The 69,595-nt window shown below is 55.3% G+C and overlaps 2 protein-coding genes across 2 annotated transcripts; one reads left to right on the plus strand and one right to left on the minus strand.

The window, feature by feature from the left end:
- The first annotated feature begins 3,516 nt into the window (after window positions 1–3,516).
- On the plus strand, window positions 3,517–50,424 carry ENTPD2 (ectonucleoside triphosphate diphosphohydrolase 2). The gene is made up of 9 exons (XM_065418919.1): window positions 3,517–3,644; window positions 30,266–30,383; window positions 35,668–35,818; window positions 37,240–37,399; window positions 39,256–39,483; window positions 40,568–40,837; window positions 41,196–41,315; window positions 44,199–44,333; window positions 46,409–50,424. The coding sequence occupies exons 1-9, from the start codon at window positions 3,534–3,536 to the stop codon at window positions 46,610–46,612; spliced, it is 1,497 nt and encodes a 498-aa protein (XP_065274991.1). The 5' UTR covers window positions 3,517–3,533; the 3' UTR covers window positions 46,613–50,424.
- Window positions 50,425–55,995: 5,571 nt separating this feature from the next.
- On the minus strand, window positions 55,996–60,408 carry TMEM141 (transmembrane protein 141). The gene is made up of 5 exons (XM_065418907.1): window positions 60,307–60,408; window positions 59,535–59,601; window positions 57,502–57,585; window positions 56,875–56,982; window positions 55,996–56,311 (listed from the first exon to the last, which is right to left on the minus strand). Exons 1-5 carry the CDS (start codon window positions 60,358–60,360, stop codon window positions 56,232–56,234), a joined length of 393 nt encoding a protein of 130 aa, XP_065274979.1. The 5' UTR covers window positions 60,361–60,408; the 3' UTR covers window positions 55,996–56,231.
- Window positions 60,409–69,595: the final 9,187 nt, after the last annotated feature.

The raw sequence follows: 69,595 nt of genomic DNA on the forward strand, positions 1-69,595 counted from the left end.
TGCGCTGCATCCGAGGGTGCTAAAGGAGTTGGCGGATGTAATTGCAGAGCCATTGGCTATTATCTTTCAAAACTCGTGGCGATCGGGGGAGGTCCCCGATGACTGGAAAAAGGCTAATGTAGTGCCCATCTTTAAAAAAGGGAAGAAGGAGGATCCAGGGAACTACAGGCCAGTCAGCCTCACCTCAGTCTCTGGAAAAATCATGGAGCAGGTCCTCAAGGAATCAATTTTGAAGCACTTAGAGGAGAGGAAAGTGATCAGGAACAGTCAGCATGGATTCACCAAGGGCAAGTCATGCCTGACTAACCTAATTGCCTTCTATGATGCGATAACTGGCTCTGTGGATGAGGGGAAAGTAGTGGACATGTTATTCCTTGACTTTAGCAAAGCTTTTCATACGGTCTCCCACAATATTCCTGCCAGCAAGTTAAAGAAGTATGGGCTGGATGAATGGACTGTAAGGTGGATAGAAAGCTGGCTAGATCATCGGGCTCAACGGGTAGTGATCAATGGCTCCATGTCTAGTTGCCAGGCGGTATCAAGCGGAATGTCCCAAGGGTCAGTCCTGGGGTCGGTTTTGTTCAATATCTTCATTAACGATTTGGAGCATGGCATGGATTGCACCCTCAGCAAGTTTGCAGATGACACTAAACCGGGAGGAGTGGTAGATATGCTGGAGGGTAGGGATAGGATACAGAGGGACCTAGACAAATTAGAGGATTGGCCCAAAAGAAATCTGATGAGGTTCAACAAGGACAAGTGCAGAGTCTGCACTTAGGACAGAAGAATCCCATGCACTGCTACAGACTAGGGACCGAGTGACTGGGCAGCAGTTCTGCAGAAAAGGACCCGAGGGTTACAGTGGACAAGAAGCTGGATATGTGTACCCTTGTTGCCAAGAAGGCTAACGGCATTTTGGGCTATATAAGTAGGAACATTGCCAGCAGATCGAGGGACGTGATCATTCCCCTCTATTCGGCATTGGTGAGGCTCATCTGGAGTACTGTGTCCAGTTTTGGGCCACACACTACAAGAAGGATGTGGAAAAATTGGAAAGAGTCCAGCTGAGGGCAACAAAAATGACTAGGGGGCTGGAGCACATGACTTATGAGGAGAGGCTGAGGGAACTGGGATTATTTAGTCTGCAGAAGAGGAGAATGAGGGGGGATTTGATAGCTGCTTTCAACTACCTGAAAGGGGGTTCCAAAGAGGATGGATCTAGACTGTTCTCAGTGGTACCAGATGACAGAACAAGGAGTAAAGGTCTCAAGTTGCAGTGGGGGAGGTTTAGGTTGGATATTAGGAAAATCTTTTTCACTAGGAGGGTGGTGAAGCACTGGAATGGGTTACTTAGGGAGGTGGTGGAACCTCCATCCTTAGAGGTTTTTAAGGTCAGACTTGACAAAGCCCTGGCTGGGATGATTTAGTTGGGGGTTGGTCCTGCTTTGAGCAGGGGGTTGGACTAGATGACCTCCTGAGGTCCCTTCCAACCCTGATATTCTATGATTCTATGATTCCTTGCTGCTGCCTCAAAATCAATGCAGTGCACCCACTTTTGACACTGCTTGGGGGTGCAGAGGGCGTCATGTGGGCACAGCCACACTGGTGACATGTTCCTAGGGATGGCCCTACCTTTTAAGGCCCCAGCATTGCATCCCATGAGGTTCATGAGCTGGTGCCCGGCAGTGGACCCCTCCCGGAAGGTTCACAGCAGATGCACAGGTGAATTGACTGACCAGCTCTACTCTAAAACCCAAAGTGCTAGGGCTGTTTAGCAGCGAGTGGAACCCAGGAAATGGACAGGGGGTGAAAGAAGGGGGTGGTACTCACTGAGCCCATCAGAGTTTCAGTTCAAGAACATACGAACAGCCACATTGGGTCAGACCAATGGTCCACCTAGCCCAGTGTCCTGTCTCCGAAAGCAGCCGGTACCAGAGCTTCAGGGGGAGTGTATAGAACAAGGCAGTTGGAGAGATTCACTCCATCTTCCTCTCCCAGCTTCAAGTTTGAAGAAAGGCTCCACCCATCCCTGCAGTCCTACCCCTCTGGAAACCGACCTCATGCTCAGAAAGGGGTGGCCCTGCTGCCCCTGGGCAGGCACTGTCGCCCACTCCAGTCCATTACTGCAGGACGGTGTAGAATCCCTTCTCAAGCGGTTAAATCAAGCAGGTGCAGCAGGGCTCACCCCACTCCCACATTTGTCAGAGGGTGAGTAGTCACTGGAGCTAGAGACGTCATTCCCAGCTTGGGGGACATACACGCGCTAGCTTTGATCGAGCTAGTGCACTGAAAATAGCAGTCTAGCAGCCCCAGTGCCATCCGAGTACGCACCCATCCAAGCCCCTAGGCACGTACTCAGGGGGGCTACTAGCCTCTCCAGTTGGCTGTGGTGGCTACGTGTCTATTTTTAGCGAACTAGCTGGGTCAGAGCCAGCAAGGGTACGTGTACCTGAGCTGGAAATGACGCCTCCAGCTCCAGTGTAGAGGTCCCCTAGCAGAACGCAGCGCATGGCTTGCCAACTCCGGCAGGAAGCACACAGGGTATGTCTCCATAGGGAAGCCACTCAGCCGCTATTAAACTGGACAGTCTTTTTGAGAGGCTCGTCCCCTGTCCGGTACTGGGACAAAACCGGGCGTGATTTTGTCCGGTATCAGACGGGGGCACGCCATTTTTAAGAGCACGCTGCTCTCCCCCCAACCTCATCCCCTCCCCGTGACTTGGCACACACGTTGCACTGGCAGGGGTGGGCCCCCGGCCTTCCTGGCAGCACTGGAATGGCTGGTATTCAGGGAACGTGTCAGTGACTGCCCTGCGTCTACACGGCAAACAAGGGGATGTCTACACAGCAGTTTGGAGGGAGTGTGGGAGCCAGCCTCCCAGTCCAGGCTGGGCGAGTGGGGCTTGCGCTAGCGAAAAGAGCTGTGTAGACAGTGCTCTGAAGCTGCGGCTAGGATGGGGGGACGATTGGGTTTCACAAACCGAGCTCAAAGCGCTGTCTACACAGCCACTTGTGTGCACTATCACAAGCCCCCTGCTGCCGCACAACACTCCACCTGGGCTGGGGGCTCGCTCCTGCGCTGTGTGGACCTGCCCCCAAGGGGTGTTGTTCTCAAGGGAGGTTAGAGTAGCAGCGAAGGCACAGCCAGGGGGCCTGTAAGAAGGGCGGCTGGCTGACCCCGCGCAGCGCCACCCCTGCCTGCAAAGCCCAGCGGGACACGGGGCCCTGCTAAGGGCAGCTGGGAGATCAAAGGGGAGCGAGCGCCCGGGTGCCACCTGGCCAGGCCCCAGCCCCGGGGCGCAGCGCGCACAGCCCGGCGCAGCAGCGGCCCCGGCAGCCGCCTTGTCTCAGCCCGAGCGGCAGGAGGAGCCGCGGGCCGATCACCTGCGGCCCCTCCCGCAGCGTCCGGGCTCCTGGCCCGTCTCAGCCCCCGGGCAGCGCGCCAGGAAGGAGGAGGAAGCCCCGCCTGCTAATGCAGCAGCCCCGGCCCCAGCCCCAGGCCGGCGGGCTCCAGTCCTGCGGGGACCGAGCACCATGGCCAGGAAGGTGATCGCGGTGCTGCTGCTGCTCTGCTTCATCGGCATCGTGGGCATCCTGTTGCTGTGCCTGAAAACCAAGGACCTGCGGGAGCCGCCGGGCTTCAAGGTGAGCGGGGGCCCCCAGAGTGTGGCGAACACGGGGGCGCCCAGAGCCCCGGGGCCGGGCAGAGCCGGGAGCGCCCGCAGCTCCAGAGATGCTGGCTCAGGGATGCCCGGTGCAGAGGAGCCGTCCTGTCCCCCCCCCCCCCCCCCCCCCCAAGTGAACTCAAAGGCTCGGCTCCCTGGCAGCACAGCGAGCCCCCGCGTAACGCTGAGCTCGGCGCTCGTGGGGCGCTCGCGGCGAGCTCCCTTCCGTGCGAGTGGTTTTATTTTCTCATTCAAAAAATACACGACTAGAAAACCCTGGCGGGTTTAGATGCAGTTCCCCGCTCTAGGAGCAGCTCTCGGGGCTTGGTTTTTCCCGAGTTGAGCGCCCACTGTTGTAGTGAAGTCAGTGCGAACTGTGGACTTCGCCAGCACCTGCGCACAGCCAGCCCCGTCTGAAAGAAAAACGGGCTGGGGGGGGGGGGGGGGTTTCTTGCAGAAAAAATTGATTTTTTTTCCTGCAAAAATTCAAAACCTGAACATTTTCAGCTGAACCCCCTCCCAAAATTTGATCCACACCCCAAATCATCCGGTTTTTGGTCAAAATCTTTTGAGTTGGGGGTATTTGAGTTTTTCAATGAAAAATCTAAATTTTCCACAGAAAGCAGATCCTTTTTGTGGAAAACGTTTATTAGTCGAAAACCCAATTTTCCATCAAAAAACAGGTTTCTTGGAAAACTTTTGACCCGCCCAAGACTGATTTCACGGATATGTTGCCTTTTCTGAAGATTTGTTAGAGATCACTAAGATCAGTCGTTCCATACAGCTGTTAAGAGAGGCAAGGGTAGCACATTGCCAGCCGTGTATTTTAGGACTAGTAATTTCCTAGTAATTATTACCCCTTTGACAACATTGTGATTGTGTTTACCACTCCAGCCTCCCATCAGACATGTGCAAACATAATGGGCCAGATTCTCAGCTGGTGTAAATCATGCTAATGCCACGAAATGAAGAGATGCTGATTTACACCTGGCCCATATTCACTGTACTTTATGTAGTTTTGAATGACTTGTGTCTCCTGCAGCTGATTCCTCACTGGGCCGTTGCTCTTTAACAAACCGCATTAATAGCGATCAATATTTTATTTTGTAGCTAGGACTTTGCGGAACTTTTCCCGAGGTTTCCCCACTGTTAGTGGCTTTTGAGTTTCTGAGTGAGCACTGCTGTGGTTTTGGTGTCACTGGGGGAACACATATTTGCTTCTCAGACCTGCTCCTACTTTCCTTGTGCACCTCCCAAAGCCAAAGGGAATTAGAGTGCCCAGGGAATGCAGGATCCGGTCTATGCCGGGTCATGCTTGTTCCCCGAAGGGCTCCACTTTCCTTGGGGCAGGATGACAAAAGCAGGGCTTTAGAAAAACAAAACCGAGAGTCAAGGCTTTGTGCTGTCCCTGGATCGAACAAGCACATTCAGGATCCACTGGCAGTACGAGGCACAGATGATAAACTCTCTTTGTTCCTCTGTTGCTTTATGATACTTGCAGGCCCCCCTTTCTTTTCCCCCTCCAGTTGTGCCTAGCACGCAGGGTGCTCTGCCCAAAGGATGAAGCGTGTAGGGGTGTTTGGTTTCTGGGGCTATGTTACTGGGATACAGAGCATTTCACCTTCATCCACAAGACTCAGTACAAGCTCTGTCTAGGCTGTGAGCTGGGGGTTGATTCCCTGTTGGTGTACACATCCTCACACTTGCTTGAGTAGAAGCAGGGTAGCTGCTGTTGCATAGGAAGCAGCATTGCTGGCAGAGTGCATGCCCCCCGGTTTCAGGCAGGTTTGTACTTGGCACGGCTAAGCCAGGCCTCTGCTGCCGCTAGTGGGCTCCCATGCTAGTTATACTCCCGCTAGCTCTCCGCACACTAGCACAGGCATGTGCACACGAGCAGGGGATCGCACCCCAGCTCATAGTAGAGATGTAGCCTAAGTCCTTAGGCTCCTGAGTCTCATTGGTAAAAGTGACATAGGCACTTAGGGTCACGTCCTCAAACATACTTAGACACCGAACTCCCACTGACTTTCAGGGAGATGTAAACTCTTAAGGGTCAGATTTTCAAAGCTATTCAGGAGCCTAAAGCTGCAGATAGGTGCCTAGTGGGAGTTGCAGAAGCACCTCTCGGTGTCGTGAGGTGCCTAAATAGCATTGAAAATCTGGCCCAAAATTACTTTTGAAAATGGCTCCTAAGTCACTTGGGTGCTTCTGAAAACGTTACTCCACAACCATAGTTGAGTCAGGGAACCCAGCTACAACACTGTTCAAAGCCGTAGTGTAGATGGGGCCTCGCTGTAACGTCCCCTCTTTGCTACAGCTTTGAAGTGCTCTGTAACTGCATCCCCCGCTTGCTTATGGCTGTAGCGTGGCTGGGGCCTAGGTCCCTGGCTGAAATCTAGGCGTGGCTGGTGGACACTTAAGGATCCCACAGTGGTTTGAAGGCCCCTGGGTGAAGTGAGTTGATGGCCCCAGTCCAGTTCCTCAGAGCACGTCTCCATGTCCCAAACACCCCCATTGCGACTGGCTCTGCCCGGCGCTCTGGGGAGCAGCCACTTCCTGAATCAGCATGAGCCATCCTCTCTCCTGCCCCTAGCGTTGGCCCTCCCAGGTCGGGGTTGATGCACGTTGGCAGGGGAGATGGCACGGTGCTGCGCTCGCTGTGCCTGGTCTGTGGGGAAATGGAGCTTTTCAGCAGCTCTGAGTCTTCTTCCAGAGGGGAGTGGGGGGATCTCCATCGCTTTCAGAAAGCAATGGGGCGCCCACCCGGGAAACCAGAGCGCTTCTGCGGTGCCCTTTGCGCAGATGCCCCTCATCACTCAGACATGCCATTTGGCACCCGTCAAATCTAATCTGCCTGGGGTTTTATACTGTGCCCAGCACTTGGTGTGTGTCTAGCTGTCTATCCAAGGTACTTACCTGATTTAGCTGAGCAGCTCTCACTCTTCAGTGCTTTTATGCTCAGAGCGTCCTGGGGTGGCTGGGCAGTGCTCTTACCCCCATGTTACTGGTGGGGACCTGAGGCCCAGAGCGACTACGTGACTTTTGCCAGGTTCTGTCTACACTGCAGCTGGAGATGTGATTCCCAGCTCAGGTAGACCCAATCAGAGCAGTGCGGCCGCGGCAGCAGGAGAGGCTAGCTGCCCCAAGTGCACTCCCAGCCAAGACCCTCGCTGTGTGCTCAGGGCAGCCGCCCCGCCTGCAGCTCGCGGAACCACAGATGCGCTGCTATTTTTAGCACGCTAGTGCGCGTACATCTACCTGAGCTGGAAATCCCACCTCCAGCTGCAGTGTGGACATCCCCACAGAGAGTGCAGCAGAGCAGGGGACTGGAACTCAGGTCTCCATGTCTCCGGCTGGTATCCTAACGGGAGCGTGTTACAGAGAGAGCATAACTATTCATTGGCTGGTTTTAACCCCCCGCTTTCTCCCACCTCTCCCCCAAGGCAGTCGTGATTACGATTCCCCTCCCCTCCCAGTGCCTCAGTTACTTGGGGCCTGACCCTGCGTTTCTTGCACACTCGGCTCTCAGTGAAGTTGGCAGCAGTTCAGAGTGCACAGATAATGCAGGATCGGGCCCCTGATGTTTGCTACTTTCCCACAAGAAGCGCTGTGTGATGCCACGGCTGGAGAGTCCTGCCCTCAGGAGGGTAGTAGGTAAGTACACACGGCTAGAGAGATGGAAAAGAAATGAAGAAACTCCCTGAATCAGACTCACTGCTAGATAAAACCTTCCCCAAGTCTTCTGTGAGGGCTAATCAGCTGGGCAATAAAAACTGTGTATGGGATATTCTGGGAGCTTTAACAAAGTCAACGGGCCTGATTCTGATCTCACTTACCCCCGTGCAAGTTGGAAAGGACTGAAGTTAGACAGGTCCGAGGGGGGAATTGGGCCCAGCTGACCTGGCTTGTACCACCTCAGGGAAGCCTTAAAGTGTGACATTCAACAAATGCTGACAGCCAGGTCTGTCCTTCGCTTCCAGTCTCTAATCTCCCCTTCCTAGGAAAGGTGGGGGGGAAGGGGAGTGAACAAGCATGGTCCCGTTCTCCCTGCCCTAGAGAGGAGAAGAACCGTTGGAAGAGAGCCTGCCCAGTCCCCCAGCCGCAGGCTCTCTTCAGCAGGTGGACACAGAGGCGCATGGAACAAAATTATGTTCCTATAAGAAATGTTTCTTAGTGCTCCTTGCCGGCCTGCTGCAAAGAGGAAAGACGGTAAATATGGGAACTGGAGCCCTGCAATTATCCAGCCTGTTAAAGTGGGCGGTAACTCCTGGGATATTCCTGCTGACGTGCTCACCCTGTTTTACAAGGCATGAGCCCTGCCTCCAGGAGGCCACAGTAGCAGGCTACATTAACTAAGTAAGGCCCAGCTGCACCCTCCTTTACTCAGGTGCAGCTCCCATTGACTGTGAGGGGAGTTTCATGTGCATGAGTGACACCAGCTTGGAGTCCTTAAGGGTACGTTTACACTGCAATAGAAGACCCACGGCAGCCAGGGCTGGCCCAGGTCAGCTGACTGGGGCTCGCAGCTATAAAGTTGCACTGTAGATGTTCAGGCTTGGGCTGGTGCCTGGGATCTGAGATTTCCCCCACATCAAGGAGCCCAGACTCCAGCCCAGGCCTGAGTGGCTGACTGGGCGCTGAGACTGGGTTTTTATCGCAGGGGAGGCTACTGTGAGTTGAGGCTTTTCTCCACGAGGCCACACGCGTGGGTCTGAACCTACCTTCTAAACTGGGGCTCTGCCCCGCTGAATTCAGCCAGGAGTGCTGCATCAGGCCCAGGCTCTGTTGCCAGTTGGCATCAAGCAGCTTCCCTGACCGGTGCAGAGAAGGATAATTTGCTGTGAGAACTGTATTGCAAAACCTGGCGGTTGCCTCCCTGGGCTCTTTATCCACCGTCCTCTGGATAAAGAGCATCCAAGGCATCCTGGCTGGAATCACACCAGCACCAATCCTGCTCCAACTCAGCTCCGTGGCTGCAGGGCCAGGGCTCTCTGCCAGAGACTGCCTGACTCACACTAGCGTACTGTGATTTCCCAGCAGATTCTCCTCTCTAGCCTGCCCCCTCAAGGCGGCTTTTGAAACCTTTAAAGCTACTGGGCAGGAGCAGTTGGCAAATGGTGAACCTGAGCCATCGGCCTGGCTCCCGTCTCCAGGCTGGCCGTTCTGTGTGTCGCTGCCTTTGCCTGTTACTGCTGGGCCCTTGTTAGTTTCGGCCCAGTTGAATTTACCAGCAGATTTGGAGAGTTCTCAGCAGTTATGGGATTAAAGTGCAGGTCAAATGTGAATTACATAAACGTCCAGCTCTGTTGCCTTCCAGCCTGAAATTTTGCTTGGAATTCAGCTGCTACAAATAGTAACCCTAAAAATACCCCAAACTGGGTTTATTTCCCTATCCAAGGGCCTGATCCAATGAGGTGCTGAGCACCCTTGGGTGGTGATTCTCTTGGGTGGGTGGTGGCTGCCCGTTACCTAGAAGAACTGAGGTCTAATTGCCCCAGGCCATCTCCTTTTTTAATTTTTTCTCCACTAGAATTCTGTAGGTCTCTCCAAACAGCCTTATAAAAAACCAGCCCAGCTACTTCTCTCTTAGCTCTTGGAATGACCCCGTGACCAAGGAGCAGGGAGGAGCATGCATGGATTTCCAGAGGGGACTCTAGCAGGGTGCGGGGACGGCTCTTTCTGGCCAAGAGGCAGGGTCTCATCAGTGGAGGTGAGGAGGCGTGGGAGCCAAGCTCTGGGATGGGAGGGTGTCTCCCTGTGCTAGGGCTGGCACCTAGCGATACGCTGAGTTATGCCGAGAAGTGGAAGAGCCTGAGAGAGAATCAGCCTGGGGAAATGGCTCTGACCTAGCTCTCGCTGCCTGGCTGGATCCTGCGCCCCTGGGAGGCGAAGGCGCAGGATTGGGCCCAGCATTTGGCACGAGGGCCCATGTGTCTCCTCATCCCAACTCCACTTTGGGCAAAGTTGGGGGGTGGGGTGGGGCAGAGAGCTGCATGTGGCAGGGAGCCCAGAGCTGAACTTTGCAGCGATCTGGCAGGCAGGGCCAATGTTCCGCCAATGCTCTGGCCGCTGGCCAGGGAAGCACTAAGAGATAGAGGGAATGCCAGGAAACTCACCCTAACCTGTTGAAATCCTCCACATCTGTTCCTTTTCAAGCAGCCAGGCCTGGCTGGCGCTGTGAAACGCGCTGTTCTCCGGGTCCCGTGTCTGCAGTGACAATATCAAGCCGTCCGCGGGGACGCTAGCCTCAGTTTCCTGGCCTCTGCATCAAGCAGCGTTTTCCCTTTGCCTTGAGATTTCACCCTGCATGTTACCAGCTGCTTCAGAGGCGGCAGTGCCTCCACTAGCTTCTTCAGCTCCTTGACCACGCCTCGGGGGCTGTGTCCCTCAGCCTCCCCCATCACCACACTGCCGTGGGAATCGGCCATGCTCCCCAAACCTCAGCGCGCTGAACCCCTGCTGCCCTTTCCCAGGAGCAGTGCTTGGGTCCTGCCCGCAGAAATTGTGGTTCCTCTGACAGCTGCTTCCGTGCCCGTGTTAGCGCAGCATCTGCCACCTCTCCAGTGCGGTTAGTGAGAGAAGCTGCAACAACAGGCCCTGCCTCTCTCCGGGCTTTCCTCACTGCGGCTCCGCGACGCGCTGGCATGGTGCTAAGGAGAGCTGTGCTCAAATGCGGCACTGGGTCAGTGATGGGGAGAAGCAAGGGTTGGGCCCCTTCCTCCAAGGAAATCTGTTCCTGTCTGCACCCTCCAGCTGCTGCCTGGTGCCTTCCACCTGCCCTTTGGGGAGGGGAAGGGAAGCTGGCAGCCAGTTGGCGAAGGCTGATGTCTCCACTGGGACAGCTGAGCTGGGCTGGTCCAGGAGGCTGCTAAGTGACACAGGAGAAGAAGCTCTGAAATGTCCCGTATGTCATGCAGAACCCGTGCTGTGGTTGAGTATTCCAGTGCTGTGTGTGCATAGCCCCAGGGCTGGTCTACACGGGGACCCTACATTGGCACAGCTGCGTTGCTCCGAGAGGTGCATTTTTCACACCCCTGAGTGATGCAGTTCAACTGACCGAACTCCCCATGTACACAGCGCTTGGTCGACGGGAGAATTCTCCCATCGAGCTAGCTACTGCCCCTCTGGGAGGTGGAGTCCTGTGCTGACGGCAGAACCCCTCCTGTGCCATCATAGTGTTTTAAGTGTAGACACAGCCATACCCTCAGTCTACAGCTTACATTTGTGGGTGGGAGTGTGGTCTAGTGGTTAGAATACAGCACCGGGAGGCAGGACGCCCCTATGCTGCCAGCATGTGACTTTGGATAAAGACACTGCCCCACTCTGTGCCTCAATTTCCCACTGTGTAGTGGAGGTACTGGTGCTCTGTGAGAGTGCTTTGAGATTGTCCTTATGTAGCACTTTCATCTGACAGAGTGTTGTCGGTGGAGGGCTTTGTAACATTGTCATTTACAAGGGGCTGGCAGCAGGGCAGAGGCCAGGCTGTGGGTTGCTTAGGGTGGGGGTGGAGGTATGTGGGCTGCAGATGGCAGGAGGGAGGTTGTGAAAGGGGAACTGACGATTGGAGCATAGATTGGGTATCGAATGGGGGAGCTGCTTATCTCCTTGCCTTTTATGACTCGCCTTGCAGTCAGGCAACCTTGATACAAAGTGAAAGAAGTGTGTGGGAGATTGTCAGTGATGCATTTGCAGCACAGGGCTGCTTGACAGTCCGAGTAGCAGATGCTACCCCTGCACCTGTGCTGGGTGTGCGCATGTGCAGAGTAAGGCAGCAGTAAATTAGGGGAAGGGTCAGAAAAGGAGTGACCCATCCTGTCATTGCTAAAGAACAGCTGAGGCTGGTGTTCAGTGGCTAGACAGATCTCTGCTCTTTGACATCATGGAAAGCTATTGTTGTTATGGTAATGCCACAGATGCTGATCAGAATCAGGGCGCCATTGTGCTAGGTGCTGTACATACACACGGCTCCTGCCCCAAACAGTTTACAATCTAAGAAGACACAATCAGAGGAAAGGAGGCAGGCAGGGCTATAACATACAATCCCGGAGATCGGGGTGGCCAGTAAGTTCCAGTTATAATTTTCCATGCTTTTGGGGGCAGCCACAGAAACATCTGGTGGAATAACACAAGGGAGCCATGCTGAGAATCAGGGTATGTCTACACTTGCAATTAAAAACCTGCAGCTGGCCCGTGCCGGCTGACTCAGGCTAAGGGGCTCGGGCTAAGGAGCTGTTTAATTGCAAGTTCAGGCTCAGGCTCGTTCCTGGACTCAAACGTCTAGGCTGCAATTAAATACCCTCTTAGCCGCAGTCAGCGGGCACAGGCCAGCCGCGGCTGTCTGATTGCAGTGTAGACGCACCCTCAGTAGCCACGTAGGCTTTCGAATAGAGTTTCTTTTCCACAAGGCTCACTCTTAATCCTGCACTGTTGCAAATGACAAGTTAAACTTTCTGCACTCTTTTGAAGGCGCGCTGTAATTAGACATTCCTAATTAACGGCAGTGTTAAGCAATCATCCTAGATCCAGTTGCTTTATGCTAATTCAAACGAACAGTAGCTCAGACAAAATGAAAAAGCCAGGACGGACTTAGGGCATGCCTACACTTGCCATTTAAAGTGGAAAAAGTCCCTTTTTTGCGCAAAAACCGTGGAAGCGTCGACACTTGCCAATGACTTTTTGCGGTGAAACTCAGAAGTTTCACCGCAGAAAGAAAACCACTCCCCCGAGAGGCGTACAGCTCTTACCGGTACTGCTTTTGCAGTGATGTGCAAGTGAAGACCTGTTCTTCCTGTTTACAGAGCGTTTAGCCTCCGCAGGATATCCCACAGTGACCACTCTGGCCAGCAGCCAGGTAAACAGGCGCCCACCCCTCCCCTGCAAAGCCCCGGGAACTTTGAAACTCCCCTTCCTGTTTTCTTGGCAAGTGCTCACTTATCATCTGGCCAGGTGACAATACCTGCTCCAGGGAGCAAAGGATCCCCTGCTTGGAGCAATGCTGAGCTACTGGAGCTGATCAGTGTTTGTGGAGAGGAGGCTGTGCAGGGACCCAGGATGCCAAGTGATCACCCACCCCCCTTCCCACAAGACCTATCGTCAAAATGGAGAGAGCTGCACTGTGGGATAGCTGCCCTCAGTGCGCTGCTCTCATCGGGGATGGAAGTGCTGCACATGTGAACAGTCTCTGACGCCTGTAGAAGTGAGTGAGAACACAAACCAGCGCTTTTCTTTCACCGGTTCACTATCACTGGTGAAACTGACAGCCCAAAAATTCTGCAAGTGTAGACATAGCCTTAGGGAGGGATTTCCCAGGGCTCAGCAGCGCCCAACCTGCACCAAGCGCTCTGAGCTCTTTTGGAAATCTGATCTCAGCTGTGTGGGGGGGCTTTGTGCTCCTCTGAACACCTGGCCATTACGGAACTTCCCTTGAACAATAGAACTGATCCTTCCCACAGCCAGAACCCATCAGTCACAATAGCCTATCCACATACCTACCATATCCCCACCCCATCAATCTTCCTGGTCCTCACATCTCCATGAGAATAGATGGGTCCCTGGGTGGTTAACAGCCCCAGGTCCTGGCAGACCAAAGGGGGAGTGAGCCCCAAAGCAGAGTCCTTCACAAAAAAACATCTGGTGAATTTCAATGAAAAAGAACCAGTGTCTGGCTCAAGTGAGTCCTTAATAAGACTGGCAGGGCAGGGCAAAGCAGGAATCTGCATTGGAATGACTGTCAGCTCTTTGGAGCAGGGACTGCCTTGCTCCCTCTTTGATCTTCGAAGACTCAGTGCTAAGACCAAGGCACTGGAGAGGCTTCTTGTTGAGGCATTTTTTGCAGATGACTGTGCCTTGATGGCCCATAGACAAGACGACCTTCAGGTCATCGCTGATAGATTTTCTGAAGCATCCCAGCTCTTTGACTTCACCATCGGCCACGGGAAGACCGAGGTCTCGTTCCAACCAGCACCTCATTCCAATGCCACAGTGCCAGTCGTCTTCATCCAAGGCGCACAGCTGAAAAATGTGTATCAAGTATTTGGGCAGCACCATCTCAAGTGATGGTTCCCTTGATCAGGAAATCTCCAGAATTAGTAAAGACAGCCAGGTCCTTGGTCAACTTTGAACAAAAGTTCTTAACCAACACAACATCCGTCTCTCCACCAAACTGAAGATCTACAGTGCAGTGGTTCTAACATCTCTCCTGTATGGATCTGAGACGTGGACTCTTTATTGACGTCACATTAAACAGAGTGAGCAATTTCACATGCGCTCCCTCCCCTCAAAAATGAGCATTCGCTGGCAGGACAGAGTGACCGATATTAAGGTCCTTGAGAGAGCAAACACAACCAGCATTGAGGCAATGTTACTGAGAGCACAACGTAGGTGGACCGGGCATGTCATCAGAATGGAAGACGCCGTCTCCCAAAACAGATCTTGTATGGGGAGCTGAGTCAGGGCAAAGGAAAGAAGAGTCCTCTGTGTAAGCGCTTCAAAGATCATCTGAAGAGGAGTCTCCAGAGGGCTGGCATCAATCCCAAAAAACTTGAGCAAATGGCTCAGAACAGGACTCACTGGCTGTCTGACAAGATCAGCATGTGACAAGTTTGAGGGGATCGATGAAATCGTGTCCAGGCTGCACGTGAAAGGCGCCACAGAGCTGCATCATCAAACATTATAGATACAAACTTCCCATGCCCTCGGTGCGGCCGACTCTGTGCATCCGGGTGCGGACTGTGGAGTCATATACGTAGCCGTATATGAGAATTGCGACAATATCGTCAGCGATGGACTCCCAATATATATGTACAGCACCCAGCACTGTGGGGTCCTGGGCTGTGACGAGGGCTCCTAAGTGATAAATGGTGTTTGGGTTTGTGTGGTTAAACAGTTGGCAACCTAGTCGGGACTGAGCCCACTGCTCTTGGAGTCCCCCTAGTGCAGGGGGCAGGAGAGGGCATGGCCAAGGCATTCCCCTGCCCCAGCTATTCCCCAGTGGTATGAGGCCTACAGGGGCCATTGTCATCCGGGTGCGAGTTGGGCAGAGCTCAGGGATTGAGTCAGGGGCTGACCCGGCCCCATGCCCAGCATTCTCCCCCCGCTCACGTTTCACCCTGACCCCCGCTCTTCCTCACCCCATTTCCCCTTTGCGAGTGACCTCGAATGCAGGCATTGGACAGTTCAAGCCCTGGTAGAACAGTACCCTGGCTGGCCTTTGTTGTCGCTGGCTCCTTGGCCACACACATCCTTGGCAGACACATCCCGAGAGCCACTCTCCACCCATCCCCTCCTGTTGGCCTTGCGCTGCCGTCTCCTGCTCAATGCCCCACTGGGGACTCGGCGCAGCATCGCTGGAAGCAGAGCGTCAGCACGCTCAGGCCCTGTGTACGCACAACAGCCGCCCCAGGTATCTGCACCACACGCAGGGAGATCTTGGTGGGCTGGGCCCCCTACGATGGTCTCACCCCAATGTGGTCGGGAAGTCACGAGCGTTGCTAGGCTATTGAAAAGTACCCAGCCCCCAACTCCGAGCAAGCTACCCTGGAAAGGTGTGTGGGTGCAGCATGGTCCTGTTCTATGGGACCTCAGCATCAGCGTAGGCATGGTTAAACCGTGGTGCAAGAGAGGAAGGTGGGGGAGGGAAATCTTTGAGCTGATGTGTTTGTGAACTGGCCTCAGAGCTGGGCCCGCTGACACACACAAGCGGGGAATCAAAGGGACAATGTTGCAGCAGAAAGCGGCTTATTAAAGAAAAACTAGGTCAGGGCTTAACCTGATTTGAATTCTGTCTTCGTATTTCCACTGGAGGCATAACACTTTCTCCCGCCAGCTGACGGAGCATTCAGGGCAAACTGGTAGAAGAGCTTGTGTAAGTGTGGACTTAGCCCTGGGAAAGGTGCAGCACCCCAGGAGGTGCAGAGCAGGTGAAGTGTGGACAGCAGCAATGCATGTCTCCTCCATGCCAGGTTGCCCCAACAGCGACGTGGCAGGAGAGTTCATTCTCCATGCCCATCCAACCTGTGCCCTTCGGCTGTGAGTTTGCTGTGTGGTATGGGCCCGCGTCCAACCTTGGGCCTGGACCAAGACATAGAGCTTGTCCAGAGTTAAACAATGCCCTGGCTCTTAGTGTCTGAAACACTAATCGTCAAACTGAAAGGCCTCCCATTGTCACCGTGCCCCGGAGTGACACAAAGGCCTGGTGAGGGGTGAGGATCTGACCAGAGCTTCCTCAGCAGCCAGGCTTAGGCTAGGGAGCTCCCTTCTGTTGGAGCTGAGACTGATCAGAGCTTTTGCCCCTTCCAGAGGAAAGTGGAAATCTCCTTTCTTCAGCTTAGCTGCAGCAAAGACCCTGCTGACGGGGAGGACGGTGAAGGTGGAGGGGACAGACTTCAGGGTGGAGAGAGGAAACTAGATTACGTGTGAGCCTCTCAGTGGTGGTGGTATAGGTGCTGGAACTAGGGGTGCTGCCGCACCCCCTGGCTTGAATTAGTTTCCATCATACGCAGGGTTTAGTTTGATTCAATGGCTCTCAGCACCCCCACTATACAAATTGTTCCAGCACCGCTGGCTGGTGGTGATGGTTTTATTGGGTGCTGAGGTGCTCTGGTGATGATCGCAGTATAAGTGCTTAGACAGCTCCATTCTGAAGAACCTCGAGTGTCAACCTGCCGCCCATGGCAGCCCCCCATAGCCTGGTGAGGGTCAGCTAGGGAGTGTGGATACGTGGGGTCAGGGATGCAAACCTGTCGCTCAAATGTCCCTCTTGTCTAGGGATGTCACTCACGTTTAATGCCCAAATTCCCAGTTCTCATCAGTTATTGACAATTGTTCACATCAGAAGTGAAGAATTCATCGTTCATAAGGCCAGACGGGACCCGTACGAAACCGCCAGGGCCCAGACTGTCGCCCCATGACACCCGCATTGACCCGAACAGCTTGTGTCTGTGCTGCAGTGTAACTCGGAGCTAGACGGCCAGGCTTCATTTCAAGGAGAATGTCCCATGTTGCATGGTTAATTACCATTCCTGTTTAAAAGTCTGGCTCTCAATGCCAGTTTGCTTGACTTCAGTCCTGCCAGGTAGGTCCCAGAGGGCTTGTTACCCTGCAGGAAGGAATCCCGCGGCATTTTTAAGTTTTCTGCCCAAATAATGTTTGTGCATCCCTCATTTGGGGTCACACGCTGCACCCCGCATTTGGGTCTGCATGGGCTGAGAGACAGGTGCCTGATTTCTCTCTAAGTGACCCACACTGGGTATCTAGGCACTTAATCTGCTCTGATCTCCAGGGCAGGCGGAGATGGGGGCAGCCATTAGATGGTCTGTGTGCCCCCGACATGTACACAATTGGGGGAGCAGAACTCCAGCGTAAAACACGTCTGTGCAACTGTGAGAGGCTGGCGGGCTGGCCCGGGGGCAGCAGACGGTGTTGGGATGCCATCCCATCTACCTGGTGGTGCCTGTTCTGCCAACGTCTGATGGGAAAGGCCGTCACCAAGCACTGGCAAATGGGGCTCCATAAAGCTCTTTCCTGCTGTACCCAGTGGCTCAACAGCGAAGGCTCCATCCTACAAGATCAGCAGTTGGCCTCACTGGGGGTGGAAGTAGACGAATGTGACTAGTGTGCAGGGCCGGCTCCAGGCACCAGCCGACCAAGCAGGTGCTTGGGGCGGCACCTGGAGGGGGGCGGCACTCCGGCCGGCCGGGGAGAGCGGGGCCGCGGCCGGGCTCGCCGCCCTCCCCCCGGCGCTTCGGCCGGTCGGGGAGAGCGGAGCCGCGGTGGGCTCACCGCCCTCCCCCCGGCGCGCCGGCCGGTCAGGGAGAGCGGGGCCCCGGCCGGGCTCGCCGCCCTCCCCCCGGCGCTCCGGCCGGGCGGGGAGAGCGGGGCCCCGGCCGGGCTGCCCGCCGGGGGGCCGGCGGGAGGCTTTTTTGCCTGGGGCGGCAAAAAAGCCAGAGCCGGCCCTGCTAGTGTGCTCCTCTTGAGTGCCAAGGTGACGGGTTCAAATCCTGCTTAGGTCACAAGTGAGTTTGGTGAGCTCAGAGCCCCCAGTGGGTATCTGTCCTTTATTAACTGTCTCTCCCCAGGCAAAGGTGTCCTTGGTGATGCTGGGTTCATGTAAACCCAGCCACTTCATGAGAGAGGAATGACTCAGCATAGGCCAGCAAAGAGTTAACAGAACACCAGCTACCGGAAGCACCTTTGAATGCCCCAATATGGAAGTTGCTGAGTGAAAAACCAAGACACTGGCCCTGGTTTTGACGAAGGTTAAATTTAGCTCTGCTGGATCTGTCAGTTGATTTCATTTCCTCTCTCTCTGCAACAGTCTAGTAACCTCTGATTGTTTGCTCATCGGTGACATGCTTCAGAGCGTGCAGCGTAATTCCGCAAAGCTGTCTCCTGGCTGGGATCCCGACCTTCACTCTCAGGACTCCCTTGTGGTCCTTCTGAGACCCAGGAATTGGGCTGAAGGATGCCTGGTCTAGGAGTCCTCTAGAGTCCTCAGGATTAGGACCAGCCTTGTTGGGTTTGTGTGTGAATCTGCCCTGCAGGGTCCGTTCCCTATGACTGGGACGTGCTGCTGGCAGGACATTGGGAAGCAGGAATCCCAGCCTGGACGTCTTCCTCCTTCAGCCTTGTCATTATGTTTCTTGCCACCACCCCAGCTCCCCCAAAGAATCAATCCCGAGTGAATGGGAGGGAGCCCTGTGCACGGGACGGAGCGTCAGGAAACCTGGGGACTAGACCTGGCTCTGCCAAAACTTGCAAACCCTTCTCCGTGCCTCAGTTTCCCCCCCCCCCCCCCCCCCCCCGGAACGTGGGGAGAACACATGCCTGCTTCAGAGAGGCGCTGGGCAGGTTAATGTTCGTAGGGCCCCATAGCTCGATAAAGGACTCCAGCAATGCATGCAGGCAAGTCAGACCTCATTATTAAACCCCTCCCCACGGCTCTGCCTTGGCCTCTCGCTCTTGCTGTGACATCCTGACAGTCTAGTTCTAGGTCTCTGAGAAGAGACTCTTAGGTCATCGGTTAGGGTCTTAGAATGGGGCATCCTAACTAGGTCTCACTCATGACCTCACCATGTCTCCAGAGCAGAAAGCCTAATGCACTAACCCACTGCACCCCTCTAACTGCCCGGCAGGGGCCGTATTCATCAATCCAGTTGGGTACAGTTTGTCAGCAGGGACAGAGATCTGTACATATTTGGTTTGTTTCCCTCTCCAGAGGGCTCTTTCTGTAGCTGGACCCCAAACCTGGCAGCTGCCCTCCGGATCTGTATGTTTATCTTTACTACGCCCATCCCCCGCAGTACATGCCTGTCTCCGTTAGGGTTACCGTCTCCATCCCTGGGGTGGGTTATGGCTGGAAGCAAATAGGTGGGTTTAAGCCTCAACTTAGCTGCTCCAGAAGCTCATTCTACAGCTGGGCACTTTCACCTGAAAGCATCCCACCTTTGATTCTCGTGAGCATCACCCAAAACTCTGCACCTCGGAGGATGCAGCTGTCTCAGAGGGTCATAGATAGGAGTGGCACTATCGGGTGTGGCTGGGTCCTGCTCTACCAAGGGAGTTGACAGTCAAGGCCCAGGCCTTGCAGTGGGCCCAGTGGTGGGTGCCGGGCATTGTTGGTATGCCAAGCTGGCAGTTGGGGAATACAGCTCACCTGGCACAGAAGACAGCGTGGCTGTAACTGCCTGACATTCAGTGATTACCGGCCTGAATCCTAGTGGCACAAGAGTTAAGGGGAACGCTCCTGGTTACGTCGGTCCTGTCCTACTGTCCCATCTTCATTGCAGATGTGCTATGTGGGCGCCATGTTGCTCTTGATGTCCTCTCCTGCTGTATTATAATCCCAGTTTGATCTTGCCTGTTTGCCTGGATGCAAACTGTGTTCTGCATGGTGTATTTTACAAAGCAGACATGGGGACAGCGCCTTGGCTAGCAGAACTTGGAATAGCTCCACCGACAGAGCCATTCCATGCCAAGCTGCACCAGCTGAGGGTCTGGCTCATGGCCATTAGAGACCCAGGTGTGGTGCTGGTGACAGCTGGTCAGAAAACTTTCAGTACATAATAATGGCCATACTGGGTCAGACCAAAGGTCCATCTAGCCCAGTATCCTGTCTTCCGACAGTGGCCAATGCCAGGTGCCCCAGAGGGAATTAACAGAACAGGTAATCATCAAATGATCCATCCCCTGTCGCCCATTTCCAGCTTCTGGCATCATCCTGCCCATTCTAGTTAATAGCCATGGATGGACCTATCCTCCATGAACTTATCTAGTTCTTTTTTGAACCCTGTTATAGTCTTGGCCTTCACAACATCCTCTGGCAAAGAGTTCCACAGGTTGACTGTGCGTTGTGTGAAGAAATACTTCCTTTTGTTTGTTTTAAACCTGCGGCCTATTCATTTCAGTAGAGCTAGAGTCTGCTGGATTATAAACTCCCTGGGATTGGGACTGGTTTATACGTTCTTGAGCATATTGTTGCTTAAATAATCTCACAAGTGGCCTTACTGTGCCTAGCCCATGTATAATATTCTGCATTGCTCCTTCTATACCTTCCCCTCCCCCCTCATGCTACCTTCATCCGGCCGCACTTCCCACACCCTGCTCAGCTAGACGCTTCAGTCCATAGGCCAGTGATGAGTCCCTGCCGTGAAGTGTCACAATGTGTCAGCTACCGACCAGGTCACGCTACCCATCCTCCTCCATCCAGCATGAAGGCCGGTTCCTCAGGATGGAGACCCTAGGCAGGTGGCGTTGATCTGTGTTTTAAGGCTGGGTGGCCAGCTGAAGGACGATAGGAGCGCTCCTTCCACATCTCCACATGCTAAGCACCATTCTCCTCCCCTGCCCTGTGCGATGAGTGGAGAGGCAGGTTCTGGGCTGCTGGCTGATGTGAGCTCTACAGAGGGAATGGCTGGGAAATGGAGAGATCCTTGGGACACTGTTTACAGCAGGACTGGGCTATGCGTCTGCTCTGTAGCTCTAGGGAAGCAGAGGCTGGGATTTCATCTATTAATATCAGCTGTGCTGGCATTGTGGTTCGTTCTTGTGCATCTGTCTCCAGTCGAGGCTCGGTCCTGGGGCAGGTTGGGAGGGGAGGCTAAGGCGGTGAAGCCCCTTTGAGTAGCTCACACAGGGTGTACTTTACCCCAGCTCTGACTCGCCTCAGCTGGGCCGACGGCCGTGCTCTTTGATCCCTGCGCTGTGGGTTTTATCTTAGTCCTCAGAGTTCTGCGAGGGGTCTTCTTGCACTGGCTGGGGGTGGAGATAGTGCAGGCAGGAGCTGGCTGGCTTCCCTGCACACTTGTCAGTGCATCCCAGCACAGACCCGGGGCACCCCTGGCTACTGCACCCCGAGGACTCACACACATCTTTCCCGACCTGTGCTGTGGCTCTCGCTAACCGGTCCTCATTTCTCTCCCACCTCCATTCCCCGCTGCTCTCTGCATTTTCTGCTGCCCTCTCCTTTGTCTCACTTCTTTCTTCACCCCAGGTGCTGCTCCTCAGACTTTCCCGTCCCCACGGCCCATCTTCTGGCTGCTTCACCAGCTTTTCCCACAGCTTTGCTTCTCTTTCCCCTCCGGTCCCCGCCACCCTCACACTGCTCTGCCTGATGGCGTGGCCGGGCCCATGCCAGCCCCGTGAGTGCTCTGACACTAGTGTTGGTGCAGGTTCGTATGTTGCATGACAAAAGCAATCAAGAGAACCAGGCAAATACTGGAGTTTTCAGTTTGCTGGTATTCTGAAAAATTGCTAATACACCTCTACCCCGATATAACACGAATTCTGATATAACGCAGTAAAGCAGTGCTCCGGGGGGGCGCTCCGGCGGATCAAAGCAAGTTCGATATAACACGGTTTCACCTATAACGCGGTAAGATTTTTTTTGGCTCCCGAGGACAGCGTTCTATCGAAGTAGAGATGTATATATACATTTAGTTAGTTAGTTAGTTAGTTATTTCTTGTTGAACAAAGCTCTTCATCCTCCCACAGTGTGAATGTTTCATTGCGAGTGTGAGCATTTTAAACATTTTTAAAAATAAAACAGAAGGAAATATTAAAAAAAAGCAAAATGTTTTGAACATGTAAAAATGAAACATTTTGATTTTTTTCCAGTCTTTTTAGGGTTGTGTTTTTTACTGAAGGAATTTGGCAAAACTGACACGAATTCTTGGGAGTGTCAATATAGTGGAAACTGCATTTTTTTATTTCCCCCTGAAAAAAAGGTTTTGGCTGAAAAATTTCACCCAGCTCTACTGATTGACAGCCTTCTCTAGCCTGTCCCGCCCCCATCTCTACACATGCCCTTCTGACTCATCGCCTGTCTGTTTGCGGTTTTCTCTGTGGCTGTCTCAGAAGCGCTGAGCATTGTTCTTGTAAAATAACCCCATTTCAGGTTTGCTTGTAAAACATCAAAGCCCCAGGTGGAGAGATACAAACAGGACACTAGTGGGAAAGGGCGTTGGGACCAAGGAAACTATTCTGTGAAGTGCCTCACGTTTATCTGAATGGAAGCTGGCACCTGTCTAGGACAGACCTGCAAAGACTGTCTAATCTCACAGTGGCTTTGATGAGGCATCAAACCAGCGACTGCCACCCTGTAGTTGAGGTCTCACCAATCAGACATCCTGACCTGGCAGTTCTACTCTGGGCTAAATTCTCTAGTCTTTAGTGGAGCAAATCTTCTGTAGATTTAAAGGAGAGATTTGCATGATTAAGGACCATGGAATTTGGCTCTAGGTAAAGATTGCTCCTATTCACTCAATTGACTTACTCCCCCTGTATATTCAGAGCTAGATCTGAGGACTTTGCTGGCAAAGTAAGTTTCCGCTGCATTTTGCTCCTGTTTTCCCACGGAGGGGAGCATAGCTCGAGGCAGGGAGCTGGATTCTGCTAGCTCACACATCGTTAAACAATGATCTGTGTTATGACTGCAGAATCTTTGATTTAGGAGAAGGGCAGTTGGGAGTCCGCTGACTAATCCTCTCACCCCCATCCTACATAGTGTGTGTGCATGCGTACAACTTCCTGAATCACTACTTAAAGCCACAATAACGTTGTATCCTTCTTTAGCACCTTTTAGCCAAGGAGCTAACAAGAGCACCCAGTGTACGTTTGTGAATGTACCTCACTCCCATGCATGTTTGGGTCTGCTACAGGGTGTACCAGCCCTTAAGGGAACAACAGGGGAAGTCTCTCAGGTCAGAAGCACCCTGCCCTTATGTCTCCCTCCATATGCCTTGTAAAAGTGGTAGCCCAGCAGCTGAGCGGCTGCTCCCAGGGAAGCGTTTGTAGTGAGTCCAGATGCAAGGTGGTCCAGTGGCTGGGAGTTCCACTGGACCACCTTATTTTAAATGGTTTGTGTCACAGGCGGGGTTGACACTCTTCATGAGTCCACCTGGATTGTCCCAGTGGCACCTCCTAGTGCTTGTGAGATGCTTGCAGGTCCCAGGCCCACAATCGCTTTCGGCCCTCAGAATATCCCAGGGTGGGATAAGAGCACAAAACCTCCCTATGTGCAGTTGTGGTGTTGCACAGCGACGGGCCAATGCCGCACCATGACCTGGTGGCACTTTGTGGCCACACAAATAGGAGACACAGAAAAAAACCTGACAACCCTGAGGTGGTTCTTGCATCAACACAGCAGTGAAGCAGACCTGGCCAGCCCTGCTCCTTACACGAAAAAGTCCTGTCCCGGGGCATTGCTGGGCATGTGGGCCTCACGCATCACAGACTCACATCTCCTGTGAAGCCAATGGCCTGTGGGGGTGGGAGGAACCAGATGATTTTGACATATATATTTTGAAATCAGTTTCTCAACTGAGAGTAATTTTGGCAATGCAGAACACTGCCTCATTGTCTGGAGTGGCCCAGATGTAAACACCGAGAGTGCCCATCAAGTGGTCACAGGTGGCTCACTCCAGTCATTCAGCAACCTGGAGTCCAAGTTCCCAGCACTTGTAACGCACGGTTCCCATAGTTCCAAGGGAGCAGGGCTAGTGGGGTTGATCCAAGACAGGGCATTCCCCATACTCTGCGTGGAGCCCAGACCCATACAGACCTGCCATGCTCTCCCACTCACCACCCAGCCTAGCTCTTAGTTAAATGAACCTTTAGCTGTGCGAGTTCCTGTCGTAAGGGGGAGACTTCCTGCTCAGCTTCCTGTGTCAGTGGAGGTAAGAATGGCCTCATGGTGAAGCAATGGGCCTGGTTTGTGAGACCTGAGAGCTATTCCTGGCTCTGATGCTGAGTTACCCTGTGGTCATGGGGAAGTCATTGCATCATTGTGCTTCAGCTTCCCCATCTGTAAAATGGGGGTAGTGTCACTTACCTCCCTCACTGGGGAGCTGTGAAATACAGTGAATGTTTTGGGGGCGGGGGGAGGGCTAGCTCAGTGGTTTGAGCATTGGCCTGCTAAACCCAGGGTTGTGAGTTCAATCCTTGAGGGGGCCACTTAGGGATCTGGGGCAAAGTCAGTACTTGGTCCTGCTAGTGAAGGCAGGGGGCTGGACTCAGTGACCTTTCAAGGTCCCGTCCAGTTCTAGGAGATGGATAGGATATCTCCATTAATTTATAAAGGGTTGGAGCCCAGATGGCAGGTAGTGGAGAAGGGCGGCTGCTGCTGATTGCCAAAGGACTTTGGCAGCCGGGTTGATCCCCTGTTAATTACATGTCTAGCGTGCACCTCCCAGGCAGAGGATTTTCCACGGCAGGACCCACGGGCAGATTCAGGCAGTAACGTGCGTGGAAACAACTGTAGCTTGGCAGCCTACACAGCCCCCTCCATGACAGGGGTTCGTAGCCCGGTATCTCGCAGCGGTGATGCCCAGGCTGGGTGGGACGGGGTAACCCTGCTCTCTAATTTGGCAGGACTGCAGAATTCCCTGCCCCGTTCCCATTGTAAGGGATCTAGGAAAGACAGCGGCTGGGTATTTTTCTTGGGATGTGAGTGTCTGCTTCATAAAATGGGCAGTAACAGTGCTTCAAAACCGCCCAAAGTCTGGCTAACTGCAGATTGTGGGAAATCCCTGCAACGCAGCACACAGGGCCGGGATAACATGTCACAGCTGGAGCCCAGCTTCCTTTCCAGTGACTGTGCAGGGAAGCAAACGGGTTCAGGGCAGTTTGCTTTGGAATGCGAGAGAGCTTCGTTCAAGATAGTCTAGCCCAGTGGTTCTCAACCAGGGTCCGTGTAGCCCTGGGGGTATGCAGAGATCTTCCGGGGGTACATCAACTCCTCTAGAGATTTGCCTAGTTTTACAACAGGCTACAGAAAAAGCACTAGCGAAGTCAGTACAAACTAAAATTTCATACAGACACTGACTTGGTTATATTGGGCTATATACTATACACTGAAAGGTAAGTACAATATTGATATTCCAGTTGATTTATTTTATAGGTATATGGTAAACGTGAGCAGTTTTTCAGGAATAGTGTGGCTGTGATACTTTTGTATTTTTATGTCTGAGTTTGTAAACAAGGAGTTTTTAACTGAGGTGAAACTCGGGGGTCCGCAAGCCAAACCAGACTCCTGAAAGGGGTGCAATAGTCTGGCAAGGTTGAGAGCCGCTGGTCTAGCACGTGTGTTTTCTATGTAACGTATTCAGGCTGTTTATCTCCGGGAGCGGGGAGGTTCTGCTGACAGGTTTGTGCTTGTGGGTTGCTGTCCCCATGTGTTTATTCTTTGTATTACTGTAGTGACCTATCAGCCCCAGCCATGGAGCAGGACCCCATTGTGCTGGGCACTGTAGAGACCGAACCAAAAGACAGTCCCAGTCCCAAGGAGCTTACAATCTAAGTATAAGACAAGAGACAACGGATGGATACAGACAGAAGGGGGAGTACAAAGAAATAATGAGACAATACGGGTAGGATGATGGGCTCTAAACATTCCCTCTTGCACAGCTGGGGGTAGTTCCTTCTTTGCGTCATAACATTATATTACAACATATTTAGAACATGTTAATTCAAGAAAAATATTACAAAGTAGCGCCACTGTGATGAAACAATCTGACACGGTGTCTTAGACTATGAACGCCCAATTCGCTCTGAATTTCTCTGGCATTTGTTACGTTCCAGTGTAGTTCATCTCTGAATAACAATGCCCTTTCCCCCAGCACTCAGCAGATTGGCTCCCTGGGCATATTTGATGAACATAAGAATGGCCGTACTGGATCAGACCAATGGTCCATCTAGCGTAGTACCCTGTCTTCGGACAGTGGCCAATGCCAGGTGCCCCAGAGGGAATGAACAGAATGGGTAATCATCAAATGATCCATCCCCTATCGCCCTTTGCCAGCTTCTGGCAAATAGAGGCTAGGGACACCATCCCTGCCCATCCTGGCTAATAGCCATTGATGGACCTATCCTCCATGAACTTATCTAGTTCTTTTTTGAACCCTGTTATAGTCTTGGCCGTCACAACATCCTCTGGCAATGAGTTCCACAGGTTGACTGTGCGTTGTGTGAAGAAATACTTCCTTTTGTTCCTTTTAAACCTGCTGCCTATTCATTTCATTTGGTGACCTCTAGTTCTTATAAGTAAATAAGGGAGCAAATAACACTCCCTTATTACTTTCTCCACACCAGTCGTGATTTTATAGACCTCTACCAAATCCCCCCTTAGTTGTCTCTTTTCCAAGCTGAAAAGTCCTAGTCTTATTAATCTCTCTTCATATGGCAGCCATTCCATACCCCAATCATTTTTGTTGCCTTTTTCTGAACCTTTTTCAATTCCAATATATCTTTTTTGAGGCAGGACGACCAAGTCTGCACGCAGGATTCAAGATGTGGGCGTACCAGATGTGGTCTCCCCATCTCAAAAAAGATATATTGGAATTGGAAACGGTACAGAAAAGGACAACAAAACGGATGTCCTGTCTGGTGATTTTACTGACTGAACCAAGCTCTGATTGCTGTTTACTTCTGTCAGCCTGCAGAGCCAACCCAACGAGGGGAGCATGAGCTGGATTCTGTCCTGGCTTGTGCATCAGCAGCAGAATTTCTCTACATTCTGAGGCCTGGGTTCTGCATTGCCCTCTGCCTTGTGCAGTCATTGGCTCCAGCGCCCGGTGGGGCCGAGCGATAGCATTTTTGCTGTAGAGAAGGAGGCGCTGGATGCGGATCTTTATCGTTGCTAGTGCACGAGCCTGAAAGAACCCAGCCCGAGTCTCCAGTGCAGGGGCAGTTTGCAGGGCGTTTAGATAGAAAAAACGCATCTTACAATTTATAAACTGATCCGACTTGATCTGGAATCAATGTGAGCAAATGAACCCGGAGTAAAGTCAGGCTTTGAAGGGCAAGGGGATGGTGTTGCCATAATAATTCAGAGCATCCCTTTAGCCTTCCATCTGGTGATCTCATGGCACTTTGCAAACAGCCCCTGGGAAGGAGTTCAGGAGGGCCATTCCCATTGTGCCGACAGGGCAGGTGGGGCACAGGGTAGCTCAGGGCCACATCAAAGCAAGTGGCTGGCAGTGCCGGGAATAGAACCAAGGAGTCCATGACAGCGAGGAACAGATTTTGGGCTCCTTATATTTTGGCACCTTGCACAACAGCTTCTTGGGTGACCCCAACCCTGGCCACTCGGTTAGCGTGATCCACGGGAGGCGGAGACCTCTAGCCTTTCCCGTCAGCAGGGGTGGATGGGGAAGTGATGGCAGCCCCACAGCATGTTTTACAGAGCCCAGCACAGTGATATGTTCCAGGGAACAAGCCTGCACTGGCTGGGGGTTAGGCCATCTTCATGTCTAGCCATCGGCTCTGGGATTACATGCTCTGGCCAAGGGTGTATTATACAGGGGAGGTTAGGAAATTGCTGGGAGCTAGTGTTACCTCATGGTTGGAGCACCAGCCAGGGACTTCAGACATGGGTTCTGTTCCTGGCTCTTTCATTGGCCAGCGGGATGACATTGGGCCCCACCCGCACAGACAGGGCCCAGCACCGCGGCTGTTTCTAAAAGCCAAGCTCAGGCCCATCCAGGAAAGCGCGTCAAAGCCTGCCACAAACTCAGCATGGGGAGGCCATTAGCATCTGAGCTGGAGACGCAATCCCGGCTCCGCGGGCCCAGGCCCTTCAGTGCTGCCCCGCTAGTCTTTTCTCCCGCCTGCCCTGGCCAGAGGGAGAGGAACAGACAGGGCCGTGTCTCTCCCTCGCGGCTGCTTGCTTTGTCCATGTGTGACAGAAGAGCAGCTGGGGCTTCGCATGTGTCTTGGTGCCTAGACGCCCTGGTGATGGATGTAATAGGTGGGCAGCGTGCTCAGACTGCAGCAGGAAGAGGGGGAGGTGGGAAGAATCAGCCAGGGAATGGGGGGAGAAAATAAAGCTGGAGAAACTAACTATAGCTGGAGCCTGGGTGCTCAGTGCAGGGGACTGTGCCTGCGCCGGAGAGCACACATCAAAGGAGAAACAGAGCAAAGATTCTCGTCTCCCATAGAGACCTAAGTGGGGCCCGTCTTTCCCCTGACAAACACCCTCCCAGTGTGAATTCCCCTCCTCAGCCCAGGACTGAATCAGAGCATCCACATGGGGGCTTGATGCAGTTTAACCAATCCACTTTAAATTCACACTTTAGTTAATTTGGATTAATTTTTCTGGGTGTCCCCATGTAGACAAACCCATAGAATCATAGAATATCAGGGTTGGAAGGGACCTCAGGAGGTCATCTAGTCCAACCCCCTGCTCAAAGCAGGACCAATTCCCAACTAAATCATCCCAGCCAGGGCTTTGTCAAGCCGGGCCTTAAAAACCTCTAAGGAAGGAGACTCCACCACCTCCCTAGGTAACGCATTCCAGTGCTTCACCACCCTCCTAGTGAAATAGTGTTTCCTAATATCCAACCTAGACCTCCCCCACTGCAACTTGAGACCATTGCTCCTTGTTCTGTCATCTGCCACCACTGAGAACAGCCGAGCTCCATCCTCTCTGGAACCCCCCCTCAGGTAGTTGAAAGCAGCTATCAAATCCCCCCTCATTCTTCTCTTCTGGAGACTAAACAATCCCAGTTCCCTCAGCCTCTCCTCATAAGTCATGTGCTCCAGACCCCTAATCATTTTTGTTTAAACCAATGGCCTTAAACAATGCTTAGGCCTCTTATTGGCCTGATGCATGGGGTAAATTCCACCCCTGGCATTTTAACAGTAAATATGCTCAGAATAAAGTCACTTGGTTGATCAGGGTCAGAAAATTAAACACGGTTCACCTCTCGAAAGCTAATTCCTAATCGACTGGGCCTAAACCACAATAAGCCTGGTTTAAACCAAAATCGGGGTGTCCACACAGCCTTCTGCAGTCATTAAAAATCACAATTCAATCAGTGCAACTTTCCGGTGTAGACAAACCCAAAGCAGTTTGGTTTTGCACAGGGTCTGGTGGTTTGGTGGCAGGATTTTCGAGCCGGAAGAAAAGCCCAAAGCATACATTTGACAGAGATGAAATTCGGCCCCATTCCGCGGAGGTGGGTGAGCAGAGCAGTGCACTGGGGTTGCCCCGGAACAATAGAAAGCTGAATCTGCTCTTGTTTCTTTCTTGGGTGCTGTGGAAATCTTGTCTGAGAGGAGAGAGGTGGATCTATTTATAGAAGAAGAATGGCAAATCCATTCATGGGCAAAGAATTAATTAGTGAACTCTCTGTCCTTCTTTGGAGCCAGAGCTGCAGTCCCCACCCAGGTCTCTCTTGATCCTTGCAGATGGGCAGCAAGCAGCTGGCCTGGCCTAGAGGAGGGCGGGAGCCCTTTGGCAAAACCAAGGGGATTAACCAGGCAGAGTTCCACTTCCCTGTAATTCCAACAGGGGGTGTCTGTCTCAGTGGTAGGGAGAGAAAAGTAAAGGGAAAAAACTCAGAAAGAAGGTTAATGCTGAGAACTATACAGGAGTTAGGGAAGGACGGGGCTACTGTCTAGCTGGGACTAGGAGGGACCAAACCAATGATCACAATCCAGATACTTGCCTCTGCCCTTATCCTGGGGTCTCACTGGGACTTCATTCTAGGGAATCGTACTTCCCATCCGTGCTTCCTCTGCTTCCGATGCACCGGGGTTAGCACCCCTGGGAGCCCTAATGTAGGCACTGCTCTGGCAGCTTCCTGGGTCATTATCACCCTGTCAATGAACCTGCCGGGTCAAAGCACTGACTGGCTCTATGCCCCCACCTCCCCAGGGTCGGTCAGTGGCAGAGTCCAGAACTCCAGGCCCATACGCTCCATTTGGACCATGCTGCCTAAAGCCGAGTCTCCAGCCAATTGGCTGCGGTTAGGCAATGTGCAGGGTCCCTCGTCCAGGATGTCAGAAGAGCCCATGTCAGAGCACGGTGGGTGCAGAGCTCTTCTGCCTCTGGCCCCACTGTGCACAGCTTGTCTTTCTGCCGGAAGATGCTCTTTGCGTTTCATAGCCGGAGTGATTCTTGGAAGGGAAATGGCCCTGCAATTTCTGGCCCACAGGAAACGCAAAGCAGGGCTTCTAGTCTTCCAAATTTCCCTCCAAATGGCTGCACCTCAGGCCCTTTGGGAGTATCTTGTTGGACTTGACGGTAGCAGAATTCACTTGCCGCTGCGGCACACCTGTCTCTGTGCCAGCCTGAGCCTTTCCCTCTCTCTCCCTGTGCCGCAGTATGGAATCGTTCTGGACGCCGGCTCCTCCCACACTGCCATGTTCATCTACAAGTGGCCTGCGGACAAAGAGAATGACACGGGGATTGTCAGCCAGCACAGCGTGTGCGACGTGGAAGGTAGGAGTGAATTAATTGCTTGTGCTATGTCACCTGGCTCATAGACTCATAGACTTTAAGGTCAGAAGGGACCAATATGGTCATCTAGTCTGACCTCCCGCATGATGCAGGCCACAAAAGCTGACCCACCCACAACAGAATCTTCCAGCCTGCGACCCCTGCCCTATGCTGCGGAGGAAGGCGAAAAACCTCCAGGGCCTCTGCCAATCTACCCTGGAGGAAAATTCCTTCCCGACCCCAAATATGGCGATCAGCAGAACCCCGAGCATACAGGCAAGATTCTACAGCCGGACCCTCATTTTACCCGCGATGGCACGTTAATGCCTAATTGACTAAAATCACGTTATCCCTTCAAACCATTCCCTCCATAAACTTATCAAGCCTAATCTTGAAGCCAGAGAGGTCTTTCGCCCCCACCGTTTCCCTCGGAAGGCTGTTCCAAAATTTCACCCCTCTGACGGTTAGAAACCTTCGTCTAATTTCAAGCCTAAACTTCCCCACGGCCAGTTTATATCCATTCGTTCTCGTGTCCACATTACTACTGAGCTGAAATGGCTCTGTAGTGGGTGCTGTCTGGGTACTGTTGGCGACTTCAGACAAGCAGTAAATCAGAGCAGGGCTATTTTGGCATCAAGATTAATTCACAGGATGATTCGCTATCTACAGAAATGTGTCTGTATCCAGATGGGCCCGGGCTGGGCCTGCTTCTCGTCTTGCTTACATCAGTGTCACTCCATTGACGTCAGTGCAGTTACTCCTAATTTTACCCCATTGTGAGAGAAGAATCAGGCCAGTGACTTTTACAAGCCTTGCAATGCACAGGGCCTTCCCTGCCCAACCATAGGGTTATTAGGGTTGCCAGGTGTCTGGTTTTCAACCAGAACGCCCGGTTGAAAAGAGACCCTGGCAGCTCTCAGCACACTGACCGGGCCACTAAAAGTCCGGTTGGCCACAGCGGGGTTAAGGCAGGCTCCTTACCCGGCTCCGTGTGGCTCCCGGGAAGCGGCCGGCATGTCCGGCTCCTAGGTGGAGGGGTGGCCAAGAAGGCTCCATGCACTACCCCCACCCACAGGTGCCGCTCTGAGCGCCGGCTCTGCAGCGCCCATTGACCAGGAACGCTGTGGCCAATGGGAGCTGGAGAGCCAGTGATTGGGGCTGCACCTGCGGGCGGGGGCAGCACACACAGCCCCCCTGGCCGCCCCTCCACCTAGGAGCCGGACATGCCACCGCTTCCCAGGAGCCATGCAGACTTCCTCTGTCCCCAGGAAATGCGGGGGCAGCACTGGTGCGGCTGCTATTTAAGGGACCACCTGAGGTCAGCACCTCCCGGAGCCCCTGCAAACCACAGCAGCCAGAGCTGCCCGGAGCCTGCACCCCAAACTCCCTCCTGCACCCCACCCCCTTGCACCAGCTTGGAACCCACTCCCGCACCCAAACTCCCTCCAGAAGAACACACCCCCTCCCGCGCCTCACCCACAGCCTCGAGCCCCCTCCTGCACCCTGTACCCCTGGCCGCACCCCCCAGCTGGAGCCCTCACTGCCTCCCGCACCCCCAACCCCCTGCCCCAGCCAGTAGCCCCCTCCCACAATCTGAACCCCTTGGCCCCAGCCCAGAGCCCCCTCCTGTACCCCAAACCCTTCATCCTCAGCCCCACCTGGAGCCCGCACCCCCAGCCCAGAGACCCTACCCTCTCCCGCACCCCAACCCCCTGTCCCCCAGCCTGCACCCTGCTCCCACACCCCTAACCCCCTCCCATACCTCTAGCCCCAAGCACCCTCCTGCTCTTGCTAGCAGCCGCCCCAGCTAGGTGGCCCTGCTCCCCACAAGCAGCTGGCGGCTGCTCAGGGAGGAGGGGTCAGGCAAAGATGCTCCAAATTTGCGGCTCCCTTCCCCGGTCATCCCTACCTGGGAGCCTCCACTTCAGCCCCCCTGAGCTCTCTGGGTATGTCTACACTGCAATTAAACGCCCTGCTGGCCTGGCTCAGCGGACTGGGGCTGTGACATTGCTGTGTAGACATTTGGGCTCTCTGAGTCCCTCCCCCATTGGGGGTCTCAGAGCTTGGGGTTCAGCTAGCCCAGACACAGCCCCACAGCGAGTCCAGTTAGCGGATGGGGCAGCCAGCTTTAAATGCTGTGTAGACACACCCACCCCCTCCCCCTCCCAGCAAGTGGGACACAGCAGCTGCTAGCCTAGGTGGCTGTGGAGGCCAGTCCCTCCCTGCAGGTGCATGTAGGTCAGTGTGGTTTTGGGCATGTCTCTGTCAGTGCACCCAGGGTCAGTGCACTGGGGCTGGTCCGGCCTCCGCCACTGGGGTGGCCGCTGCAACCCACCCAGTCAGCAGGGCACATCAGGAGCCATGCCAGCAGCCAGGCATCGCTGTGCACAAAGCCTGGCACTTTGCACTGGTGGGTGCCCACCGGAGTCTGCAAAAAGGAATCGGGTCATATGGTCTGATGGCCAACACCACAGGCAGCACAATAGGGGCCTGGCCACAGGGAACGCATAGCTTCACTAGCACTGATGTTCCGGAAACAGAAGAGCTAGTCCCTGGCTATGGTAATCTCCCTCATGCCCATGTACAGACCCTTTATGTTTTAAATAAAGGACAACTTGGAAATTATAGGAGAAAGTTTATTTTAAGGGCACCTCCCCAATGTTTTCTTTGTGACACACACTCATATGCAAATAACACCTTGTATTACAGTGTACAATCCTTTGCATGATTAGTGGTGTAACCAAGACAGTCTTTATTGATTTGATGTGTAATGTGGAGCATTGGGCACCGAACGAAGGACGGGGTCACGCTGTGTGTGACATTCTAACATATTTCCTCTCAACTTGCTTTGGGACAAATCTGGGACACAGGACAGGGGAAAAAACTTGAAACGAAGAGCACTAGAAAATCTATTGGTTAGCAGGATGGTACAGTAGGGAGGGGTCAGTTTCCTGCAGCATGAATTACATTTTATGCAACTTCACCTTAACATTAAAGAGCTATAATGAATTCATAAAATAACATCAGTGCAATATTAAGGTTATATATTGAAACGTAAGTGTCAGGAAGTGTTAACATTAAGACTCCCATAACATTCATTTGTCCACATTGCGTATATTGTCTATAAACGCATATGTTTAAACATGGAACAGCATAACTTCCCCCCCCCGCTATACAGTTCATTGTCAGGTAGGGATGGAGTCCGTCAGTGGCCTGCAAGTCTCTTTAGTCTCGCTCATTGCGAGCGAGCGAGTGGGAGTCTTTTGGGGGTCAGTTGATTTTACAATCGGGTTTAAAATCTCTCCCTGGTGAGGTGAAGGGTATTTGAATCACACATTCCATCTCCCACAGTCAAACTGTGGCAGCTCCTGCCTTCTCCTGGTGCCTGCTTGGGCCTTGCAGAGCAATTGAGCGAGGGTAGAGGAGAGCGAGCCATGGAGGGAGGGGGGATGGAGTGAGCAGAGGGCGGGGCCTTGGGGCAGGGGCAGGACAAGGGTGTTCGGTTTTCTGCAATTAGGAAGTTGGCAACCCTAAAGGATTATCGTGATGAAGAATTAGAGCTGGTGGAATAACCCGACACCCCCAGGGAGTGGGACTGAGTCTGTTTTACTGAAGTGTCTGTGTCCTGCCAGGGTTTTCATTTCTACCTATATAAGGTCAAATTCTGGATTTAGTAGATGTGGGCTCCATTGATTTCAATGGGGTTACACCACTTGGGCCACCAGCAAATTGGATGCAGAGTTTACTTGGCCACTACCTTGTGCCATTGCTTATAACAGTGCAGCGTGGTAACAGATCAAAAATGACAGCCACAAATGACCACACAAGGTGCAAGGCAGGAGAGAACTGGCCCAGAATTGTACTAGATGGGCTGTTATGGAACTATTTGATTTGTTACCCCACCTGGACATAAGGGGGGTGAGAGCGGCGTTCTGGAGAGTGAGGATCTAGGGTGTGGGCTGAGCACTCCTGACGGAGGAATCTTTGATACAGCATGGCACTCTGTCCCCTCTAATGACAGGGCCACATACAGAGATTCATGAGCCTGCTACAGGGTGGGTTGCAGAGCTGGGTCTCTTAGCTCTGGCAGTAGAGGGTCATGGTTTTAGATTCTGAGGTCCCAGGTTCGATTTCCCCAACTCTCGACAACCCCCCCAGGGTCGTGTAATTACAAACATGCTGCTGTAGCTCTGTCTACCTCAGGCTTTTCAGCTGTGTTTGGCAAAGGATGGGTCCCTCCCATCAGCTCCCCTTGTGACTGTCCCAGGGGGCATTGCTCCAGGTGCTGCCCCTCTGCTTACCACATAGGTGGAGCTGTTGGAGGGATGCTGCTGTATATGATGCATTTCATCCTATGGCTCCGCTCTCCCAGAATCCTCGGGGTGATGGCCACCTTTAAGCATCGTCATTGCTAGCATGGGGCTGAATCCTGGCATGCCACGTGGGACAAGCCAGTGAGCTCTGACTGCCTGGCCTAGGGTTGAACTCCTGGGAATGAGAGGGAGGGCGGCTCCCCTTGCCATCTGCCCGAGTCGGGGTTTCTTTTTGGAAGACCCAGTGGTTCAGCCTGGCTTTCAGCTGGCAGAGGATTTTGTGTTGGGTGGAGAGCGGATTTGGCTATATTGTTTGGACATTGGAACGGCTAATCCCAGCCCTTGTTATGTGTGCCTGGGTGTGACACGATGGGCACAAAATAACCCGATTCAAGTAGAGGACTGTGCCAAGTCACCCACAAGCCTGGTGTGTTTTCCCTTCCCACGTTCTCAGCTGTGTGTGTACAGCCGCAAAAACCCAGCCAAGGCTCCACCACGCCGGCCCTTTGACCGGCCTGGAGAGAACGGAGCTGCCCTACAGTGAGGAAAGCCCCATGGTCCCCTCCCTAAAAGGAGCTGGCACAGGCTTGGGAAGAGGGCACAACCCCCCCACTCCCTGGCTGCCCTTACTTAAGAAACACAGAACAAATGGGATTGGCTGGCGTACACAAGCCAAGACCACCCACGCTGTGTTCGCATAAGGCCCACGGTGGGCTCCCCACCCTGGGGGACGCCTCTTCTTCCCCCGCACCATCCCTACAGGAGGGTTTGGGTCAGAGCTGTCGTGCGGGTGGAGGGTCCCTTTTGGGGCGTGCCTCTGGGGCAGCTGGCTGATTACAGCTACAGTCGCTCTCCATCCCCGCACTCCCTTCCCCGCCCGGCATTTGCTGGTGCTCAGCACGGCTCCCCGGTTCCTCAGCGTGCCCCTGGACCGAGCGGCCAGAGACCGACGCTCATTTTCATCTCGCCCGCAGGTGGTGGGATCTCCAGCTACGCAGAGAACCCCCTGGCCGCCGGCAAGAGCCTCAAGCAGTGTCTCGACCAGGCTGTGAGCAACGTCCCCAAGGAAAGGCATCCACTCACCCCCCTCTACCTGGGGGCCACCGCTGGCATGAGGCTGCTGAAGTGAGCTTTTGCTGTTGCCTGCTGTCAAACCCCCTCCCTCTTGCCAGGGCCAGAGCCAGGCCAGGGCTGTGGTCTTTAAAGGGGATGGTCTTGGGTTAAACTCTTCCACCTGTGCCCTGTTGCCTGCAGAGGCGCGGCTGAGCACGGGAACATGTGAATTGTCACCCAGGGTCCATCTGGCTCAGCGCCTTGTCTCCAACCGCCCAAGCCCGTCAGCTTCCTGAGAAGGGACAGGGAGCCCCCCAGTGGACATTAATGGAATAACTGGCCCATAGGAGAAGTTTCTTCCTGACCCGGGAAGTTACAGGTTGGACCTGCCCTGGTGCAGGAGGGTTTATCATCCCTATAAAAATGTTTTGATCCAAATATGTCCCTGGGTTTTCTCCTCCATTAAATCCTACAAAGTGCACGTTCTACGTTATTGCAAATGAACCCCAGAGGGGTTAGATCTGTTGCTCTATTGGCTGGGAAGGGTGGTGTGGAGAATAGGCTAGAGCAGCCCAGGGTCCTCCACCTCTCCTTTCCTGTAAGGGGAAGCTGGGTGGAGTAGCAAGTGCTCCTCTTCCTCATGAGTCCCCCAGCCCTACCTGGGCCCTGGGTCACCTTGTCCAATGCATCCTGCATTAGACCTGCACTGATTGGGGAAGCACATGTCCCCACCCAAGCAAGAAGCCCAGCTAACCATGGCTCACAGGAAAGAAGGAATGGACCTTCTCTGGCCAATGCAGGCTTATGAGTCAATGTTTCCCCCCACCCTTCTCGAACGCAGCAAGGGCACTGCCCAGGCAGCAACAGCGGAGGTAGATGTAGAACACCTGCCAGATGAGCAATGACAAGACCCCGGCTGGTGCCTGTCTGAGGTGGGCAGGAGGGAATGCTGGCTACTGACGACCACCGCAAGCAATAGTCCAGCTGAGGGGCTCACTCAACCTTCTGTGCTGGACTGGGGAGAAGACACTGAACTGAGATTTTGTGGCTTGGGTCCTGTGTAGAAACGTAGAGACCCTCCAGTTCTGTGACTAGTTCAGCCCTGTGCAGAGTGACAGCTCCAGGTCTGATACTTAAGTCCCACCTAAGCCCCGTGCAGTGGCCAGTTTCACTGTCGGAGGGGGCTCGGGCAGCCTTTCTCCTGGATTGCTGAAAGGATGCTCACTTAGTTCCCTTCCTATCTGACGCTCATTGGCATTAGTGGCAGCCCTACTTGGTCCCTCGTATGCCATAGCTGTGCCAGGCGTTAGAATAACCATTGCCTTTCATTGCCCTCTGAGGGAGGGAGGTGGCAGAGCTGTCTCCTTTTGCCCCGCGTTCCACGGCCCTGACTGTGCTGGGTGCTTTGGGGAGTGGCTCACGGTTTGATCCCCTGGGTGCAGACATTTGCCTCTTTTCTCTCGCATTGAAGCATTGCTTTTTGTCTCCCGTAGCCTCACTGACGCCGAGGCCTCAGACAGAGTCCTCAGCGCAGTGACCTCGACGCTGAAGTCGTACCCCTTTGACTTTCGGGGGGCAAAAATTCTGTCGGGTGAAGACGAGGGGGTGTTTGGCTGGGTCACAGCTAACTATCTCCTGGAGAACTTCATCAAGGTATGTCCAGCAGGATTGGCTTCCTAGGACGGTCCTTTCCAGTGCCCATCCCGACATGGGCTCCCCCCATCATTCGCCTGCAAGCCTGTCTACCCCACACAGGTAGCTGGCACAGCGGGGAAGAGAAACAGCCCATTTCTCCATGGCTGCCTCATTACCTAAGGCCTAGGTTTTCCGCTTTAAAAACAGCTACCTTGGCCCTTGTATAAGCAGGGTGCTGCCGAGAGACTTCTGCTTTGTGGAGACCACTGGGCCAGAGATGTGAACGTACCCCCTGCTCCTGCATTCACTGCACTGGGGTGGGAACGCCAAAGCCCTGTCGAGACCACCTCAAAGGCTAGTGCTGTTAAGCAGAGGGTCTGACACATGCTCGCGGTCTGGAGCCTTTTTAACGCTGCCACTTCTCCATAGAGCATGAGCAGAGCTGCGTGTTAGAAGCCTCTCAGAGTGCCAGGTGTTATTAATGTTCCTGGCCAACGGCAGCTGTTGTTCAGACGCCCAAGCGAGCTGAATGGCTCTACGTGTCGGTCAGATACCGAGGTCATGGGCAACTGTCTAAAAACCTAGCTACGGATGCTGTTGAGCATGGCCTGGGTTTGCTGTATAGAAGTAGCAAAGAACCCAGGTCTCCAGCCAGCCTCGAGGAGAACAGTGGGACCTGGTCCTAGCAGTGAACACGAGGGGGCTGGATGGAAGGGAAAACCAAGACCGAGTGAGACGGCCAGTCAGGGCAGGAGACCGGGGAAAGGAATCAGAGGGTTTTTTCTATTCTTTGGTGGTGGTTTGTCTCTTGAATTGACATGCAGATCTGAAACCTGCGAGGAAGCGTTGTGTTTCGGTGCATTGTTCTCGGCTCTTCGCCCACCTGTGCTTAGTTTAATAGCAGGCCAGCTGGGATTCAGCCGTTCCCTGGGGTGCAGGGTTCTTGCAGTAATTGCCATGCGCATGGCTCTTACAAGGCTGGTGTGTAGGTGGGGGGGTGTCTGTTACTCCCTGTTGATGGGCCTCATTCATCTCAGTCGGGTACAGGCCCTTTTGCAAAGCTATGTTTTCCTTCCACCTTCCCAGCATTGGTCTCATTCAGTCCCCAGCTGCGACTGATTCTCTCCAGCGCCCAAGGGAATCTGGAGGCTGCTTTTAACAAAGCCCATGGTGGATCTGTTCATGCAGCGTCCGTCTTGAACTGGGTAGAAATGCAGAGGGCTCCCTCGCCAGTTCAGCAAGGAAAACTGGGGTCAGCTTCGTGCCCGGAGACTGCTCCGTCCATTCTGGAGTTGCAGTTAGGGAGCAGGGGGAGTACCCAGCACGTGCTGTCGGCTCAGCCATGGAGGTGCAGTGTAGGTAGAGGGTAGGAACCTGCTGGGATCAAACTGTCCTGCTGCTGCATGCATGCAGCTCCTGCTGCCTTCAACGGGAGCTGAACGTGCGTGACTGAGTGTCCTGCAGTGACACGTACGCAGCTACACGGGACTCGCCGAATGCCTTGGCAATCCTGTTGCCTGGCCCCAGCCTTAGACAGAATGACCTCTTGGGGTTCTTGTGTCCAAAGCAAGCTATTGCGCCCCATGGCAGCAGGGTGCGGAGACCCCTCCCCACGAGAGAGGTCAGTGAGAGTGGACGGTGCTCGCACCTCGCTAGACTGTGCCCTGCTGGTTTGCTGCTGGAAGCACTGGCGGGAGCGCTGCCAGCGGGTGCAGGATCGGGCCCCACGTGGATCGTTGTGCTACTCTAGCCCCGGCATGTTGTTCTGATGGCAGCCAAGAGCGGACGGGCGTTCTGCATGGACTAAGCCAAGGCTGGGGGTGTCTCGCAATTAACCATCTCTCTGACTTTGCTTCTGTTCCCCCTCCCCACAGTATGGCTGGATCGGGCAGTGGTTCCGGCCAAAGAAACTCACGTTGGGGGCCATGGACTTGGGGGGAGCCTCTACCCAGATCACCTTTGAAACCCAGGACCCGATTGAGGACCCCCAGAACGGAGTGATGCTGCGGCTCTACGGGCAGACGTACAAGGTGTACACCCACAGCTTCCTGTGTTACGGCAGGGACCAGATCCTCAGGAGGGTGCTCTCCAAGGTCATGAAGGTACGGAGGCCTGGCTCTGCCCCAGCGGGCTCTCCTCGTTGGACTGCAGGGCCGAGCTCCCAGCATTCATCCCCCCTCCCTCCTCAACCACCAGCCCCCCGCACCACGTTCCCAGCCAGGCTACTACACGCAGGGCTCCAGGTTCAGGTCACCAGGTGCTTTGGAAAGCGCAGGGAGGGTGGTTGCCCCACTCTGGAGCACGTTCTGCTCCTCTCCCCCCTGATCCCCACGTGTCCCCAACCTGGAGCGGCTGTAGTGAACGGCAGCTCGTTAGCGGGGAGCCAAGGGCACTGGGGTGAGCCTAGCCTGTTACAACCCATGCTAAGGGGCCCAGAATTCCCGACGGAGCAGGGCGGGCTCAGCTGGGTGCATCCTCTGGGTGCTGCAGCAGCATAGCTCGGGCACCCTAGTGCAGACGCACACGACAGCGACCAGAAGGGCTTTTCCCATCGCCGGAGGAGCTCCACCTCCCCGAGCGCTAGGAAATGCCCGCGGCTCTGTTATCGCCCTCCCGAGGATGGAGGCTGAGCTCCCTTCACGGGGTTTGAACCTGGGGGCTTCAAAAGTCTGGGAATTTCAAACGGGCTCTGCAGCCTCCCCCATGCAATTGGTGCTGATGCAGAGCCTGGCACACATTTCACATCACGCACGTTAGTTAAACTCCTTTGGTGCTTTTGAACTGACCCCTCAGGAAAGCCAGGTCTCCTCCCCGCTGCTCTTTGTTGCTAGCACAGGCTGTGCCAGTTACGAGCTACTCATCTTCCTGGGCTGAGCTGCCACCTCCCTGCCTGGGGAGACAGCAGTGGACACTATTGTGTCAGAGCACCGTCGCTACTGAAACCATGCAGCCCCTGTGAGGGGGGATCCCCCTGTTTTACAGATGGGGGAACTGAGGCACGCAGTAGGGACATGATTGGGTCACAATGACGCACGGTGGGTCAGGGGCAGAACTGGGGGGCGGTGTTTCTGAATGCCAGTCCTTGACTCCACCAGCTACATTGCACTGCCTGGCCTAGACCGCCTCATGGCTGTGGTAGCTGCAGACAAAGACAGGCTTGTGTGGTGCCTTTTCCTTCCTCAACAGGCTGACGGCTACAAAACAAGCGTGTCCAACCCCTGCTGGCCCAAAGGCTACCAAAGGAACTTCAAACTCCAAGAGGTCTACGACTCTCCCTGCACGGCAGCTGAGAAGCCTGACAGCTACGATCCTCAACGTACCATCAACATGAGCGGATCCGGGGACACAGCCCAGTGCCGCCTGCACGTGGACAGTCTCTTCAGCTTCACCAGCTGCAGCTTCACCAGTTGCTCCTTCGACGGGGTTTTCCAGCCCGGCCTTTCGGGAAACTTCATTGTAAGTGTCCTGAGGTTCCAGCCTCTGACGTTTAGTGCCGGCTCCAGGGTATTGTGCATGGGGCAGCCCAGAGCCCTGGAGCCCGAGTCTCCTACTGAATTCTATGGGATTCCCTTCTATCCTGCAGCTGGAGAATTAGGCTCTAGATGCAAGGAGGTTGCTAGAATGGGAATGGGGCCTTGGTATGCTCAGCGCAATGGTTAGCAGCAAGAGTGCTGCCCCCTGGGGGTGAGATGAATATACCCCAAACTCGGCTCCCACATTGAATCAACAAGCCCTGCCTTTGTGTCCTAGCAGGGAAATTGAGGGCTGTGCTAGTGAGCTTCTGCTTTCTCACCTCCTCTCTCCCTGGCATCAGGCCTTCTCTGCCTTTTTCTACACGGTGGATTTTATCCAGACAGTGATGAAGAGACGGGTGGCCTCGCCAGATGACCTTAACACTGCTGCTGAAGCCATCTGCAGTGCCGAATGGCCCGAGGTGAGTGCCCTGGCAGCAGAGGGCTAGTCTAATGCTGTCAGACAATCTAGGAGGCCAGCCCTGTAAGCCTGCAGCCAAAATAGCATGGGCTGTGGATCCTGTTAGATCTCACAAGCTCCACGACTCAGGCTGCCAGGACTGGGCTGGGATGTCTCCCAGTATTGCAGTAGGGCTGCCAACATGGTATTTCGAAAATACAGGACAGATCTCAGAATTCCGCAGTCTTGACTTGAACCTCTTGGGGGGCAAGTCCCTTCCATCTCTCCTCCCCCACCCCCCGAGATCCCAGCCTGATGCCCACCGGCCTCTCTGTCTGCCAACACCGTGGCTCAATGTGTGGCTCCCGCACGGGGGCAGGCAGCCACTGTGCCCCACAGACTGGGTCCCCGGTGGCCGGCTCCATCCCCTGCCTGTTGGGGTTCACCTGAAGTGGCGGGCCAGGGAGCAGCAGCAGCATCACACGGGCATGGGTGGACGCGGGCAGCTGGCTGATGGCTGAGCAGAGAGGCAGCGGGTCCAGATTGCGCTGCTCCGCCTCCTCCCCCTGCCGCACTGTGGCCAGGCTGGCTCGGTGCCTCCTCCTCACCTGGCAGCCCAAGGTCAGATGGGGGAGGAGCCCATGTGTCCTTTCACTCCCACTCAGACCCCTCCACTCCTCCCATCCCCGTGTGTCCATGCACCCCCACGCCCCTCATGTCCCCATGTGACCCTGCACCCACACTCAGCCTCCCCCACTCCTCCCATCCCCGTGTGTCCCTGCACCCCCACTACCACCTGTCCCCACTAGAGTTGCCAACCCTCCCAGTTTCGCCGGGAGTCTCCTGGAATCAGACCCTATCTCCCGGAGGCGACTGACGCCAAACTGGGAGATTTTAGATGCTAAAAGTCTGGTGGTGCAGCAGGGTGCAGGCAGGCTCCCTCGAGTGCTGACTCCGCAGCTCTCATTGGCCAGGGAACTGCAGCCAATGGAAGCTGTAGGGGCGGTGCCTGTGGGCTGGGGCAGTGCATGAAGACCCCTAGCTAGACAGATGTGCTGGTTGCTTTCGAGAGCCGCCTGAGGTAAATGCCAACCCCCTTACCCCCACCCCCTACCCCAGCCCAGAGCCCGCACCCCCTCCCACACCCCAATGCCCTGCCCCAGCCCAGAGCCAGCACCCAAACTCCCTCCCAGAGCCGACACCCCACATCCCCTCCTGCACCCAAACTTCCTCCCAGAGAGCGCATCCTCCCCCGCACCCCTGCCACAGCCCAGACCCTGCACCCAAACTCCCTCCCAGAGCCAGACCCCCCTCCTGCACCCAAGCTCCCTCCCAGAGCCTGACCCCTCACCCCCTCCCGCACCCAAAGTCCCTCCCAGAGCCCACACCCCCTCCTGCACCCCAACCCCTTCCCCCAGGGTCAGCCCGGAGCCCCCTCCCACACTCTGAACCCCTCGGCCCCATACCCCAAACCCAGAGCCTGCACCCCCTCCCACACTCCAACCCCCTGCCCCAGCCCGGTGAAAGTGAGTGAGGGTGGGGGAGAGTGAGTGATGGAGGGAGGGAGGGAGGGAGTGGGGGGTGGGGCCTCAGAGAAGAGGCGGGGCAGGGGCATGGCTGTGGGGAAGAGGCAGGGCAGGGGGCGGGGCAATGGTGTTTGGGTTTGTGTGATTAGAGTTGGCAACCCTAGTCCCCATGTGACCCTGCACCCCCACGCCCACGCAGCCCCTGGCTCAATGTTGTCACCCACTAGCTCCTGTGTCCCTACCCCAGTCTGTCCCCCCCGAGTAGCCCTTCTGAACCCATCTGTGTGACCCCCCCCAGCACTCCGTGTGCCCTGCTCTGTCCGTCCGACTCACCCCACATATCCTGTGCCCAGGGCCAGTGCAAGGAAGTTTCGCGCCCTAGGCAAAACTTCCACCTTGCGCCTTCCCCCCCAGCCCTGTGTCAACTCCCCGCCCCCCCTCCGCCCTTAGGCGCCCCCCCGCAGCAGCTCCCCCCCCCGCCCGGGGAGCCGGGGGGCAGCTCCCCACCCCAGCTCACTTCTGCTCCGCCTCCTCCCCGAGCACGCCGCCCCCGCTCTAATTCTCCTCCCCTCCCAGGCTTGCGGCGCGAAACAGCTGATTGGCGCTGCAAGCCTGGGAGGCGGGAGAAGTGGAGCAGCAACAGTGTGCTCGGGGAGGGGGCGTAGTAGAGGTGAGCTGGGGTGGGGAGCCCTGCGGCAGCCCCTCCCCCACCCTGAGGCACCCCTCCCCCCACGGCAGCTCCCCACCCCCCTGGCCCGGGGAGACGTGCCGCAGCTCCCCACCCCAGCTCCCCTCTGCTACGCCTCCTCCCCGAGCATGCCGTTGCTGCTCCACTTCTCCCGCCTCCCAGGCTTGCGGCGCCAATCAGCTGTTTGGCGCCGCAAGCCTGGGAGGGGAGGAGAATTAGAGCGGGGGCGGCGTGCTTGGGGAGGAGGCGGAGCAGAGGTGAGCTGGGGTGGGGAGCTGCCGCATGGCTCCCCGGGCCGGGGGGGTGGGGAGCTGCCGCGGGCGGGAAATTGGGGGCACCGCTTTTTGGCGCCCCCAAATCTTGGCACCCTAGGCAACCGCCTAGTTCGCCTTAATGGTAGCACCGGCCCTGCCTGTGCCTCCTCACCTGGCCCCATGGGCAGGGTGCTGTGAGGAGAGCAGCCTCTGCCCCCTCCCACTCCCCGGCTGTCTGCTCCTGCCCATGAGCCCGCTGCCCTGAGGCCGCAGCAGCCCCTGGTGGGAGAAGGGTGCAATTGCAGCTTCCCTGCGCCTCCCCATCCCAGGTCCCCCTCCCTGCGAAGGGTCTATAACCGGCTTCTGATGGTCCAGAGCAGGGAGGACTCATCTCTTTTCTTTCTGTCCCCTCTTTCTTCCCTGCCCATGGTGCCCAGCTGCGGCTAAAAGCCCCAGAGCAGGAGAAGTGGTTGCCGGATTACTGTGCGGTTGCCAACTTTGTTTATCTGCTGATCACCAAGGGCTACCGCTTCGATGCGAGCTCTTTCCCCAACATCGCCTTCCAGAAAAAGGTTGGTATTCGGCCCAGATGGGGTCCTGCCATTAGCCGGGCTCTGCCATGCAGCATCTGTCCGTGTCTCTCATTGTTTGCCAACATAGGACATGGGGAAGCCCTAGTCTGATGGGTTTTGCCAGGATCCCGGCAGGAAATGAACTCGAGTAAAGGCTTTTCGCAGGGACAGGGATCCTGACGGGTGCCCAGATCAGACAGTTGCTTTTGGTTTTTGCTTTTGCTCACTCTGAGCTGGAGAAGATGCCTCAGAGGAGGAGAAATGGCCAATGGGCTATTGTGGATGGTTCTCGTGTGATGTACGCAGCACCAGAAAGGCTGATGGAATGTTCGTAGTTGTTAGGAAAGAGAGAGAAAATAAGACAGTAAATGTCACAACGCCACCTTATAAATCCATGGTACACCCACACCTGGAATACTGTGTGCAGTTCTGATCGCCCCATCTCAAAAAGGACATAGTAGAATTGGAAAAGGTTCAGAGAAGGGCAGCAAAGATAATCAGGGGTGTGGAACAGCTTCCGTCTGAGGAGAGATTAAAAAGATTAGGGCTGTTCATTTTTGAAAAGAGATGACTAAGGCGGGTTATGATAGCGGTCTTTAAAATCATGAATGGTGAGGAGAAAATGAATAGAGAAGTGTTATTTACCCTTTCCCACAATACAAAAACCAGGGGTCGCCAGATGAAATTAACAGGCAGCAGGTTTAATACAAACAAGAGGAAGGACTTTATCACACGACACACAGTTAACTTGTGGAACTCACTGCCAGGGAATGTTGTGATGGCCAAAAGTATAACTGGGTTCCAAAAAGAACTAGATAAGTTCATGGAGGATAGGCCTATCAATGGCTATTATCCAAGATGGTCAGGGATATAGCCCCATGCTTAGGGTGACCCTAACCTCTGACTGCCAGAAGCTGGGGCTAGGTGACAGGGGTGGATCTCTCAAGAACTGCTCTGTTCTGTACACTCCCCCTGAAGCTCGGTGACTGGCCACTGTTGGAGACAGGACATTGGGCTACATGGACCATGGTCTGACCCAGTCTGGCCATTCATAAGTTCTTAAGCACCTCCTTAGCCTTGGGGGGAACAGGCCACATCGGGCTGAACTTCACGCGGCCTTTTCCCAGGGAGAAAATAACTCCTGACTATGGAGGATGTCCACTCGGCCCAGATTCCGATCTCAGTTACTCTGGTGTAAAGCAGGAGTGGCTCTACTGAGATCAGTGGAGTTACACTGGATTTACGCTGGTGTAAAAAAGATCAGGATCTGGCTGAGCCCAGTTCCTCTGTACACAGAACGCAGGGGTGAAGAAAACAGGCAGCACTGCCTGGGGAGCAGGGCACAAGGAGAAGCCCCGCCCAGGAGCAGCGCCAGCAGCTCTGTTCCACGCATTCCCGTTAGTCTTCAGGCACTGCCAGGACGGTAGTAACCGAGTGCAGGGCTGTGCACCGGGCTCCAGAACTGCTTCGTTCTGTTGCCTAAAGGCAGCAGGGTCCTGGGAATGGAGCAAAGGACGGGGGCGCCTGGGTTCTAGTCATCTCACTGGCTTGCTGGGAGTCACAGCTCCTCTGGGCCTCCCACCGCCCCACCTTGACAACGCAGCTGGTCTTTGCCCACCGTTGTGAAGCCTTTCGAGATCTCAGGATGAGCGAGGGCTAAGAATTGATGATGATGATGAGAGAGACCAGGAGAGGGTCACAGTAGAAGCGCGGGGAACAGACAAGGTAATGGGAGATTCCCTTTGCTACTGCAGCTACTACTCCTAGCCTCTGAGGGTACATCCACACTGCAGTTAGACACCCACGGCTGGCCTGTGCCAGCTGGCTCACAGGTCCCTGGCTAAGAAGCTAACTGCGGTGTAGATGTTTGGGCTCAGGCTGGAGCGAGGTGGGAAGGTCCCAGAGCTCAGGCCGGAACGTCTACACCTCAATGAAACAACCCCTTAGCCCGAGCCCCTTACCACGAGTCAGCTGGCAGGGGCCCACCGCAGGTGTCTGACTGCAGTGTAGACGTACCCTCATGAGGCATCGTTACTAGCAAGACTCTGAGCTGCTTTGTCTTGCTGTTTTCACAGGCTGGGGACACTTCCATCGGCTGGGCCCTGGGCTACATGCTAAACCTCACCAACATGATCCCGGCTGAGGAAGTGGGCTTCCAAAAGGGCGCGAACTACAGCTCCTGGGTCGTCCTCGTCCTCCTCTTCGTGGCTGTAATCCTGATGGCACTGGGGACAGCGTTCTGCCTGCTCCGGTCTGGCAAGCAGCACCGCACCATGTAGGACGGGAGCAGGAGAGGCCGAGCGACATGGCTCCCTGGAGCTGACGTGAGCTCCACTGATCCTGGCAGGCGGCCCAGCATCCAACATACTTCAGATGTGAGCGTTTCCTGGGGGCCCTGTCCCTCCCCGCTGCCTGTTTGTAGCCCAGAGGGAAACCAGTCCTGTTGCCTTTCTTTCCTCCCTGATTGGAAGCTGGAGAAGCGGACAGAAGAGGAGAACTGACACCCAGGGAGCTGCATGAGGAGCAAATGTAAATGGTTTCCTAGTGCATCCCCTTTGGTGCACCCTGGAGCAGCATCAGAGCCTGGACAGCCAGATCCGGGGCATCCTCCTTTGCCTGCCACCAGACGGAGACCAGACACATAGTAAACGGACAGCAGCAGCCAGCAGGCGACTGGCTCAGTGCAAAGGAAGGGAGGTTTTTATACTCACATCCAAGGGGGTGGGGTTCAGGGTGGAGAGGGTTACTTACCTAAGCGTCTGTGGAAGGCTTTTCCCTCCAGCCCCCCTGCCTGGAGCCCTGTCCTGTCCCTTCCAGGGATTTTGTGACTTGGGGTCCTGGGTGTTATCCATGGACCTGCACTATCTTCCCTGAGCAAGGGCCAAATCACAGCCCCCAGGAAGTCTCTGGGAGTTTGGCCATTGATCTCAGTGGTATTTGGTTCTCTCCCGGGGCCCGGGAAGCCCCTCCATCTCTGCGGAGCAGTGCTGCCCACGACAGGCTCTGACAATCCGGGGGGCGTCCACTCTTAGCACCACAACTCTGCCTTGCCTCTTTTGTTTGTTTACAATTGGCGCTGCTCCTAGCCAATCCTTCCTGCCCAGGGGGAAGTTTCAAGATGAAGGGTGGGGGTGGAGCCTGAGTAGGTGTGTAATTCAACAGGGGGGGCCCTGGGTACCTTAGGGAGCATCGTAAACCAGCCCCCTGGCGTGATGGAGAAAATTCTCAGGGCTCCCTCGCACAGCACTGAGACCTGAGACCTTCTCTGAGCTACCAGCTAAGACGCACCGGGCCAGGGCATGTTGAGACCCAAACCTTCCACCCCCACCCTAATCAGCCTGGGGACAGGGAGGGTCTGTCTTTAGTTCCAGATAAGATCAAATAGGGATTTGTGTGTTTTAATGCTCACAAAACAATGTAAACCCAGGGGAGGATTTTAGATGAAAGGGGAAATAAACTTTGTTAAAGGGCAGCTACCCCGAGACCCCTGTAGGGTGGTGGAGACAGTAGAACACCGAGCTCTTCCAAACGTTTCCTGAGGCAAAGCTCCGAGCTTGCAGCAGACCTGCTGGGACTGGATGTGACTGCACTCCTTGTAAGGACAACAGGCAGCCGAAGCGATAGTTATGCCTTTGGGGAGCTCAGCTGACAGTGTCACCTCTGTCGGGGTTCTCAGAATATTGTGCGGCTCAGCCAAAGCGCAGAGCTGGGACTTCTTTGGAAATGTCTATATTTTATCAATCAAAAATAGAATTGGAAGAGAAAATAGGAAATTGCTGCCGATAAAATCCAGGTCAATATTTGAAAATTTGAAGAGAATGTCAGTCTTGAAATTTATCAGGATGGAAAGATCAGCTCACTGCAGAGTAAGAGCTTATACTAAATATAATCACACAGTGGTGAATTTATCACAAACTATAATCCCACTAAGAAATGTATATCCTGTCTGTTCACTAAGCAGGTGATTTCAGTACTAAGATGGTAGGGATGCCAGTCCAGTTAGATGTCAATCAATTTAAGCAACAATGAAAAATATATTCCAATCAAAACTGAGTACACCCAGCAGTAATTCTGCTATTATTGTTTGGAAGTTTAGACACCTAGTTACAAAAAATCAATTTAAATCAAAATGGCCTTCCCAGCTACTTATAACCCAGAGCTAATCATCTCCTCCCTAAATCTATGAATATTGAACGCTCATACCACACACTGAACCTCACTCTCTGCGTGAAACCGTTTAATGTTATTTCAAGTTTCTCCCAATATTCCCTAATAGATGTAACAAAAAATTATATAAACTGCAGTCCAATGCCAGGATTCCTGCGCGTTCCTCTGCTGCTTCAGTTTACACACACATGAAAACAATGACACCCTGTTGCTTTAAAAAAATTCACTTTCCGCTTCTGTATCTTTTGCCTAAGACGTCATCACCTTTTTGTACCCACATCCCAGGATGCATTTAGGGTTTGGTTGCTCTAAAGGTGGGTGCTTGCTCTCAAATAGCTTTATTCTGCTGGGCAGCACAGGGCCAGTTCAATCAACTTTACAGCGAACTCTTGAAACAAGTTTTCTGCCTCAGACCTTTTCAGTCACTGGCTGAGTTTGAATCCTTCTGTGGCTCACGCCGGCGCAGCCCCATTTCCGGTGAGGAGATGGAGCTGTCCAACGGTGAGCTCATTAGCTGTCACCTTTCAGCAATCCAGTGAGACGAATGGAGGCAGCTCGCTTGTGATTTGACAACTGGACAGCCATTGTTCTGGGCGTAGCTTCAGGACAAGAGAGTTCTTCACTTGAAACCCCGGGGTGGATTTTTCCAATGTGCCGTTCAGACCTGATGGGATACCTGCTAGGGACACCCTGTTTTTACAGACAGTGAGTGTTTTTTAACAAACCTGTTCATTTTCCTCAGGGGCTCTGGCCAGCCGTTGAGATGGCGAGTCCCCGTGACTGTCCCCTAACGAACAGGGCCAGCTTTGACTCTGCTCTTCAGACAGTCTGGCTGTGTTCCTTGGCGGGTCCAGCTCACTCCTGTAGATTACTTTTACAAAGGAGGGGGGACGCTATGGGTGCTTTTACTCCTCCTTTGAAGACGGCCCCCTTCTGCGGCACAAACCCACACAGCGGGGCTGGCTGAGCAAAGAGAAGTGGAGAACGGGAGGCTGATAGCCAATGTGGGGTGATTACTTGCCCCTTACTGACTCAATCAGTTCGCCTCCCTTTGTTAGGATATAGATATTCAGGCCTGTAGGTATATGTTTATCATTTAGCTAGTTATAGAGGTATAAAAGAAAGAATCAAAATCATTGTCTGCCTGTGTAAGGGCCTTTTCTCACTGTGACAGTCTGAGGCCCTGTTCTTAGGCTAAGGCCTTCGGCTAAGAAGCAGGGGCAGCCGTAAGCTGGGAAGCGTGTGGTCACATCCTCACATTCCAAACCAGTCACATTGAAATAAGGCAATCTGGGGCTGTTAGAAAGGTGATCCGATCTATCACCTCCAGAGAAAGGGAAGAGCCTAGAAGATGTAAAAGGAAATTTAGTTGGATAGTTTTCTGTCTGGTAAGAACTCACTTATCAATAGACACAGCTGAAAAACCCTTATGTCTTTATAGAGGTAGTTGTGAAATCCTCACTTCTGTATTGTTTTGTCATTATAGTTCCCTCTTTGCTCTTGTTTATTTGCATGGTCTCTGGCTGGTTCGGTGATTGTTTCTGTCTGCTGTATAATTAATTTTGCTGGATGTAAACTAATTAAGGTGGTGGGATATAATTGGTTAGCTACTCATGTTACAATAGGTTAGGATTGGTTAGATAGATTTCAGTAGAATGATTGGTTCAGGTATAGCTGAGAATATTACTGAATAAATTAGGAGCAAACAGGAAGTAAGTTGGGATTCGAAAATAAGGAAAAAGGAACTTGGATTTAAGGTTGCTGGAAGTTCACCCCAATAAACATTGAATTGTTTGCGCCTTTGGACTCTGGGTATTGTCACTCTCTGTTCACGCAAGAAGGACCAGGGAAGTGGGAGGGTGAAGGAATAAGCCCCCTACCACCCTTTTGCTCATGAAACCTTTATTAAAACAAGATGGAAATGTTACGTTGTGTGTCTGGGTTGTTTTTTTTAAAACCCGGGCCGCCTTCAAACAAGCGTCGACCAGAAAGTTGTCAAGAGACCCTCTTCCTTCTGGAAAGCGCCACTGAGCCAACGAGGGGCAGGTAAGTGCTTAACTGTTACTTAAGAGGACGTGGGCAAATTGTCTTCATGGGTTACAGATGAGCCAACACAAAGGTACCAAACGCCTGGAGAGCCCATGGCAGACGTGTGCGTCGGGGCCAGGGAAAGGAGCTCTGAGCCAGGGGGTACAGAGTGGGCAAATGGATGGAGGTGGCTGATGCCCTTGCCATGGGAGTACAAAGGGCTTTGCAGCTCCAGAGGGGGGGTTGTGAAGAACTAAGTGGCTGCCCAGCTGGCAGAGTGGGATTTGGGCATGGGACCCTCCCTTCTTGGCCATGGAGAGAACAGGAAGCTCTGCATTGCCCTCGCCATGCTCAGAACACTTGCAGCTTGGCAGGATAGCTCAGTGGTTTGAGCATTAGCCTGCTAAACCTAGAGTTGGGAGTTCAATCCTTGAAGGGGCCATTTAGGGATCTGGGGCAAAAATCTGTCTGGGGATTGGTCCTGCTTTGAGCAGGGAGTTGGACTAGATGACCTCCTGAGGTCCCAACCCTGATATTCTATGATTAAGATGATGACTATAACCCAATCTCATGCTTCAGGTCTTCAACCAGCTGCCTTCAGGGATCAGGAAGGAATTTCTCCCCCAGCCCTCCCCATGCACAATGGTCAGATGCATGCTGGGGATTTTTCGCCTTCCTCTGAAGCATCAGGTATTGGTGACGAACAGCTGAGATAACCACTCCTCTGTGGTGGTACAGGGACTCCTCTACTTGGCTGGCTGCTTCTTGCTCACATGTGCAGGGTCGCACCAATGGCCAGATTTGGGGTCAGGCAGGAATTTTCCACCAGGTCAGATTGGCAGGAAGCTGGGTAGTGTTTTGCCTTCCTCTGCAGTGTGGAGCAAGGAATCTGTGGGCATAATCACCTGAATCAGTTTCCTGCTATTGCAGGGGCCTCGGTCCTCTCCACCTGGGGCACACAACAGTTTATAGTCTCCAGAGGTTTGGAAAGGGGAGACGATATTTGACTCTCATTTGCGTCAATAAAATCAATTTGGAGCGATTCAGCAGTGAGCTGTCTTCTCTCTCTAGTGGGTTACAAAGTAGGGCCCAGACAGGGTGAGTGATTTATCCCAGCTCATGAGACACATTAGTGGCAGGGCTGGGACCAGAACCCAGGAGGCCTGCCACTGAGGTGCACTAGACCTTAGGGCTGGAGTGTTGCTGACCGGGGGAGTAAGAGAGGTGATCAACAGAGGCTGTAGGAGGAGGGCAGAGCCTGGCTGGAGCAGGAGGCATCGGCACAGCAGTGAGTATGGTGCCAGGGAGCGGAGAGGAGCTGAGAGCAGCCTTGTGAAAAATAACGGGCACAAAATGCAGTGGGAAGGCCTGGTGGGGCAGTCACAGATACAGCCCTGCTGTGAAATGGCCCCCTCAGTGCCCTGAGGAGGGAAGGACAGACCCTGGCTGCGGTGAAGTGGGGAAACTATGACCACGCCCAGTGGGGGAGGAATCGTGAGCTCTGCATCTCTCCCCAGTCCTTTGAGGGAAAGTGCTGGAGGCCTCTTCCTGGGGGAGCCAGGAACATGGGGGCAAAGGGTCTGTGTGAGCTCCAGAGAGGTTGTTCTAAAGCAGGAACCAAGTGCCCATCAGGACGCTAAAGGGGGTGAAATTAACAGGCTGTGAATCCAGAGGAAGGAACTCCAGTCACTGGAATACAGGGCCTCGCATGACGGGGCCAACCTGGTTGTGGTCTTCAGGCACAGCCGCAAGCTGAACGCTGATACTTACAATCCAAACCCGTCACTTCAACATTTGTTATGCTTGCGACGTCAAGAACTGCTGTACCAACGGTGCCGGCGCAGCCTTTCTTTAGCCCTTCGGCCCTATGCATCCATCAACTGATCACCTAGTCTGTGTTCCACGGGGCTGTGCCTCATTCAGGGCCCAGGCAGGTGGCGCTGGCTGAATGGGTTGCTAGTCAGTATTGCTGTTTATCCTCAGTGGTCATTGTGTAGCCCCGTGCGTTATTTACTGCACGCCAGTCAAACCCTGCACCGTACGCAGGATTGTTCATTTCCTCAGGGCTGTCTATGCTGCTCTCCTTGTAGTACTAGAGCTCTTCACACAGCGTGGTTAATTTCGCTTTACAACCCCTCTTTGGGGGGAGGGAAGCGTTAGCCTCCTTTTACACCTGGGGAACTAACACCGAGATTAAAGCACTTTACATGGGCGAAGCATCGCTGCCACTGACTTCAGTTGCAGCTGGAAGGGCTCAGCCCTTCTGCAAATAAAATCTCCCCCGCCCTCGGTCTCACATTGGGTACCACACAGTAGCCATCTCAGACCATTTTGGTTTAAGTGATTTGCCCAGCATCACACAGGAGCTCTGTGGCACAGGGTTGGCTAGAAGCCAGTGCTCCGGGGCAGAGCCCATCCTGTGTCTTCCTGCAGATCCTGGCCGTATTCACTACACACCTTCCAGCCTCTGCAACAAATGCAGCGGGGATCTCACAGACACCAGCCTCCTCCTCTACACAATCCTGATTATTTTCCAGCAGATCAGCCATTCTGTGCACTGAATGAGGCTGGGGTCCTGTGGGGATAAAATAGCATGTGATCATGTGATTAACACCTTTAGCACAATGTGCGAACACAAGGGAGAGATGTACGGTTGCATGGGAAACCTTCATTCTGGTATTCCCCAACTTTTTTGAGTACTTGACTGCAACCTTCATGTTCTTTCAGCATGGTTGTCACAGGGTGGCTGGCCCCTTTAAGGGAAGTCAGGGCCCTGCTCAGCCCACCGGTAAGTAAGTAACTGCCCAGGTGGGTTACTGGCTAATGAGCCCCTGGACCTGACAAACTACCACCAAAGGTCAGTTAGAGAGGAGCTCCCAGGGAAAAGAACGTGGCGAAGAGATCTTGCTGCCAGCTGCAGGAGACCCAGCCTGGGTACTGCTGGGAGGCGAGCTGCTGTTAGCTGGCAGGCCCTGGGTCCAGGGAAGGAATCCAGGTCAGGACTGCCTGGCAGGTAAAGGGCCTGGATGAGGAACTGATAGACTCTGCTGGAGTCTGCTGCCCTGCTATGAACTCTGGGCACTGGGCTCTTGGATTTCCGTTAATAAATCATGCCCCCAGAAGGGGGCGCTGCTCAATGCATAAAACGCCTGCTGAGCCTACTGACCACCCAAAGTGGGAAATGAAGCAGGGCACGGCCACAGCACCACGCCTGGACGGAAGGTGACGTTGGGGGTGGGCATGTGCCTTTTACCGTTGCTTTTGGGCTGTAAAACTGAGATTGCGCCAATCACTGTGTAGAAACTACTTTATCTAGATTGTTTTGAGAGCCATTTCGAGTTCCACGGTGCAGTGTTCCCTGCAAAGAAGTCCTTGGGTAAGGTCTGGCTATGCTCCACGTTCCCTCCAGGCATGAGACTCCTCCCAAGGGGTGGGGGCTGGGGTTTGTAAAGTGTCGCTCTGCCTGCACTGGGGAACGCAGCTCATGGTTAAGTGTCCCTTTATTTGTCTAATCCAGGGGCTCAATTCTGGAGCCCCCTGTTCTAACACCGGGCTCTTGGTGTGGCATGGTGCTGCTATATCCCTCTACCTGCCCTTGTTCCTCGAGTCCACCTGCACATCTCATGCAGGCATCGAAACGGTACGTGCAGGCTGCAGGGGCGCTGACAGAGGCAGCCGCAGGACGGGGATGGCAGGTTTAAGATGCACTCATGGGGTTCTGGTACGCATGGCAGATGAATGCTACCGTGCCGTATTTCCAATGGCCCGGTGCTCTCACGGGCCTTCTTCTTTCCCCCTCCCTGGTCTGGGTTGGCAAGAAAGGGAGCCAGCAGGTTGGGCCAACAGCCAGCGAGGGGCAGGAGCAGCCCCAAATCTGACATCAGGAATCATAATACTCAAAAACCAGTGGGAGAACACTTTAACCTGTCTGGCCATTCAATGACAGACCTGCGGGTGGCTATCTTACAACAGAAAAACTTCAGAAACAGACTCCAACGAGAGACTGCTGAGCTGGAATTGATATGCAAACTAGATACAATCAACTCAGGATTGAATAAGGACTGGGAATGGCTGAGCCATTACAAACATTGAATCTATCTCCCCTTGTAAGTATTCTCACACTTCTTATCAAACTGTCTGTACTGAGCTATCTTGATTATCACTTCAAAAGTTTTTTTCTCTTACTTAATTGGCCTCTCAGAGTTGGTAAGACAACTCCCACCTGTTCATGCTCTCTGTATGTGTGTATATATATCTCCTCAATATATGTTCCACTCTATATGCATCCGAAGAAGTGGGCTGTAGCCCACAAAAGCTTATGCTCTAATAAATTTGTTAGTCTCTAAGGTGCCACAAGTACTCCTGTTCTTTTTGCGGATACAGACTAACACGGCTGCTACTCTGAAACCAGGTTCCTTGCCATTCACCCCTTGGGTAAAGCGGGTGGGTCTAGAAGGCAGGGGAGGGAGAGCAGACCCACACTTTCACCTCAGGGCAGGGGGAGGAAGGAGCAGTGTGGGCCCAGAGCTGCAGGGTCTTTCTGCTCCCTGTCGTCCAGACGCCCTCCCCTGTGTGAAATCTGTGGGGCGAAGGAGAGCTGGCCCGGTCGCAGGTGGTGTCTCGGATTGGCTGTCCTTTCCCTGAGGCAGGGGAATGGAAGACAAGGATAATTGGATGGGCTAGCCCCATGGTAAAGCACCTAGCCTGGGATAATGAGAACATTGGCGAGGACACAAGAACAGAAGCCAGGCGTTAACAGAACGTTACGAAGGTTGCAAAACACGCCAAAGTTAGGACAGGACAGAATTAGAGTTGCCTGGTCAACCCTAATTCCCCCCACCTCCCAGCACAGGCGTTACGATACAGTCTTTAATTACCTGCTCTCATGCTACGTTTTCCGCAGGACCCCTGCCTCAGTCAGTGCCGGGGCTCACGTCACGAACAGCTGGTGTTCTCATTGTCCAGTGGCCCTAGGCCTATTCCCTGCACGCTATTCAGACCCTGCTCTGAAGATGGAATTATTAATTCATTTACACAGACAACCTTAGTTCGGGCTTTTCTGAACTTCTGAGCACTTGACTTTGCAACCTGAATGTTCTCTTAACGTAGTTCTTGTGTAATAGCGATGCAGGGCTCAGGGCGGGGGTCAGATGGCCCCGACACAGAACTCCCGCTAGTGCAGCAGTCAACATGGGGGTGTCCTCTCTCCCGCTAGTGAGCGTATGGGCTATTGATGCTCCTGGACGTTCCATGTGAGCACTGAGGGCAGAACAGACCCCCAGGGCAGGGACGGGCCCAGCAGCGTCCTCCACGCCAGCGTCCAGACCACTCTGGGGGACACCCCCTCCCTGGGCCTTTCCCCCGCAGTAGCCCCCCCAATGATTTCACATTCTGCCCCCATACCTCCCCCTTCTCTGTAAGTGACCCCGACCACCCCTAAACTTCACTTTGTCCAAAATGTCCATTTTTAGCTATATATTTTTATTACTTTTCCAACCTTTGCTGCTCACACAAAGTCCGTCTGGGGGCTTTGCACACCCCACGTCCACCCCACCCTAAATCCTTCCCTGCACTTCCCCAAGCCTCATGAATGGGCAGTGGAGGGGACGTTCCTCGCTCCCCAGGTGTCGCAATGCGGCTCTAGCCCCGGTCACGTGGTACACATTGGTAAAGGAGTCAGGACAGAGCTCCAGGCTCCCCCAGCTATTCCATGTTGTCTCCATATTTGTTTCCTCTCACCCTCGTTTCTGCATTCTCTGTGGGATCTGGACTGTGGAGATTTTCTGCAACAGATGAGAGAAAACTATTCAGAACTCAGACCGGCCAGGAACACTGATAAAAACACACACACCCCACCACCTGGTGTAACTCAGTGAGACGGCACACCAGGCTCCCGGGATCCCAAGCAGAGACACCCGCACTCACCTGCTTTTGGGTGTGTTTCCCTGTGCTCCCTGCTGGCATAGTATCGCCTTACAAGGTGATCAGAGACCAGCATGACCCCAGGATGCTATTGTAGGGGGGTTCTCAGCCCGTTCCATCCCATCCCCCATCCTTCTCTGGGGACTAAGAACCCTTTGCACAGCTCCTGTGGAACTTCAGGAGAGACACTAGGAATTAACGGGATTCTCCTTGAGCACAAGAGCGGAAGGCCTGGAATTCCAGCCTGGGCTTTGTAGGTGTGTGGGATTTGTATAGCGATTGTTGCCACCCCGGTCTGGTTAAATGACAAAGCGCAGGACGCTATTGGACCCTTCAGAAATGGAGATGCAGCCCAAGTGAAACCAGCCACACGGAGCCCCAAGTACAGCAGGTGACTGCTGCCTGGGCACTGAATGCCTCTCACCTTTGGCTACTCCCTGCGGGGACTGTCCTGTCTCCAGGTAGATCCAGAGGTTGGAACACTTCCGGGTCTCTACCCTGGTCACTGCGTAGCTGGCGACTGAACCTGCAACTAAAAGCACCAACAGGCAGGGGTGTTTCCAAGTCCCACTGGAAGCAGAGGCTTCCCAGCAGGTGGGGTCCTGCTCTCTGTAAAGAACAGCTGGGGCTGCGTGAAAAGGGCTGGCAGTTTCTGAGCCGCCTTTTGCTCGTCACTCGGATTCTGATCTCACTTTCACTCGCGTGGATCAGGAGCGAGCCCCTGGAAGTCCACAGGTGCCACTGCAAACACACTCACTGGGGGGGGGGGGGGTGAGCGCAGGTGGCCTGAGCCAGTCTGAGCACTTTAAAGAGAAGCAGGGGTTTCAATAAATCACAGAGAAATAGACAGGTGGGAGCGAGGGAGGATCCTCCTCTGGTAAGACAGAGCTGTGAGTCCTGTTCCCGGCTCTCGTGAACTACAGGCAAACCCCAGGACCTTGGACTGCTACGAGTGTAACCATGAAGGGCAGATGCTGCATGCCTGCCCCGTTGATGGAACCTCTGGGGGACGGGGGCTGACTGAGAGGCCCAGCGCGCATTGAGTACTGACCTACAGACAGCAGCACGTTCCACTGCAGGGGGTAGGGCAGCTTCTTGTTTATCAGCTTCTGAAGAACGAAAGCTGCGCTGATGCCTGTTAATACGAGACCCACGTGAGTGTGGATGCAGTTACTGCAGCTGACCTCTCTGTCGCAGCTTGCACGCTCCTCGGGGCAGGGGCTGCATCTCCCTCTGGGTTTGGAAGGTGCCCGGCACACGCTGGGCAACAGCGCAATCTAAGACATGGCAATGGTAGTGCCTTCCATCCAGAGACCCCAAAGCACAGAACAAGCATTGCTGACTGTACAATACAGGAATCCCTTCAGCCAACACTGAATGCAGCCCCTCCAGGGTAACAATTTAGGACAGGAAGTGAAGAATCATAGGACTGGAAGGGACCTTGAGAGGTCATTTAGTCCAGTCCCTGCACTCATGGCAGGACTAAGTATTATCTACACCAGTGGTTCTCAACCAGGGGTCCGGGGCCCACTGTGGGGCCACGAGCAGGTTTCAGGGGGGCCGCCAAAATAAGCAGAAAGCAAGGCCAGCGTTAGACTCACTGGGACCCGGGGCTGAACCCGAAGCCTGAGCAGCTTAGCTTTGCGGGGGCCCCTGTGGCGTGGGGCCCCAGGCAATTGCCCTGCTGACTACCCCGTAATGCCAGCCCTGGCTTTTCATCTACTGGATATGCAGAAAACGAGTTGTTGTGGCACAGGGGGGCCCGTGGAGGTTTTTATAGCATGTTGGGGGGGGGCCTCAGAAAGAAAAAGGTTGAGGACCCCGATCTAGACCATCCCTGACAGGTATTTGTCTAACTGCTCTTAAAAATCTCCAATGTTGGAGATTCCACAACCTCCCTAAGCAATTTATTCCAGTGCTCAACCACCCTGACAGTTAGGAAGTTTTCCCTAATGTCCAACCTAAACTGCCCTTGCTGCAATATTTAAGCGCATTGCTTCTTGTCCCATCCTCAGAGGTTAAGAAGAACAATTTTTCTCCCTCCTCCTTGTAACAACCTTTTATGTACATGAAAACTGTTATCATGTCCCCTCTCAGTCTTCTCTTCTCCAGCCTAAACAAACCCAGTTTTTTTCAATCTTCCCTCATAGGTCATGTTTTCTGGACCTTTAATCATTTTTGTTGCTCTTCCCTGGACTTTCTCCAATTTGTCCACATCTTTCCTGAAATGCGGCGCCCAGAACTGAACACAATACTCCAGCTGAGGCCTAATCAGTGCGGAGTAGAGCGGAAGAATGACTTCTTGTGTCTTGCTTACAACACTCCTGCTAATACATACCCTGCTAATACATCCCCTGCTAATACAACACTCTTGCGAATACCAGAGCCAATTGCAGCTGCAGGAAAATTCAGGGGGGCAGGATGCAATAACCCAGCTGAAAGTGGCCAGGTTAATTCCCTGACTCCTGCAAAAGTCCCACTGGACAGGAGATAGTTACACATGGATGAGACCTTGCTTTGATTTCTCCTCCAAACGATGGCAGCCCGTAGTGCCAGGCTGGGGCACTGGGGGAGGAGTGCCACCAGCTGAACCACTCCTGCAGTGCCCTGCCTTTCCCATGGACTCTCACCCTTGTACCAACAGCCCCAACCCAGTTGGGCCCATAGCTCTAAGGACAGCATGGCATGAAGTGTGACGCCTGCAGGCTCAGCCCCCGGGAGGAGTCATGCACTGTCACACTGGGCATCTGGGCTTTGAACTGGTCCCTCTTGCAGCCCCAGCTAAACCCAGCAAAACTCCGCAGAATCAGAGAGGGGGGGCAGCCCTTCAGAGAGAGGAAGATGCCCAGAGCTTTGGCTCAGCCCCCAGTGCTCCGGCCGGTCCATTGCTGGGAGCTGGATGGGGGGGTGCAGGGGGGAGAGATGCAAATGGGCAGTCTGAGAGCCAAAGAGCTGGGGGTGGGGGTGGGATGGCTGTTAGTGCCCTAAACCTGGCCGGTCTCCCCCCCCCAGGCCCCGTGATGCCCAGTGGCCCCGACGGTGTCTGCCTGCAGAGGAGCAGGAGGGCTGCCCGCTGCACCCTACCTGTGATAAAGGTCCCGATGCCCTTCATGAACGTGTGGGACTGGCACGCAGCGTATTCCTGCAGCCCCTGGAAAGGGAGTTGGGGGCAGCAGACGAGATGGGGTGAAAACCACAAAGGAGGAAACCCTGGGCTCGAGTCTCCGCCCTCGCTGCCCGGAACCTGCTTCTCCTTGGGTCCCCCATTGATCCGCTCTCGCTGAGGGGCCCCGTACCTGGCTTCCACCCCCGCCACCTGCCCGGGGATCTCACCTGTCCCTCCCGACGTGCATCACCCCCAGCGGGCGGCTCGGGGACCCCAACGCCTCAGCCGCCTCCTGTCCCCTCCCGTCCCCCAGTGCCCGCCAGGGGCAAACCCTGCCTCGCCCCGCTATGATAACAGGACACCTGCACCCGGCGGGGCCAGGGCAATGCCAGCTACTCCCCGCTCCACTTCCCCGAGCCGGTCCGGCCCCTGGCGGCCCCGGCCCCTCACCCCACCGCTGCCCTGGGCCCGGGCTCTGGGAAGGGCCCGCTCGAGCCCGGGGCTGCTGGCGAGGGAAGGTCCTGGCCCGGGCTGGGGGCAGCGCACAGCACCGATCAGCTCCCCGCAGCCCCCGGCCACCAGCCCCCTCCGCCGGGGGCAGCCCGTGCGCTGGGCGGCGGCTGAGCAGCGAGCGGGGACCGAGCGCCCTGCCCCGGACCCTGCCCCGCCGGGGCCCCCATCCGAGCCGCCAGGGCCGGGGCCGAGCCCTCCCGCCCCGCTGCCCAGCGCAGCCCAGCCCCTGCCACCGACCGGGTGTTTCGCAGCCACGGTGTCGTCCACCCGGGACAGCCCCAGGTTCACCATGGCCGGGGAGAGCCCCTAGACCGCTCTCCCGGCGCGCCCGGCCCGGTTCTTCCTGCTTCCTCCGGCAGGGAGGGAGGGACCGGCCCGGCGAGCAGCACCATCTACAGGCTGGCTGCCCTGGCCACGGCTCTGCCAAGGGGCCGGTGTGACCCACCGGGGCGCCCCTCGCTGAACCGCAGCGCAGTCGTGTGAGCATGTCTACGCGTGTGGGGGTGCAGGCGTGTGCCGGGGGGCTACAGGCGTGCGTTTCTGTCGCCATATGTGTGTGTCTCAGCATGTGCATGCGTGCGTGTGCACGTGTGTATTTGCACGGGGGTGTCTGCATGCATGTGTGTCTGCACGTGTGTGCATGCTCGTGGGTCTGCATGGGGGGAGAGGTTGTATGATTGCGGGTGTGCATGTGGGCACATGTGCTCCTGAGATCCCTGATACTACAAACGGGGATACACAGAACTGTGCATACGGGAGGGGACCCATTGGAGTAAGTGGCGCTAGTGGCCTGCTCATTGTGAGGCGTGTCCATAAGGCCTTGCAACGACTTATGTTAGACAAGGCCTTTGTGGGAGACATCGCCGTGTGTGTGTGTTGTGTGACCGTCCCTTGGCAGTACTGTACTGTATACATTTGGCACGCTCTGTGGGTGAATGTGGGTGTGAGGTGTGTGGGTGTGGTTTTGTGTAAGCGTGTTTTTGCGTGTGACGCCCTCTAGCGTTGAACATCTTTGCGTGGCGCCCTCTCCTGTGACTGTGTCGGGTGTCTGCTGCCGGTGAGCGAGTGCACGTGTGGGGGAGGCGAAGCCCACAGTACTTCGTGCAGTGGTCACCGGAGGAACATGCATGTGGACCCCGTAGTCCAGAATGGGTGTGAACGCGGCATCTGATGCGAGGCGCCCTCTGCTGCTGAATGGGTGGGGGCGCCCCCTGCTGGCCGTCTGTTGTTTGTGGTGCTCTCTGCAGCTGAATCTGTCTGTGGCCGCCTCTGCAGCTCCATAGGTGGCATCTTAAAGTGCACCTCGTTCCCAGAGATGCTGCTGGTTTTAGTCCCAATGTTACCCACATTCCACACACACGCCCGGCGCCTCCCTGGTTTCCCTTTTATTGCTGAAAATGATTTACTGCCGCTAGAACCGGAAGAGCCAGGCACACGCCAGGGCGCAAATCCCACAGCGTTGTCCGTCTCCTGCAGAAAAGGTATCGTTTGTGTCCCTCACCTGGGGTCCCACTTGGGGGCTTTGTCAGGTGTGGGGGGCGGGCATGGTCTGAGCCTCTGCTTCTGTGACGGGTGCCTGTGGTGGATGACGTGGAGGGGGACCCGCGATTGGTGAGCGGGCATGTTTGGTGAATCCTTGTGTGACACCCTCTCGTGCATGTGCACGTGTGTGCTGGAGAAGGTGCTGCGCCCGCTGTTGGGGAATAAGTTTGCCATGCACCCTCTCTCAGGTTGTTTGTGCCCAGGGAACAGAGACTGTTTATTCCAAAGCTATTTAGCTCTAGGGACAATCCCAGGAGAGTCGTGTCTGGGGCCTGGATGCGAGTTCTGGGCCTGGCAAACCTCGGGTGTGTGACAAGATGAGAGCTGTGGCTGGTGGCCCTGTGTCAGCGCCGCAGGCTGGACAGCAGAGACGAGGGGGCCTCTAGGCCCCCCATTTCTCATCACTTTCCGTCCCTACCTCCAGGCCCTGTCTGTAATCTTCCTGCCCTCCTGTCATTGGCCAGTGGGGGTCAGAGAGTAACACACTGAGTGTGTGTGTGTTAATCTCCAGCAAGCCGCCCACCCTGGCTGTACCCAGAGCCCCTCACTGCCCAGGGGTGTGCCGAACATTCACTGTCTCCACTTTCCCTCTAATCTAACGGTTGTGGGTTCCAGTCCTGTACCAGGGCTTGGGTTCCCTGCAGAGCGGCACCAGGGCAGGCAGCTGGAGCAGGTGCCAGCCTCTAGATGAGATGTTGCTCCGCTCTGCCAGTGGGTGTCTGGGGAGACAGTCGAGTTCCCAGGCACTTTCACTGCAGGCATCAAAGCCAGGGTGTGTAAAGCCCCTGGGGACCGCTCGGGTAGGCGGAGGCATGAGGTCAGGTCAGTTCTGTATGAGAAATCCAGACTCGAGGGATGATTTCCTGCTCCCTAGGCCTCCGTCAGCGCTGAGTCAGGCCATGGAGATGGCACAGGGCATTACCCAGGACCACAGCTTGTCAGGGCATGGTCATAGTACAAGTAGCTCCGGCCTCAGTTTCTCATCCAAAGGGCCACGGTTCCTGGAAGGCAAAAATGACTGAATCCACCCATCTCCACCAGCCTCAGCGCTTGGAACAGGGCCATGTCCCAGCCGGGGGGGGGGAGAAGCTGGCCGAGGCCAGCACAGAGGGGCTCATTCAGTGCAAGAAGGGCTTGGCCTGGTGGGAGTGGCAGTGAGCAGGTCGCTAGTCCCCAGAACGCCCGCTCCTGGCCATAGAGGGGGGAGCTCTGCAGCACCCCCTGGAGGTGGGCCATGGAATTGCACTGGCACCCAGAGCAGGGTCAGGGCAGTGCTGTCAGGGAAGCCAGGGGAGTATGGACATGCCAGCTGGGCTGGAATCCAGCAACAGCCGCAATTCCAGGACATAGGAGCAGGAACAGCCCACAGACAGTCCAGCCTCCTGACACCTCCCACTGCACCCTCTCCCCAGCACAGGGCTGAGTAATGGCTCCCGTTCCCCTCTCCCATCGGGGGGGGGGGGCAGGGGTGTCACCTGTTTGCTGTCCCACCTCTTCCCCCCGTCCCCATTTACCTGCTTTTCATGGCTGCTTTCCATTGCAAACTCTTGTTTCCCCGCTGAGGCCGTGGTGCCAGGGGGTGCAGCTGGCCCCGCCCGCATCTTCCTTCTGGGGCGGCTGGAGAGACACAGACGCTCAATGCTTTTACTGCCACGGGGATTGGCCCTGAGATCTGGAACTCGCCTTCGGCCAAGCCAGCCTGCTCACGGAGTGCAGAGACCTGGCAGCGCCGGCCGGGGAGGACCAGCGCGAGGCAGGGCCCAGCTCTGATGCTCAGGGCCTCTGCCCTGTGACTGCAGGTAGCTACTGGGAGGCACTGACCATTTCCTTCAGAACAGAGCCTCCCCCTGAGCTGGGCCATAGCCCTGAGAACTGGGAGCTCCGGGAGGTCTGCAGTGAGGGAGGATGGTAAGGCCAAAGGAGCAGAAAAGGGAAGACAGTGCAGCCTAGTGGCTAGCGGGCTGGACAGGGGCTCAGGGGACCCAGGGTCTATTGCCAGCTCTGCCACTGACCTGCTGGGTGACCTTGGGCAAGTCGCTTCCCCTTTCTGTGCCTTAGTTCCTCTTGCCACCCTTGGTCTCTTGAGGCAGTAAGCTCTTTGGGGCTGTGCCCTGAGCTCAGCTGGGACCTCCAGCAGCTCTGGTAGTAACAATACCAAAGGGAGGTGGTAAAGCCAGCTGGGATCACTTTGGAAATGCACAAGCCCCCGGCAAGGGGAGGAGACAGGAGAGAGCCCTCTTGGCACAGACTGGGGCCTGGCAGGGCCCCGGGCTCGGAGACTGTGCTGGGCAGTGCCAGGTGTGCCATACGACAGAGTGTTCCCGGGGTCTAGCTGCACAGGGGAGCACCTCCCGAGAGACACCACTTACCGTGGGCTTGGGCGAGCAGGTGGTCTCTGTGGAACGTCCCCTGGAGTGTCTGGCCAGAGGGCGTCCTGCCCATCGCAGGGAAGGGGTTAGCCGGGAAGCTTCGGGGGCCTGCAGGGAATCTGGGTGTCAGAGCCCTCCAGGTCCCCTCCTGCTCCAACATGCTTGGCCCCCGGCAGCTGCCATGCTGTGGGGCCCACCGGCTGAGCCCTGCCAGCCAATCTGAAAGGCAGAACAGCGGCAGGCGGGGGTGGCCTCTCCCTGAGGCTACGTCTTCCCTTGCCTGTTCAACGTTAAACCCGGCTCCGTTCCCGCGGCCATCCCGCCGCCGTGGGCAGAGAGCTCTCGTGGGTACCACTGCAGGGTGGAGGCTGGCATTTCCCTTGTGAGATACACCCAGGGGCACAGCTGTCTTGGCTGGCAGGAGCCGACTACAGCCCTGGCCAGTCCTGCACAGGGATGAGAGCAGACACAGCAAAGCCACGGTCATTCTGCTAGCCGCTTTGGGGCAGAGCCGCAGCTGGTGTGAAGTGTCACAGCGCCATTAGCTCAGGGCGGGGGGCAGCGGGCAGAGCCTTGCACCTCAGGGCACCAGTTCAAGGCCTTTGTGTTGTCTGATTTGCAGGCAGTGCCCGGGCGTTAACAGGCCAGCGAGTGCATGAGCTTCTCCGGAGGCCTCGGCTAGCTTGGTTTGCCCAGCACCCAGCCCCACCCACCACTCCAAAGAGAGAGCCCTTGGCATTGGAGCCAGCTCCACAGCTGGGCCCACGCTGGGGGCAGCCGAGAGGCCTGTGCTGCCGTGGGGGGAGCTCCTGTTGACTGAGCCAGGGGCTGGGAACGGCATGCTGCAGTCACATGCCGAGCGCTGCGTCCGCTCCGCTGCAGGGTGTGCAGGGGGCCCGGTGGGGCAGGGCGTGGCTGTGATCTCCCTGCCCAAGCAGGGAACGCTAGTGTGGAGCCATGTCACACTCCCAGTGGGACTGGGACTGGCTCCGGGGCAGGAGTGCAAAACTTTATTGCATGCCTAAGGCTGAGCACAACCTCGCCCTCGGTTCCTAGCGGTCTCCCTGCCCCCCACCCCGTTCCCCCCGTGCTGTGTGGCGCTGGCTCCCCTGCAGGCCAGGGAGCTGCCCGGCGAAGGAGTGCAGGGGCAGGGGGAAGCCGCTCGCCGTGGAGGGCACTCACCTTGTTTGTGGCTTTGGCCTCTGCAGCCCCCAATGGAGCCCTGAGCTGCTCCTGCCCCAAGCACTCCAGGACAGGGGGGTGCCCGTAGCCCGGCCCCTGCTGGCCTGAGGCTGCCTGCCTGGGTTTCCTCCGCTCTAGGGCGCGGCTGAGCTGAAGGGACACGGGCACAGCACTCGGACCGGGTGAGCCCTGCCAAGCCGGGTGCCCGAGTGGGAGGACTGTTGCCAGCTGTTTGAGAGACAAGAAGGAGACACCAGGAAGGCTCTGTGGGGGGGTATTTGAAAGAGGTTTTACCTCCTGCCCTGGTGTGGTGCCCGGGGGGTGCTGGGAGTAGCTGGGGCAGGGCCTGTTGGCCCCCTGTGGGCTGCAGAGAATTTTTTGCCGCCTGTGATTCCATATGAGCCCTCCCCCGCATGGCACAGGTGTGTCTGACCGACCTCTCACAGCGGGCTGCCCTTCATTTGTAACGTGCACGGCTCCCCCTCCGTCCCTCCGGGCTGGGCTCGCTCAGGAACCAGCGTCCATAGCTACAGCAGCCTGGGAAGCCGGAGCCCATTTCCCAGGGGAGGGAGGCACTGAACTCCAGCCCCTCCCTGCATGGCAATGGGGCTCGGGGGAGGAGTTAGTTCTGTGCCACTAGCTGTCAGCTCATGTCACTAGTGTTCTTGTGGCTTTTCCCTAGGCCACCTGCAGACACTCGCATTCAGCTATGCACAGGGATGCGCACACCACTCGCCTGTATACACACATTGTACACACACGCACCCACACACGCACAGGGACACACCCACATGCATGCACACCACTCGCCTGTATACACACATTGTACACACACGCACCCACACACGCACAGGGACACACCCACATGCATGCACACCACTCGCCTGTATACACACATTGTACACACACGCACCCACACACACACAGGGACACACCCACATGCATGCACACCACTCGCCTGTATACACACATTGTACACACACGCACCCACACACGCACAGGGACACACCCACATGCATGCACACCACTCGCCTGTATACACACATTGTACACACACGCACCCACACACGCACAGGGACACACCCACATGCATGCACATCACTCGCCTGTATACACACATTGTACACACACACACACACAGGGATGCACACCACTCTCCTATATACACACACACACAGGGATACACCCACATGCATGCAGACCACTCGCCTGTATACACACATTGTACACACACGCACACACACACGCACAGGGATACACCCACATGCATGCACACCACTAGCCTGTGTACACACATTGTACACACACACACACACAAGGATGCACACGCAGGCACATGTACGCAGTGTTACACTGAGAGGTCCTGGTGACTACATAGATCACAAACCTCTCGGAGATTGGGGGTGATTAGGGTTACCATACATCCGGATTTTCCCGGACATGTCCGGCTTTTGGGGACTCAAATCCCCGTCCGGGGGGAAATCCCAAAAAGCCGAACATGTCCGGGAAAATCCGGCGCCGCTGGGTGCTGGGCCGGGGCCGGGGGCCGGCGGTGCTGGGCCAGGGGCTGGCCTGGGGCTGGGCCGGGGCCGGCGGTGCTGGGCGGCCGGGGGTGCGCTGGGCCAGGGGCCGGGGCCAGCAGTGCTGGGCCGGGGGTGCTGGGCTGGGGCCGCGCTGGGCCGCGGGCTGGGGCCGGGCCGGGGGTGCTCGGCCGGGGGCTGGCCCAGGGCCGGCACCCCAGGGCCCGAGCCGAGCCAGGCTGGAGACGCTGGGGCCGGGGCTGGCCGCCGGAGGGGTCCGGGGCCGGCCGCCGGAGGGAGCCAGACTGGGCCGCGCCTCCTCCTCCCACCCCCCCAGCTTACCTGCTTCCTGCTTCAGGCTTCCCGCGAATCAAATGTTCGCAGGAAGCAGGGGAGGGGGCGGGGTTGGGGCGGGGACTTTGGGGAAGGGGTGGAGTTGGGGCGGGGCTGGGGTCTCGTGGAGTGTCCTCTTTTTGGACACTCAAAATATGGTAACCCTAGGGGTGATGCACCCGTCAGTTAACATAACTCAGGCTGAGCTGACCAGAAGCCCCCCACCTAAGAGAACAGGGGGATGTGCCCCTGCCCAGGAGTCTGGCTGAGTGAGGGGGGGGTGTGCTTGTGTGAGGGAAGGCCGAACACCCGGAAACTGAGAAGAGGCAGAACAGAAAGAGGGGCAGAGGCAAAGAGGAGGAAGACCAAGCAGCAGCTGGTAAGCACAGGGTGACCTGGAGAGAGAGAGAGAGAGAGCGAGCGCATTAGGGTCTGGTGGCTAAAGAGGCTGCTAAGAACCTGCTCCTTTTGTTCTGGGATCCTCCTGTGTCTGGAGAAGCAGGGCCTTGTGCCTTCTTTGTCACCGTTCATCAGAGAAATACCTGCCTGGCACCAATTTCAGCTCCCCGGGAACAGCCCCAGCCCCCACACGTTGACCAGCTGCTTGGGTTGGAAAAGGGGCAAGGCTGTCCACCCCTGCATGCATGCACAGAGAAGAGCACACACACAAACACACACGCACGCACAGCGATGCATGCGGACGCCCACTGGTGCACAGGGATACACACAGAGGGTTGCATGCATACACACACACACACCTGCACAGATATTGCTGGTACCTCTGGGAAGAGCGTTTTGCTCAGCGTCCCACGTTTGCCTGAGCTGTTCTCCCCGCTGGGCCGAAGTGCAGTTTGCCTGGGGAGGCTCTTTGCATCAGGCGCCCGCTGCCTGGGAAGTGGGGCAGCCTGGTGAGAAGGGAGGCACAAGGGAGGGGTTGGTGCATCGAGTGGGGGTTTTCAGTTCACCCTGTTTACACACCGGCACTAGGAAAGGTCTCACTCCGCTCCCTGGCACTGGGGGATTCGGCAGTGACCCCACAGCAGTCACCGGAGGCATCGGGGAGAGCGGCGTCTCGCCCCAGGGGCTGAGCATGCCCTGGTTTCCCTGGGACCCGAATCCTGCATGGCCGTGTGCTCGTGTCTCTCAGCAAGGCCTCTGGCCACTGGCCGGAACGTCCCCCCATGACAAGAAGCCGAGCTGCCCCAGGACTCTCGTCTCTGTGCCGAGCTGGCCTTCCTGGCTGGGCATGTCCCTGAACAGGCCCTGGGTCGCAGGGACCAGGGCTTTGGAGGGCGGAGCAGAACCCCGGGGATGGTTAATGGAGAAGTATCAGACACCAGCTGCTCCCCTTCCCCACCGGGCACCTGAGCCAAGCCCCCACCCCTGCTGCTTCCAACGTTGCATCAGGCCTGTGGGGTCTCAGGTTCCTGGCCTGACCTGTTCCCACTGTGTGTGTGGGGGGGGGGGGAGGGTGCTGCCCGTACCCACCTTGGCAGGGCTGGCCTCTCGCGTCGCCTGGCTTGGCTGTCTGGAGCAGGACAGAGCAGGCTCTCTCCTGGGGGAGGGGGAAGAACAGCAGCTCTCTTAGCGCCAGGCTGTAGAACCACCTCAGGTGGGACGGGGACAGCGATCAAACCCCAGGGGCATGCCGGGGCAGAGCGAAGGGGGCACAGGTGCTGACGCTCTGCCCTCCAGCCATGGCATGGGGTGTGATCCTCCAGCCATGCTTCAGCTCTGACCCTGGAACTGGCAGCAGGGTCCCGTGGCCTGTGCCCTCGGCGGTGCGCAGGGGTGACGGGATCCCCTCATGTCTCTCGTCTGCCCCATCTCCTCCCCTGGTTCCCACCTGCAGGTCCCCATGGAAGAGATCCCAGCCAGAGCGCCTGCAGCAGCTGCTCGGCACCGAGCCGTACCTGGGCGTGGCAGCGGGGTTCGCGCTGCTCTTGATCTCCCAGCATTTACTGGCCCTTCTGCTCAGCAGGAGAGGGGCTCTCGGGGTCCTGGCAGGGGAAGGTTTGAGCGACTCCCCTGCGTTGCCTCTGCCCCTTCCTGGCTCCTGAGGGATTTCTGGAGTCTCGCTGGGCGCTGAGGCTGTGGCAGGCTGCCCGCTCCCTGGGGAGGGGTAATGGCACCTAGGGGGGCAGGCAACACACAAGAACTGCTTTAAATCCAGGCTCAGGGAATGGTGCTGGAGAACCTAGCTCCAGTCTAGACCAAGCTCTGGAAAGGTGTGGGCTCAGCTTGGCTGGTGGGCAAGCCACATTTGGGTATAGGAAAGAGGGCAGCGGGAGTGGCACAAAGGGGGTGGCACAGTGTGACGGGGGTGTCACTGTGGAGGCTGCGGTGAACATGGCCAGGGTAGGGCCGGGTCTGGACACAGGCAGGGGCAGTGTCATAGTGGTAGTGCTGAGTAGGGTAGAGGGGTGTGGAGGTGGTGGTAAAAGGGCACCAGGGTGGTGGTGGGTCTGGCCAAGGCAGGGATGTTTTCGGGGTGGTGATGTTGGGGACAACAGGGCACCGTGTGGCTGTGAGAGCAAGATCTCACCTGCTGACATCGCTGTACTCATCCCTAGGCTTGCG

The sequence above is a fragment of the Emys orbicularis genome, chromosome 18, assembly GCF_028017835.1.
Source record: "Emys orbicularis isolate rEmyOrb1 chromosome 18, rEmyOrb1.hap1, whole genome shotgun sequence".
Lineage (NCBI taxonomy): Eukaryota > Metazoa > Chordata > Testudines > Emydidae > Emys > Emys orbicularis.

What these genes read in the sequence shown, in the direction of transcription:
- TMEM141 (XM_065418907.1), bottom strand. Translation starts at nt 60,360, where the DNA reads ATGGTGAACCTGGGGCTGTCCCGGGTGGACGACACCGTGGCTGCGAAA. An exon ending in CCGTGGCTGCGAAACACCCG is followed by an intron (nt 59,602 to 60,306) that starts GTCGGTGGCAGG and finishes CTCCCTTTCCAG; the next exon opens with GGGCTGCAGGAATACGCTGC. An exon ending in CCCGCAGGGAGTAGCCAAAG is followed by an intron (nt 56,312 to 56,874) that starts GTGAGAGGCATT and finishes CATCTGTTGCAG; the next exon opens with AAAATCTCCACAGTCCAGAT.
- ENTPD2 (XM_065418919.1), top strand. Translation starts at nt 3,534, where the DNA reads ATGGCCAGGAAGGTGATCGCGGTGCTGCTGCTGCTCTGCTTCATCGGC. An exon ending in CAGCGTGTGCGACGTGGAAG is followed by an intron (nt 30,384 to 35,667) that starts GTAGGAGTGAAT and finishes TCTCGCCCGCAG; the next exon opens with GTGGTGGGATCTCCAGCTAC. An exon ending in GCAGTGCCGAATGGCCCGAG is followed by an intron (nt 41,316 to 44,198) that starts GTGAGTGCCCTG and finishes CATGGTGCCCAG; the next exon opens with CTGCGGCTAAAAGCCCCAGA.